A 72,089-nucleotide genomic window follows, 5' to 3' on the forward strand; every position below is an offset into this window, starting at 1 on the left:
CAATACAACTCTAATTCCACATTTATTGCACTACAGACTTTATTGTATATACTTTAATGCAGTTACTGGTATTGTTTCATGTTTTTATTACACATCAGTTGGCATTATTCATTTCTTGCAATACAGCTCTAATTCCACATTTATTGCACTACAGACTTTATTGTATATACTTTCATGCTGTTAATGCTTTACCCATTCTTGCTTATCTCACTACACTTAGCATAATGCATCCATGCTCACCAAACTCACTGTGTAAACAGGCCAGGCACCCGGCATGTAGCTTGACATTGTGAGCCATCTCATCTGCAGCTGTTGGGAAAGAGGCACACAATTATGCATACAAGTTTTGCAGACATTCAGGTTAGATACTGGTGAAACAGATGTAAAATTACTTACATACTTGTGGGGCATTCCCTGCCCAAACTTTATGGAACCACATGTCCAAATGATCCCACTTTCAACATTTCAGGTCATCATGGTGGTGACAACACTGCTGACCTGTGCATGGGATATCAGTAACACTTGTGAGTTCTCTGGTCAGCCAGTTCCAGGCATCCATCTTACACTCTGAACCCTGGAAACCCCTTTGCAGCAGCTGGTCTTCATGGTTTTTAACTAGGAGTCCAACTCTGACTCTGGACTCCTGCATGCTCCAACGCTGTGGCCAAAAGTGCAAACCTTCACCAACACCAGCCATAGCACCAGTCAGAGGAAGAACTCCAATGAATTCTGCTATATTCCCACCTGTTGGGCTTAATATAGGCTGTTTTCTCACCTTTACACATCATTGGGCAAAATTCAAAAAAGCACCATGTTGCTTAGCACTGCACAAACTAGTGCAGCTGAGATGAGAAGTGTGAAAACTTGCAGAACCATAGCCTTTGTTGAACTTAGCAGCACGCAAACCAACCAAGCAGAGCTGGGCAGCACATAAACATTGGCAGTCATTATCATGTTTATGCTGCGTTTAGCAGGTCTTAGCAGGTCTCAGCAGAGGTTAGCAGAGTGCAGTGGAGCCATATATTAAATTAGTCTGCGAAATTTGTATATTAAAATGAAACACTTATTTCCCTTCCATGTATTCAATCCCTGGACCTACTGCACATGAAGCCATCACTTTACCCCTTTAGCTACATGGATATTAAGTAATACATATACCACTGAACTACTTATAAGCAGTGCTGAGCTCCATGCCATGCTGTGCAAACATGCTTAGATACACTTAAACATCACATTTAAATAAATAATGACATCCAGTTTCTATTTTTAGATGTCTGGCAGGTGTCTACTGTCTTTCCTGTGGGCGCCTCTTAGCATTGCTGTGCTTGGCGCCACACCATGCAAACACGTTTTTTTTTTAATTAAATAATAATAAAACACTACCACAGTGCAGAGAGTCTCTTACTCCTCTGCAGACATGGTTATCACTACACCACTCGCTGCACTGATTAAATAACTGTGTTCCTCGGCTCTCCCTCTGCAACATGCCATCATTAATATGCATGGCCTATACCTGTACACAGACACAGTAACATTCTGTGCATACGCTACACTGTGCCTACACAGATTTTATTAAATCCTGGGGTTAGTTTAAACAACAAAAAAAGTCACGTGTAAGTGTTTTTTTTTCACCTGTAGGGAACTTATCTGCCCTGTAATGGAATGGCATTAGCCAAAACTCAGTCCTTGAAAGCCCACAGATGACCACTCTTCTCAGCTACAGGACCTCTCTGAAGGGGTAGTACCCAAACTAGTCATTTAGTCAGCTCATCTTGAACTAACCAGTGGTTTAGGTGTGTGGAAGGTTCCTGGAAGTTTTGGAAGCTGGCTGGCTGTTATAATCTAGATATATTTCAATTGATCGATGAATGATCTTGTCAAAACCCACATGGTTAAGACCACATGATCAACAGTGCAGTTCATCAGTCAGTGGATACAACACAAAAACAACCCCCCCCCAAAACTCCTGCTAATTATGTATACCAACTATGAGATCGCACTACAGTGGGAAAAAGGGTACATTCCCCAATCCCCACTGCACAGTGATCTAAGTCAAAAGAGTCAATGAACTATATTGTCGATCATGTGGCCTTCACCATGTGGGTTTCAACAATGTCATTCACTGACTGATTAAAGAAGACCCATTATATCCGATGTAGAGTATAACCCATATAGCTTTGGCTATGGCAGCAATAATAATGCAAAGAACATTGATCACATATGTGTGCTTGTACAGGAATAAGAAAGCAACATTAATATTTGTGTACAACACTATACACATGCTTACAAACCCCTCTCAACTGCCCCATCTCTTGGACCATAACCAGAAAGTGAATTGTTTTAAAACAACTCTAGGCTTCTGAACAGAGTGCCTAAGAGTGTTATTCCAATAGATTAACCAAATGCACTGTGCTGTTGAGGAAAGTATGGTTTTTGAATATCACTGTGAGAGATTATTTTATCAAGAGAATTTGCTAAGGATGAGGTACACTTGGTATAATGACCAAAGAGCACCATATCTAGGCAGACCTCAGGAAAACAAATTTCTAATACCTTATGCAAATTAAAAGCCATTGTTAACTCTTCTGCAGTCAAAAAAAAAAGAAAGAAAGAAAAGAAAAATATTTTCCTCCTGCCCATAATCAAGTACTGGACAAAAATGTTCCTTCATAAGCTTCTGACCCAAAAATAGTTTGAGTATGTGTGCATTTAAAGAAACATGCCAATCAAAGTCACCCATCTCTGGAATATCCTTCATTCTAGGAAATGTGTGCTGGATTCTGGGACAAACCTTTCATGAATATACTGAGTAGAGGGCTGTCATAGCAGTCCCATACCACTGTTGTCATTTCTAGGGAAGAGTATAAGGGTGGAACTTCCATAGGTTCTTAGGTTCATAGGTTGGTACTAGGCTATTGACCCTAGGGCCTATACAAGCCTAGCCATGACAATTCCCTGGCTATTTCTTCCCACAATATTTACTTCCCTGGACCCCTGTCTAGCAGGGTAACTGACGTGATCCCAGGGTAAATTTCCTATCTCCCATCCAATAGTCGAGGTTCCTTTTGAAGAGGGCCAAGGAGGCGCTCTGCTTGACATGTATGGGCAGTCTATTCCAGAGTATGGGGAGTCTCTGGGTCAGGAACCTATCCCTCCAGCATGTCTTGTTCATTGTGATGACAAGATTTAGTTCCCTGGAGTGTGTGGCTCTGATGGATTGGGATTTTTTTAAGTGTAGCATGTCCAACAGCTCTGGGTTTGACATGGCCTTGTATGTTAAGCAGAGATCGCCTCTGAGTAGATGATATGCAACAGAGTATAGCTGGAGTTTTTTTACTCGGTCAGCATAGGGCATCTGCTTTAGGCCTGTGATTCTTTTAGTGAGGTGTTTCTGCAACCTTTCCAGTTGTTGCAGATGTCTTGTGAGGTACATACCAAATGGGGCTTTGTACTCTATAATGGGTCTGATGAGGGATGAGTACAGTGGGACAATGACCTCCTTTTTTCTGGATGAAAATCCCTTAGTGATGAGGTGTGCCACATAGAAGGATTTCCTGACTGTTGTGGCGATGTGGTTATCGAAGGTGAGACCACTGTCCACCTGTGTTCCTAAGTCTCTTATCGCACTTTCGGTGTGGTAATTCATGGGGTACATGTTTTTTCCCAAAGGGGATAACTATACACTTCTTGGCATTGAGCTTGAACCCATGGCTCTGGCATCAAGCATCTGCTTCTGTAAGGCCCTTTTGTAGAATATCCACATCATTTGGGGATTCAATAATGGCTCTCAGTTTACAGTCATCTGTGAACTTTGTTAGCCAGATTCCCTCAGTGCCTGAGGTACTCCACTTGTTACTTGTCTGGAGCTGGATTTGGAGTTGGCTACTTTTACAGTGCAGGTTCTGCCAGTAAGCCAGTTGGCAACCCATTGAGTGACTTTGGGATTTATGCCCAGCTTAGTAAGTTTATCTATGATTCCAGATTGCGGGATGGTGTTGAAGGCCTTGGCGAGGTCCAGATAGGCTGTGTGAACTGCCTTACCCTCGTCCACGGCTCTGGAGACTGATTCGAAGAAGTCAATCAGGTTCAGGAGACACGATTGTCCCTTCACGAACCCAAACTGGGTGGGGTCCAGTGTTTGAAGGTTGCCAGTGTCTTTGTTTATAAGTTCCATAATACGTTCCATAGCCTTGCAGATCAGGCTCATCAGACTGATGGGACATTAGTTCCCAGGATCCAAGGTGAATTGCCCCTTGTGGAGTGGGATAACTGTAGCTGTGTGACACTCAGTGGGCATGGAGCCTGAGGTGAGGCTATGATTAAACATGACACTTAGGTGAGGTGCCAGTTAATTTTGTAGTTCATGTAGTACACAGCCCGGGATGTCATCTGGTCCCATGGATGCTGTATTCTTATCTTTGGAGAGTGTGGTTTTTACCTGTGTGGCTGTGATTACTGGAATTTGGCAATCTTTCTGTACTGAGATGGTCCCTTTAGGGGGTAAGAGGGGGTGGCGTCGGCACTGAATTGATCTGCCAGGATATTGGCAATGTCCTTGGAATCAGTATATTTAATGCCATTCTGTTGTAGCTCAGAGCAGATCTGAGCATTGCCATTTAGATTGTTGACATAGCTATAGAAGAACAAATATATTTTATAAAATAAAGTAGAGGTTCTACAAAGTTTCTTTTACCCCGCAGGAGAGCTTCACAATAGACCATGTACTTATAAAGCAAAACAAAAGTTATAGGAGAAGGAATCTCAAACAAATTTGTAAAACTAAAGTAGCCAAAAAACGGGCCAAATAAGCCTGACCGCAGCCTATGTTAAATTTGTACAAACAATGCCCCTTACCATGGGATTAAAGTGTTGCCCTCCACCCCAAAAAAACTAAACATGACATCTTAAAGTGATGACTTTAGTGACAGAGGCAAAATAAACACTCTCCCATAATAAGTTAATTTTCTGAACAAAATCCTATGTAAAAAAGACAGAAAAGGGTTTCTATACACTATCTGAGCATCATGATTCACTTTCCTGCACAGCCACAAACATATGCCTCGTCTTGAAAATGCAACTTACTGTTATGGACAACTATGGATGGCCAACTGCTCTGTTTTGAGAACATGACATAGCAAAAGGCAACAGACATATATGTAATGGTATGCATGAATGCTCATTAAATATACCAAGAACAAAAGTAACAGTGGGAACATTGCCATCTATGTTTAACAGTTTCCAAAGGACCCTCAAAGTTGTCATCAGTTTCACAATATACAGGTTGTATTTTTCATGAAAAATTGTTACCCATCAACAACACCTGACAGGACAACTATACTCATGGTCAAAGCACACTATAAAAATGATGCAGCACTATAAATTCTACATGATAGATAAACCTGGGTTCATTTATGTGGCCCGCGCACTTGTAGGAGCTAGTGGAGGAAAGGAGCAATTATGAGGCTATGCCTGTGCACCTCTCTTTGTGGAGAAGAATAGGGGCAGTGTGCTGGAGTGAGGCAGGTGTTCCTTTGGGTCTTGGTGAAGACCAAAACTATGAATGTCAGATAGGACAGGTGGACAGGAAGGCCATGAAGGGGTAATGCTACCTTAGAAGGTCAAGCAAAGACATCTAAAGAGAAGCTCAAATGTATAGCTCACAACTGCCTTCTGAATGATGTTAGCGCATTACAGGAGGGATGTCTGACATTGTTTCAAACCATCTTATGTAAGCATCAGTAATGAACCCCAGGCTCACTCCTGCACCCAACTAGTAACCCCAAAACAGAGGGGGTTTAACACCTGAGTGATGTTGAATAGCTGTGCTATCAGATAAAAGAGGGCTTAGAGAAGCAATAGTTCCACAAAAGTCAGCATAACCCATATAAGTTCCATGGATCTGCAAAAAAAGTATTGCAAAGGAACTTGCATATAATTTAGAACCCGAACAATCGGCGACTTTTTTCTTTACAACTTTACTGATAAAGACTTTAATAATTGCCATGCTGATGTGTTAGCCAAAGGACTTAACTTTACTCCAGCTAGAAGAGTGAATTTGGCTCAGATTTTGATTGATTTAAAATTTTACATTTGAAAATTACATTTAGCTATTTGGTTTAATGACGCTAATAGTGTAAACTTGGAATGTGGTAGAGTTACGGAAACCCAGCCTTTTTAACCCTCCATATAACAACATTGTGGTGATGTTTGAAAAATTATGTGTGCTTGATATTAGGAATTTTTTGGCAAGACCTAATAGGCAAATATATTTTAATTTAAACAATCTTGAAAGCAAATATCTACATGAAATAGTGGATGACTGTAACATTAAAGCAATGAAGCCTGATAAGGGGTGCAGGTTAGTGGTGATGAACAGTTGTGAATACAGCAACAAAATGAACACCTTGTTGTTAGGGGATGAATACATGGAAATTTCTCGTAGTGAGATTAACATTGCAGTAGCCAAAATTGACATGAGATTGTTTGACATGCTGATGGAGGGGCTTATCACTCAGCAAGAATACGAGTTTTTGGAAAACAATGGACCAGTTATAGCCAGGATTTTTGGTATCCCCAAAATTCACAAGTCCATACCCGACCTTCCCCTTAGGCCAATAGTGGACTCTAATAAGGCTAAAATGCACTATATAGCAAAATTTGTGGATGCAATATCAAGCGGTCAGTAGAGAAGGTTCTGCAGGTTTGTAAGGATTCTTGGCAGTTTTTTATCTAGGATAAATGAATGGGGTTTTGTTGCTGATGCTGTGATGGTTACCTTGGATGTTAACAACCTATATTCTGTCATAGCCCACACTGAGGGGTGAGACCGGTTCAAACAAATGTTGTTGAGGATTTAAGTTCGGACAGGGTAAATTTAGCTACAACTTGACTTTTGAAGGACAACTTTTTAAGCAGAGGATGGGGGTTGCTATAGGTGCAGCCTGCGCCTCTGCTTTTGCTAACCTGGTAATGGCCTGGTGGGAGTGTGAATTTGTATTCAACAGTCGATTTGGACAGTCCTGGGCATATTACACACACTTTTTGGATGGAGTATTTATTTTATGGACAAATTCTGAGGAGTGTTTAAATGAGTTTTTTTAGTTATATACAGCATACTACAGAATTTCTTAGATTTTCCTGGAAGTTTCATAGGGAAGTTATGGTATTTTTGGATGTTGAATTATGGCAGGACAGGGAACAGAGGAGATTCCTATCTAATATTCACAGGAAGCCTACCTTATCTAATACATACCTCCATTACAACAGTTGGCATTCTAATAGTCAAAAAAGAGCAGTGTGGTTAAGGGCCAACTGGTAAGATTAGCGAGAATGATTTCTTTGGATGAAGTATTTTGTATTGAATGTGATAAAGTGATTGAAATGTTCAGAAACGGTGGTTACCTATGGAATTTTTGATAGAAATAAGGGAAGAGGTTATGACAAAAAGAAGGGTAGGGGTGTTTCAGCCCCTCTTGGGTGAAAGAAATGAAGAGTGTGTTGTTGTTTTGGACCTGATTTCTTCAGGGTCCATGGCTTGTAAGAATTTAAAGGATAGTAAGTTGTTTGTGACCACCTTTTCCTTGGATAGTTATGACATCATGACTATATTAGAAAAAAACGGGTATTTTTTTCAGTCAATAAGGATGTTTTTGGAAAGGTTGAGCAGAAACTGATGGGGGTATATAGGAAGGATAAGACTGTAAAACACCTTTTTGAGAAACTCAAAACAAATAGTGTGTATTTAAACATGGTAGATGTCCACAATACCCTTATTTAATGGCTACTGAGAGTGGCATAATAACCAACAGAATGTTTAAAGTGTTAGGGCATTTTAATTGTGGATCTAAGTGGGTGGTTTATGTGGCCTGTTGCCAACGATGTTCACTATTAGGAAGCTCAAGGAAAGAATATATGAGCACATAGGAGATATCAAGAAGGCAAAGAACACTAATGCTTTGGCCAGGTACGAAGTGGCATACCCAACACACACGTTTAAATTCATTGTTATGAAGCAGATTATTAAAGATGATAGGGGATTTTTCACGGAAGAACATCTAAATAAATGTGAGTTAAAGTGGCAGCTTATTTTAAATGCTCAGGACTCACCAGGGCTCAATGACTATTGTTCTATTAGTTCTATACTAAAATTATGACATTTGGAGGTTTAAAAGCTCCCTTTCTCTGATATACATATATATATATATATATATATATATATATATATATATATATATATATATATATATATATATATATGTGTGTGTGTGTGTGTGTGTGTGTGTGTATATTATTTAGATTTATATTTTTAAGTTTATTTATTCTTACTTATCATCAATTATGTTGTCTCTGTTTTTTTCTGTTTTCTATTTTTTAAGTGTTCCATTTTTTATAATTCTTGAAACACTGTTTTTAAAAAGCGTATAAAATTTACATATAGTTGTTCACTTATTGTTTTTAAAACTGGCTTAGTAAAGACTGAGCTAGCTTTATGGGTGTGGAAACTAATTAATTTATATGTTGATAGGTTAATGAGTTTTATTATTGTATAAAAGGAAATGGAATTGTTTGCTTGTTAGTTCTGAAGAAGTCTAAATGATTTAAGCTCTTTTTTGCTTTGAATAAAGTGCAGTCGTTTATACATTTCTTGGTGGATTATTTTTGTTGCCCTACAGACTGTGTGCTTTAGTTGTTTTCTTTGTGCCTGTTACCAGTTTGTTTCTTGATTTAGAACTTGCAACCAGAGTGCAAGATCAATAAAGTTGCAGAAATGGCTCAACTTTACTGCTAGTTCTTGAATACCACAGGTAATTCAAGCACTACCTAAAATTCAGCTGATGTTCATTTTTCTCACTGCTACAGGACCCTATGGGTTGTATTCTGTCAAGGATACAGCCCCAGCCAGCTTCCCAAAGCTGTAGCCCCCTCCCACATGGTCACTCTGGTTGCCTATTAGCTAATACCTTTTGGAGGGAACTATAAAAGCAGCCAGAGTGACTACAAATCTTCAGGACTTTAAACCATCTCATCTCATTCCGATACAGCTCTGAGACTTGCCCATTACAGCAGTCAGCCAAGGCTTCCTGTCAAACAAATAAGACACATTTTGCAGACCCCTTTCACATATATAAATGATATTTTGAATACCGTTTTAGGGTTTTTACTGTTTTTCTGGTAAATAGTGATATGTCACTTTAAGAATACAGGTTTTGAAGGAATCTTACCAGGATTGCATTCTAGGATTTGGGCTGTCGTTTAGTGCCCTAGGCCAATACTAAAGTGTATTTCTATTTACTAAAGGGTTTTTGGACAGTTGGAAAGGAGTTTTCCAGGAGAATAACAGTATTATATGTGAATGCTTCTGCTTACACTTGGTTTACTTGGGTTTTATACTCTTTTATGAGAAAGCTAATTTATTTATTTATATTTATCTTTTGAAAGGGAATTCTTGTGTGCTGCTTGGGTTACTTTGTTGTGGGGGTAAATTTGATTGGACTGGAAGGGTTATATGCTGTTTTATGCTTACTAGCGAGCACTTACCTTCTGACAAATTCGTTCAGGCATACCTTACTGCAAACAGGCTTCCTTAGTAGCTACAGTAGGGATACTTACTCTAGTCCTGCTGGTACTTTTCCTAACATACCTAAAAAGAAAAAGAAAACAATTGAAAAATGAGTCTGCATCTCTCATGGGGGCTATCATTATGCTTCAGCCAATGGTGGGTGACTCTGCAGTGGTTACTACTGGTTCCTCAGACCACCTATTTCCTTGTATCCCTCTGGTGTAGTTTTGCTAGCCACTACAGATAAGGGGTGAAATATGTCCTGTGCAGCTGTTCCTGTGCTTTGTTTGAGGTTTCCAGGAAAAGAGACCTTTTGTTCAAGAGGATATGCTGTCCTCTGACCATTCTCCAATTAGGAATGGCCCTAGAAAAAAGAAACAGAAAGTAAATCATATTGAAAATAAAGAATAACCAGGAGTTTACTACAATCAGTGACCTCTGGGTGCTCTATGTCTTCTTCTAATACTGTTGTTCCCCTTTCTAAGAAGAAAGATGAACTTTCTGTTGACTCTGATGTTGACAGAGACAGGGTTTACTCATCCCAGGATTCTATTTCCCAGCACTCTGATTCTAAGGATAGTGAGCCTGATGTGTACCAGTGGAAGCTTTCTCCTTTTCTTAGACTATTTTCAGCCTGAGGGACATATTTTCTTGGCAACAATCAGCTATTCCCCTGCAGCTGGGCAGATATCATGATTTACTAGAACAAAAAAATCCCTATTTTTGCACCCATTCCTCCTATTTTCCTACTTTGAAGGATGCATTAAAAGCTGCCTGTAATGCTTCTGATTCTCTCCCATTGGTTCCTAAAAAAGAGGAAAAATTGTACAGAGTTTCATAAGCATCTCTTTTCATCTTACAACTGATCCTGCTATAAGCACCCCTATGGTTCAAGCAACAAAAAAACACATTGCCTCCTCCAACCCATTTCCTGGGGATAAGAACTGGAGGTGGTAGGACAGACAGGGTAACAGACTTATTTTGTCTGCCACATTAGCCTTCAGAATCCTAAAAGTACTAGGGCTATATGTAGACATTCATTTTGAAGCATGATAAAAGCTTGGAAGACTTTTTTTTTCACTGAGACCTAGGTCTTAGCGAATCATTTTGTGTCTAATTTGTCTCTAGTTTCTAAACATGCCTTAAAGAATGTATATGATTGTGCTGATACTGTTTCCAGGGCTTCTGCTTCACTACTGTTTTAAGGAGATTTGTTAGAGTACGTATCCAAAACTTTTGAGATGACTTAAAGTCATAAATTTGAGTTCTCATCTAGACTCCGACGTTTTGTTTAGGCTTGTTGCTGCTGCTGTAAGTAGTCAAACAATGGGACGACAGAGGTAAATTAATGCAGGGTGTGTCTAGTTTTCAAGTCCCCAAAGTCTTCCTTTTTAAAACATCTATCCCTTTCAAAAGACAGAAGAGGCAGAAAATGCAGGCTAATAACAAACAGGCCCATGAGAAAATAGCAGGAGTGTGACAACCCTAAACCCCAAAAATAAAGAAAATTCCAAAACAGGGTCAGACATCAGCTTCAGAATGACTAAGCCAGTGACCTAGTCACCTTTCCCCCTCCTCCTGTTCCCATTCCCCTTCCACTTTTAAAGTATCTGACCCTCAGTGCTCCAGCTTGGTGTCACATAATTTCAGACAGATTGGTTTTAAGGTGATTCAACCAGACTTGTTTTCTCAGGTTCTCCAACATGTTAGTAGTAGGTGTCATAGAACATGTTCATGCAAAACACTTAAAAGGTTTTTATTCCAAAATGTTTCTGGTCCCAAAAATGAAGCACTTATGGAGACCAGTTTTTGCATTTCTTCTTCCTCATTCTCCATATGAAAGTTTCACAAATTAAGATGTTGATTTTCCAGTCGGTATTAGCCCTTCTCCCAACCTTGTACCTCAGTGATGCTTACTGGTCACATTCTAATAGCATACAAATTCAGTAGGTTCCTAAGAGTTTGTGTATCTTGGTCAAATTATCTTTTCCCTGCATTACCCTTTGAGGTATCTACTGCACCAAGAAGATTTACAAAGTGCCCAGCTTCCATGGTGGCACACTGCAGGCTGCAGGATCTCTGCAATTTTCCTTATTTAAATAAATTGGTTATTTGTGCAGAAGAATCCTTGCCCAGATACTAGTAGCTCATAACAAAGGTTTCATCCTTCCTAACCCATCTGGAGTTTCAGATAAATGTAAAGAAATCCTGCCTGACTCTGTTACACATGACTGTGTTTTTGGGGTGCCTTATAGACACTCTCATGCAAAAAAGCCCTTTTACCTCAAGACAAAGTGGAAACTTTTTAGGAAATATTCCTGAACTTTTATCATCTGACTCTGGTTTCGGCCAGAGAATTCCTCGGAATTCTAGACCTTATTGTGTCTATAATTCCAATGATACCCCTTGCCAGGCTACATAAGAAAAATATTCAGTGGTTCTAAAAATATGTGGACTCAGCATCTACACCACCTAGATTTTCAAACCTCAGTACTAGGATTTGTAAAGCTAGAAATATGGTGGAGGAGGAATCAAATGGCTTTCAGTCCAGGACTCCCTTTCTCTCTTTCAACCCTAAAGCAGTCAGTCTTGACAGACTCCTCAGATTTCAATTGTGGTAGAGTTTCTATAGGACTAAAATCACAAGGTCTGTGGGGCAATTTGGACCAGCAAAAGCACATAAATGTCAATGAAATACTGATTGTGATTCAAGCTGTAAAAGGTTTACATCATCTTTGGTAACCAGGACCTCTTCAGGTTATTATAGACAACACAACAGTGATGAGGTAGTTAAATAAGCAATGGGTAAGAAGATGCACCAACTATTCCATTTGGCAATGAAGAGTTATCCCTTCAACAATCCCTAACTATTTAGGCCTCTTCCATACCATCAGATCAAAACATAATGTTTGACAAACTCATCAGATCCTGAACAGATTCTCATGAGTGGAAACTCAATACAGAGGTACTCCAGGAATTGTTCCAAATGTGGGGAACACGTCAAGTAGATCTGTTTGCATCCCTTCAAAACAGAAAATTAGAGTTCTTTTCCAGGAATCCTTGAAAACAAGCTTCTAGAACAGATGTTCTTTCATTCCCCTGGTTAGGGATGCTCCTATATGCCTTTCCACCCTTTCCATTGAGTCCCAGAGTACTTCTGAAGATTCAAAAAGATTTACCAAAAATTGTTGTGGAGATTCCCTTTGGCACAGGTAAAACTGGTTCTCCGTACTTATTGAATTGGTCAAGGCCAATTACCAGAAAATTCCTCACAGACTGGATCAACATGCAGGACAAGGGAGTTTGATAATCTTCACATCAAGAAACTGCAACTGATTGAGTGGATGATTCAATTTTAATACCTTTTAGGCACCTTTTTCACAAGGACATGCAGCAGGTGCAAAAGGAGGCAAGAACACCTGCTACTAGAAAGTTGTATGTTGGCAAATGGAAAAGATTTTCTGATTGATGCCTAGCCAATAACCAGGGTCCCATCTGGGAGTTTGCAGCCCATGTGCTTAAATATTAGCGTAAGTTACTATCATCTGGTCTTTTGTATGCTTCTGTCAAAATGCATTTAGTGGCCATTTCAACTTGTTGGCCAATCGATACCCTCTCTTTCTTCTCTGTTTTTCTTCAAGTGATTCATGAAAGGGTTGGTACGTATAAGACCATCTCACAAATGCCTCCATTCTGGGATCTCAGTTTTGTACTGGAGAAGCTGACTTTGTCACATTTTCTACCTGCATCTTTGGCTTAGTTGAGATTTATTACTTGAAAAACTATTTTATTTGTTGCTCTGAGATCTGCAAGGAATGTATCTGAGTTTCAAGCTCTCATGGTGTGTGAACTCTAACTTGCTTTCCATAGAGACAATATCATTTAACAGAGCAAACCTGCCAGTCATGCTTAAGGTTATCTCAGAATTAACTTTGAATCAAGTGATCAGTCTCCCAGTTTTCTCTCCAGATACCAGCTATTTATTTTGGGGACTAAGAGCTCATGTCTAAACAGACTATCTTGAGATGGTTGTGCTCTGCTATTGCGCTTTGTTTCCTCTACCATGGCAAAACCATTCCAAGTAGGATTAGAGCCAATTCTATCAGGGTTTTAGCTTCTTCAATGGCATGCTGGAAAGGGATAGACTCTAGAAATATTTTAAAGGTAGCTACTTGGTTGTCCATCCATATGTTTACAAAGCATTACAAAAACTGGACTCCTTATCTTGGTCCAGAGCAAGCTTTGCAAGGACCATTGTCCAGGGGCTCCTGGACCCTTAACCTGCCTCCTCCCCAGCTGTGTAAGCTCTTGTATGTACCATTTTATCTACCCATAGTCTATTTCTGTGGTAAGAATGATGAACATGGTTCAGTTGTAAAAGTTGCTTTTACCCATAACATTATATGTTTGAATTTTTCACTGATGCAGTAACCACCACCCCTTGCTGTACATAATTGCATGGGATACAGCTTTTATTCTAGAACTTATTGTTGTTGATGTTAATCTTTTGGTGGTTACAATAATTGGTGGTTGTTTCAGGATTATCTCCCTTTTTTGTCTTTTTGGCAAGAAAGTCCTGAAGATTTTTAGTAACTCTGGCTGATTTTATACCTCCCTCCATAAGGGATTAGCCTATATGCAGCCACAGTGACTGTATGGGAGGGAGTTAGTGCAGGATACAACCCATAGGCTAATGCAACAGTGAAGCATTCGAAGATTAGATGGTATGGTAAGTGCAAATTACACAACTGAACTTTATCTCTTAGTATGTTGTAGTCTGAGCACCATGTGCAGATGTGTATGTACAATATTATATAGTGTAAAACAATGTCACACCAGACTAACAGTGGTTCACACATGTTAGTAATGTGAAGTACTTTTTTACACAAGTTGACTACTCACATTCTACTCTTAACCAGTACTAGCAGCTATATTGACCTATACTAATATAATAAGCTTGGCTATACTGGCCAAATGAAGCTATATGTGCAAGGAATAGAGAAAATAGTATTTGTAGTTATAGCTAACATATTACCCAATTAGCCATGATTGCTCATTCCATACTTGTAGAAAAGTTTATATGATTTCATAACCATAGCTATACTACAATGCACCGAGAGCAATGGCATATACAAGTTATATAAAATACGTTCAACATGGAATTACTTATCAGAAAATATAGTAACCCCATGTGCAATGAAAATTATGGGATGTATAATACATTCTAGGGAAACTTCTTTTTTTTTTCAGCATTAGCTCTGACCAGATGCAGGTGCATGGCTGTGCACATTTGCGAGTTAGAAGTATACAAGGAGAATTAGGATATTCCACTGTGGTTAGGTTTAAAAGGCCCTTGCTGTTTCAGAAGATGAGCTCTGTAATGCTCCTATTCTTTGCTTTTCTTGGGCTGTTTTGTGCCTTGATAATTCAATGGGTTATAAGGCAAGCACTTCAAACTAAAAGCATTGCATTATACCTTCATGGTTCTTGTATCAGTGGTTACAGAGGTATACTAGGAAATAAGTTCAGCTATAGTTTGCATTTTATCTGTGACTCCTTGGCATATGCTTACACTATCTGTGAAGATTGGGGAAAGATGGGTGAAGGCTGCCAGCCTAGTCAAATAGAATTTGATACATAATTCTGTCATTTATTCTTACCCAGCTGGACCAACCCGGTTAACAAATGCAAATAAATAAATAAACAAAATGTAAAATACAGGCTTGTGTTTTTAAATGAAAGAAAACACTGTAAAATGTGAACTTCAAGATTGTTGCAACACCGCTGGAAGGAAAGTCAAGCCAAGCATTTCAAATGTTCTTTGAAGTTACAATTATCTAAATGGCGGTGCCGAGGTGGCTAGCTGAACGCATTCTTTCTATTGTCTTAACTTAAGAAATAATTGTTAGAGTGTACATGTGAAATGTCTTTTATTGTTGTAGTTTCCTGAGTAGGTGTTAGCTTGCTAAATAATGCAGTTTGTTGGCCTGGGAACTCCAGACTAAGTGTCAAAATGATGTAATGTGTATACTGGGAAAACCTAAGTGTCAAAATGCTGTAATTTGGGAGGGCCTTAGCAGAGCTGTTTGTTAGTGTTTTAAAAACTATTGTTCAGTGAGAGACTGGAAGCATTTTTTGTCTTGGACCATCAACCCCAGCACTGCTTATGCTCTTTATGTATGTAAGTAGGATTATAGCACTGTGTTTTCTCTTAATAATAGCTAAAGATTAGAAAGTTAGATTAAGTGTTTTTCTTTGACATCAGACCTGTCCTACTGTATTGTTTTAAGTTTCTGTGTGATCTCTGAACTCTTAGATATCTCTGTGGTGTAGTAGTATTGCCTTGTGTTTTTAATTATTTATTATTAAATATTTTAAAACCTTTACCCGTGGCTGGTTTGTGTAGAGATAGTAAACTCTAGAGTACATTGCATATTTATAGAGATTATTGTAATGCCGCGGTGGTACAGAGGTAGCTTTGTTGCCTCACAGCACGAGGTTCTCCTGTTCGATTCTTGGCTGGAGTGCCTTCTGTGTGGAGTCTGCATGTCCTCCCCGTGGTCGTGTGGCCTCCGAAAGACATGTGTGAATGGGTGTGCCTTCGCTGAAGGTTGGGCTTCAGGCTGGCAACTTGGCACCATAAAAATCTACTGCCAATCATTAGCGGACTGGAGTTCCACTGTGGTGACCCCTAACCGGGAAAAGCCAAAAAGACAAACATTAGTAATAAGCCACTTTAATAAGCCTTAGACTGAATAGTCACATTACCAATTGGATAATAATATTGCACAGTAATAATTGGACACCCTTCCAAGGGTCTTTGGATAGCTGATAATTGTTAGCTGGTGGTGGCAGAAATTACTACCATATAGTCTGGGTAAAGGGGCACAGCTACAGAATCTGTGTCAACCTTTCCCAGGAGTGTCTGTGAAGTTGTATAAATACTTATCTCAAAGTGTGGGTGTGTGTCAGCTACCTGGGCAGGGACACGAAGCACTGGTGGGACAGAGAGGGTACTGGAGGTTAGTTTGTGAGCTAGGCTGAGATCTGGACCCTATAGCTGTGCCAGTGGGGAGTCTTATTGGGGACCTGGAGAGCAAGGGAGCAACCAGCCCCAGACGGACTGTGATCTCTGTGTGCACTTAAGGGAAATTGTACTTTACCATGTGTATTTGTTATCCTTTCCTCTTCTATGAGATGACCTCCCTGGTGTTAGTGGTGAGGATTGATACTCCTTGATTGCTGGGCCAGGGCACAGTCATCACAAGTAGTGGCAGTGGTTGGGATAAGATATCCTCATAAGTGTTTGGCAGTGGTGGGATCTACTTCACATACTAATTGGCTTGTAGTGGTTTAGGTAGAGTGAATCCTGTAGCTTATGTACAGTGATCTCTGAAAGTGTTTTGTACTCTAAATCAGCCATGCAGTGTATAATCAGAGTTCAGATAACAATCATTTTATTTCTTTTGTTAGCTTAGTTAGTCAGGGTGAGCAGGCAGCATGTCAGCACAGGAGTATGGAAAGCTGACAAGGAGCCAGCTGGTGTAGATGTGCCAGGCTAGTGGACTGGTGCATGGAAATCTGACTGAGGCAGACCTGCTTGCAGCCTTGGTTACAGCTGCATCAGAAAAAAGCATCCAGGAGGACAATCAGACTGGCAGTGGAGATACAATATCCTCAGAGAATGGACAGCTCAACCTTTCTGTGAAGGACAATCAGACTGGCAGTGGAGATAAAATATCCTCGGGGAATGGACAGCTCAACCTTTCTGCAGTGGACTTAAAAATCCAACTGGAGCTAAAGAGACTTGAGTTGGAGGCCAGGCATTTGGAGATAGAAGTAGAAGAAAAGGAGTGGCAGAGGAAGCATGAGAGGGAAATGCTGACTCTTTGCCAGAGTTTGAAAGGGTATGCAAGCAGTATAGTGTTAACCAAAGGCTCTTGGTACAGTTCCTGACCCCCTTACTCCATGGGAAAGCTGTAACTTGTATATCACAAATGCCTGACTCTGTCTGTTTTGATTATACTGCTATAAAGAAATGTTTGTTACAATGTTTTAAGCTAACACCTGAAATGTATAGGAAAAAGTTTCGTAAGCATAGACGCAAGGCAGATGAAAATGTATATGAATATGTTGTTGAACTGAGCACTTATTTTCATAGCTGGGTGAGTGGATGTCAGGTCACCACTTTTGAAGGGCTGGCAGACCATTTGGTGAGGGAACAAGCCCTTAGCACTTTGCCTAAGGACATGAGGATCTGGTTAGCTGATAGACAATGTGCTACTTCAGATGAGTTGGGGAAGAAGGGAAATCTATACTTGGCCAGCAGGGTAGGCCTGCACAGGAAGGGGACCCCCAGTACTGCTCATGGGTCTAAAGGAACCCATGGTGGGCAGCACAGACTGCCCCAACATAATCTGCCAGTAGCAGGGGAAGCCACTAGTCCAGGTACACGTCCAAGAGCTAGGGTTAAATGTTTTGAATGCAACCAGTGGGGCCATGTGGCATCCAAGTGTCCATGGAGGGAAGGTGGGGAAACCAAAGGTGAGGGAGCCAGTAAGTGGGAAAGACAAAATGCTAATAGTTGGTTGTCTTGAGACAATTGGGGTATGGAACTACCATCCTGCAGATGTCCTGAGAGGGAAGGATTTGGATGAGGCAGTCCCATGTACTTATGCAGTTATACACAGTGAGGCTAGGAGACAAGCATGTGGGTCTGGTAGCCTGGGGTAGACCCAGACAGACTGCATCCTTGCAGCCAGGACTGCTGAGGTGGTTACTTCAGGGATTGAGCTATGCTGTAGCAGTGAGACTGAAGGTGAGCCACAGCTGCTTGTGGGTACTGATGTTCCCTTGGACAGGGTAACTGCAAAGGTAGAGGTGAGTAGTAGTACCCAGGCTGACAGTAAGGCACCACTGTCAGAGGATGCCAGAATTCCAGTGGAAGGGGAGCTGGGAAGGGTTACAAGGAGAGAGTTGAGAAAGGCTCAGCTCTCAGACCCTACATTGCAAAGACTGAGGCAGGTAGCTAGGGAGGCACCTGATTCTTAAGGGAAGGAGGAATCTGTATACTGGGACAAAGGGTTACTATACAGAGAGTGGACCCCTGAGGGAGGGCTAGAAGGTGAGAGAGTACAGCATTTTATAGTGCCTAGACCCTACTGTCTGGTGCTTCTAGCCATAGCTCATGCTATTCCCTTTGCAGGTCATATGGGCATAAAACGTACAAAGAGGTGCATTATGCAACACTTCTATTGGCCTGGAATTTCCAGAGATGTAACAGGGTACTGCAGGACCTGTGAGCAGTGCCAAAAGGTAGGCAAGGCAGGAGACAAGGTGAGAGCTCCTTTAATGCCTTTGCCTGTGATTGAGGAGCCATTTCAGGGTAGCTATGGATATTGTGGGTCCTCTGAGTACCCCAAGTTCCACAGGGAAAAATGATATCCTAGTGGTAGTGGATTATGCTACACGATACCCTGAGGCAGTGGCTTTGTCCTCCATTGAAGCAGAGAAGATAGCAAATGCTTTGTTAGAGATTTTCGTCAGGGTAGGTTTCCCAAAAGAAATACTGACTGACCGAGGTGCCAATTTCATGTCAGACCTGCTGGCTTGTCTGTGGAAGTCCTGTGGGGTGAAGCACATGAAGACCACCCCCTACCATCACCAGACTAATGGTCTTGTTGAGAGGTTAAACTCTACAATCAAGTCTATGCTATGGGCATTTGCAGACCAGTTTAAGAGGGAGTGGGATAAATATTTTCCCCATCTGTTGTTTGCTTACAGAGAGGTTCCCCAGGAATCCACAGGTTTTTCACCCTTTGAGTTGCTGTATGGGCATAGGGTGAGGGGACCTCTAGATTTAATTTGAGATCAGTGGGAAGGTGAATGTGAGTCTCACAAGGAGTTTGTTGTGGCATATGTCCTAAACCTGAGGACAAGGCTCAGGGAACTCATGAGCTTGGCCCAGGAGAATCTGGCAGAAGCCTAACAGCAGAAGAAGGTGTGGTATGACAGGCATGCACAAGCTAGAGAGTCCACTGTAGGGCAGCAGGTAATGGTTCTCATTCCTGTCAGACACAACAAGCTGCAAGCAGTTTGGGAGGGACCATACAAGGTGGTAAGAAAGGTAAGTGATGGAAGTGCTAGGCAGATGGCAGGGGCAAAAATTGTACCATGTTAACATGATGAAACCTTACCATGATAGGGAGGCCCTTGTGCTGAGCATTTGCAGTGGATTGCAGGAGGAGTCTGAGGGAGATCTGGGGACTGATCTCCTCAGTGAGGCTCAGGCTGACACCTCTGTGGAAGGGGTTGCAATGTCCCAGCAGCTATCTCCTACCATGGTTCGAGAAATTCGAGCAGTGTTGCAGGAATTTGGGGACATGTTCACTGGGAAACCAGGGTGCACCCGCCTGGTGCAGCACTAGGTAGATACAGGACCCCAAAGGCTTATTAGGCAGGCCCCTTATAGGGTGACTGAGAGTGTCAAACAGACTCTGAGGGAAGAAGTACAGGAGATGCTGGAAATAGGGGTGATTCAAGAGTCCAACAGTCCCTGGGCCTCACCAGTGGTGTTTGTGCCAAAGAAAGATGGAAGCACCAGGTTCTGTGTGGATTACAGGAAATTAAATAGTTACACAGAGTTGGATACTTACCCCATGCCTAGGACAGATGCGGCCCTAGAGCAGCTGGGTGGGGCTAAGTATCTTACAACCATTGATCTTACCAAGAGTTACTGGCAGGTGCCCTTGACTCCCAGTGCTAGAGTAAAGTCAGCCCTTGTGACTCCTTTTGGCTTGTATGAGTTCACAAAGATGCCCTTTGAGATGAAGAATGCCCCAGCAACTTTCCAGAGGCTGGTGGATAATATCCTAACAGGAGCAGGAAGGTTTGCCCTTGCTTACCTAGATAATATTGCCATCTATAGCCTTTCCTGGCAAGAGCACCTTCAGCATGTCAGGGAGGTGCTGGGCAGACTACAGAGAGTATGGCAGACCATTAAGCCGAGCAAATGTCAGGTGGGTATGGCAGAGGTCTCCTACTTAAGACATAGAGTGGGGAGTGGTAAGATAAGGCCACAACCTGCCAAAGTGAAGCTATTCAGGCATGGTCTGCACCTGTTACCAAAAAGCAGGTGAGGGCATTCTTAGGGACAGCAGGGTACTACAGAAAGTTTGTCCCCAGTTATAGTACCAAAGCTGCTCCCCTCACAGACCTGACAAGGAAGAACAGGCCAGATAAGGTAGTGTGGACCCCAGCATGTGAGCAGGCATTTTAGAAGCTTAAAGAAGCTTTGGGAGGACCCCCTGTGTTAGCCAGTCCAGATTACAGCAAAGAATTTGTTGTGCATGTGGATGCTTCAAACCATGGGGTGGGGGCAGGTACTTAGCCAGATTTCTTCAGAAGGGGTTTATCTCAGTCGTAGGCTCAAACCCAGGGAGGAATGCTATGCAGCTGTAGAAAAGGAATGTCTAGCTATAGTGTGGGCATTGCAGAAACTTCAACCTTATCTGTATGGGAAAAAATTCAGTGTAATGACAGATCACAACCCTCTAACATGGTTAAACAGAGCCAGTCAGCAAGTCAGCAAAATGCCAAATTGCGAAGATGGAGCCTGGAGTTGCAAGCACATGATATGTCAGTGCAGCACCCCAGTGGGATTAGCATTGCCAATGCAGATGGGCTCTCAAGACAGGGAATGGGGTGAGGTACCCTCAGATAGACATAACCATCTCAAGCAGCATTTCTCAAGGGTCACTTGAAAAACTAGCTTGAGTTCTCCAGGGGGGAAGAGATGTGAAGATTGGGGCAAGATGGGCGAAGGCTGCCAGCCTAGTCAAATAGAATTTGATACATAATTCTATCATTTGTATAAATAAATGTAAAATACAGGCTTGTGTTTTTAAATGAAAGAAAACACTGTAAAATGTGAACTTCAAGATTGTTGCAACATTGCCATTTGCTGTAAGGAAAATCAAGGCAAGCATTTCAAATGTTCTTTGAAGTTACAATTATCTAAATAGTGGTGCCAAAGTGGCTAGCTGAACACATTCTTTCTATTGTCTTAACTTAATGAATAATTGTTAGAGTATACATGTGAAATGTCTTTTATTGTTGCAGTTTCCTGAGCAGGTGTTAGCTTGCTAAATAATGCAGTTTGTTTGCCTGGGAACTCCAGACTAAGTGTCAAAATGATGTAATGTGAATACTGGGAAAACATGAGTGTCAAAGTGATGTAATTTGGGAGGGCCTTAGCAGAGCTGTTTGTTAGTGTTTTAAAAACTATTTATTGTTCAGTGAAAGACTGGATGCATTTTTTGTCTTGGACCATCAACCCCAGCACTGCTTATGCTTTCTGTATATAAGTAGGATTATAGCACTGTGTTTTCTCTTAAGAATAGCTAAAGATTAGAAAGTTAGATTAAGTGACATCAGATCTGTCCTACTGTGTTGTTTTACATTTCTGTGTGATCTCTGAACTCTTAGATATGTCTGTGGTATAGTAGTCTCGTCTTGTGTTTTTAATTATTTATTATTAAATATTTTAAAACCATTACCTGTGGCTGGTTTGTGTAGAGATAGTAAACTCTAGAGTACATTGCATATTTATAGAGGTTATTGTAATAGGCCACTCTAATAAGCCTTAGACTGAATAGTCACATTACCAATTGGATAATAATATTGCACAGTAATAATTGGACACCCTTTCAAGGGCCTTTGGTAGCTGATAATTGTTAGCTGGTGGTGGCAGAAATTACTACCGTATAGTCTGGATAAAGGGGCACAGCTAGATAATCTGTGTCTGCCTTTTCCAGGAGTGTCTATGAAGTTGTATAAATACTTATCTCAAAGTGTGGGTGTGTGTCAGCTACCTGGGCAGGGACATGAAGCACTGGTGGGACAGAAAGGGTACTGGCGGTTAGCATGCCAGCTAGGCTAAGATCTGGACCCTATAGCTGTGCCAATGGGGAGTCTTTTTGGGGACCTGGAGAGCAAGGGAGCAACCAGCCCCAGACCGACTGTGTTCTCTGTGTGCACTTAAGGGAAATTGTACTTTACTGTGTGTATTTGTTATCCTTTCCTCTTCTATGAGACAACCTCCCTGGTGTTAGTGGTGAGGATTGAGGCTCCTTGATTGCTGGGCCAGGGCACAGTCATCACACTATCTATTAACTTAACCTTATAATATTCTAATATGTATTCTGAGTGTACTGTGATACCAGTATGAAGAATAAGGTAATAGGTGCTGATTGTGGAAACAAGGGCAGAACTTGGCTAGGCTTGTAAGTAACTTCCTATGATTCTATAAAGTATGGCTATTTACTAACTTAACATTATAATATTCTAATGTGTATTCTGAGTGTGCTGTGATACCAATAGGAAGTATAAGGCAATAGGTGCTGATCGTGGAAAAAAGGGCAGAACTTGGCTAGGCTTGTAAGTAACTTCCTATGATCCTATGATCCTATAAAGTATGGCCTATTTATTAACTTAACATTACAATATTCTAATGTGCATTTTGAGTGTACTGTGATACCAGTATATTAGATATATGAAATTATGCCCTATCTATTAACTTAACATTATAATAGTCTCATGTGTATTCTGAGTGTACTGTGATACCAGTATACTAAATATATTAAATTATGCCCTATCTATTAACTTAACATTATAATATTCTAATGTGTTTTCTGAGTGTAATGTGATACCAGTATATTAAATGTATTAAAATATGGCACAGGACATTAGCCAGATCATCTAGTACCCAGTACTGGTCCCCAATGTGGCATTTCACCCCCTCAACTGTTCAAGTGACTGAAGAGTAATTAAAAAAAAACAAGCAATTAGCTTACAATAGTCAGGTCCATGACTCCCCCCCAACTCTTCCGTTGAAGAGCAAAATAAATAAATAAATAAATGAATGAATAAATAAATAAATAAATAAAAAGGACCTTAACTTTTTACTGTAGCAAGCTGATTGCTGCTTCAGTATAATAACACTGCATCATCAACACATATATACTTCACATAGAAAATACCTAAATAAGTATTGTGGAAGTTTTTTTGCATTGATGCTCTGATTTATAATGGTTTAGCTAATTTTGACATGTTGTTTAATTAATTATGTTTGTGTGCAAGTCTGCAAAGTATAATGTGTATGGAGGCAGGCACTTAGAATTCAACTTTCTCTGTAAAACTTACCTTCAGTACTTCTTGACTGTGTTGTTCTGTAATAAGCACCTAGTTTGCATGCGGAGGAGCACTGTGCTATGAGATTACATTAAGATTGTATTACTTAGCCAAAAACTAGTCAAGCAAACCTACTGTAAACCCCTTTACTATCCCATTACTGAGATTTGTGCACAGATGGGCATTGTGTCAAAGTGTTGTATTAAACATTGTAGTTTCACTTTAATAGGACCAAAGTAAGTAAACCTATTCTTGCCCCCCCCCCCCTCCTGAGTGCAACTCCCTTTATAATCCATGGAGTAAACATCTGGAACCACGGATAATCACATGTCTACTGCCTCTGTAGCCACCTTGGTGGAAATGGGCATCCTGGGAAAATGGAGCAATTGTCTCATGTTTACTTAAAGCTACCTAATTCTTAAACAATCAGTTTTAGAGATTGTGACAACTAATTAAAAATCATCACAAGAGACAACGCTCTCACATAACAGACACTACAATCACAAAAAGGGAGCCAGAATGACATGATACTGCTTTCTATCTATCTCTTACACTAAAGACCAAGCACATAGACTTATGTATACTGAAGTTCTTTAAAGCAATCTATCCAAACCTTGAAGGCCTCATTGATGAAGCTATAACAATAGGGTTCTTCAGCAACCTCACCAACACTCTACCAAAGCATCATCCACCAAGACAAATACATCTTTAACACACAATGTCTCAGCTAGTAATCCCACAGGGCAAACCTCTGCACTAACAAAGTTCTAGTAATAGGCGATTCCAGTGTGGGACACCTAGATGTTCTACTCACTGTGCTGAGATAGGAGAGGGCCTACATGTCTCACTCACTATGCTGAGCTTTGAGAGGGTCAAGTTCAGCTGCATATGAGGGGCCAGGAATCACCTAATCAGACATACACTCAGGTCACTAAACCATAAGTACTAGTACAACTCTGTCATTGTCCATGTCAGTGTAAATGACCTATGATGTATGTCTCTGGACTATATGAAGAGAAACATGATAGAGCTCTTGGACTGTGTGGACCAAGCTGGTATGAGCCTAGCTATTGAGCAGCATTCTGTCATCTCTATAGATGATACCTCATAATTGACTTTAACAAGTGGCTAAGTTTTTGGTGTCATTCAAAAGGGTACAATATTTGTCAGCTTAGCAGCATATGGGTCAGAGACCATGCTGCTTCATCAGTGATGGTCTTCAGCTGTCCCTTTTATTTATGTATTTGGCATTTCTTTACCAGGAAAGTCCAAATGGATCATGAGGTACCCATTTTCAGTGGAGAACCGGGGAGAAAAGCTTCAGATATATACGGTTAACAGAAAGAAAAAGTAGACAGACATAAAAAGTCATAATATTCAAGCACAAATATGAAAACAACACATTGGTTTATCAGAATGAGAACCTGACAGACATTCAAGCACAAAATTTGAAAATCTACACATTAGTTTGTCAGAATAAAAACTCAACAGGCATAATAAAGTCATAGTTTTCAAGCATAAATTATATGGAAAGCCTGATAATAGGATGATGCAGCATTATTTAAATAATAAATGATTATCATAACTGTGACATCCCTTTTCTGGGCCAGATCAAGGAGCTTCAATCCTCACAACTGACACCAGTGGGAGACCGTTAACTTTGAGAGAAATAGATACAAACAGTATATCATTTCTCTTAAGAGCACACAGGGAAGACAGTCAGCCCAGGGTCTGGGTTTCTTTATAGCTGTCTCCTTCCAGGGCCCCAATAAGGCTCCTCACTAGCACAGCTATAGGATTAAGTCCTCAGCTGTGTGTCCAAGCCAAGTCCTCTAGTACCCTCTCTGAAAAACCAGTACTTCGTGTCCTTTTTTCCAAGTAGCTGACACATACACACTGTGAGATTTGATTTTAACACACACACACACACACACACACACACATACACTCTCCTGGGAAAGGCTGGCACATATTTACCTGCTATGCTCCCTTCTGCCTAGACTATAAGGTAGTTATCACTGCCTCCAGACACTCTCTCAGCCAGCTACTTTAAGGCCCTTACAAAGGGCATCCAGTTATACTGTGAAATAGTAATACTAATATAAATGGTAGTAGTTGACCTCACAGCAAGACTCTCAGGAGTGGACCCACAGTGTCACCAAATAAAAACTCTCAAAGGTTAAATATTTTCTAAAAGAACCAGCCAAAAATAAAAGTTTTAAATATATTTAATAATAAATAATAAAATAACATGAAAATACTGAATATGAATTTGCAACAAACCACAAAGTTCAAATATTAAAAAATAATACTGATGGTCAGGCTCAAACAAATATAGAAAAACTGTAATAAACTAATCTTGCTACATATCCCTGACTGAGCTAAAGAAATTACTGTTCCCTAATTACTTACTTGGGCAAGGCAAGATGAAATACGTGAGCAGTCTTTCCAGTCAGGCTCCGAGATAGAATACTCAATACTCAGACATGTTTCTTTGTAATATCTAAAATATAATTTGCAAGAGGGATGGCAGAATGATCTCATCTGGTCAGGTGACTCTAAGTTCCCACATTATCCTCTTTTGAAGATGAGAGATGAATTTAGCATAGACATGCAAAAAATGCATATCTAGAGCTTTCATGTAAAAATGCATATCTAGAGCTTTTTAATGTTTATGGCAGGCCTGAGGCCAAGAAACAATCACAACACTTCCCCTCTTTTTACTGAAGCTAATAAGCAATGGCTCCTTCCAGACCTACCATCTCTGGTCCTATTCATCACTGTGGGATGCCATTTAATGATTTAACAGATCATTTATATTTCCCTTATTTTTCTTAAAGTAAGCTAACTGGTTAACCTCTACTCTTCCAGTGTTCTCAGTTATAGTATATACATTTAATCAGTTGCATATATATTTACTTTCTGTCCAGCAGGACCCACTCTTGATACATTTTTCAACACTAGCAACTTTACAAATACATTTTGATATTCAAATGGCATACAGTTCTAATACATTTGCAACATAAGCATCTGTACAAGTCAGTTTGATATTCAAATGCCATGCAGTTCTAATAGATTTGTAACATAAGCATCTGCACAAATCAGTTTCATATTCAAAGGATATCATTCTTTATGAAACTCCAGCTAGCTGTGCTGGCACTAGCCCATATCATCACAATAATGGTTATTAATATTCTACAGGTCATGAAATATGGTGACAGATTATATTGGTGAAGGTATAGGATAGTATGAGTAAAGAAGAGAGGGTGTGATAGAGAGGATAGTAGAAAGAGATGTGAAAAAGGGATGAGTGTAACCTCAGTGGAGTATGTGTAGAGGAAGGAAGAGTAGGGTAAGTTAGTAGTGGGGACAGAGAGAATAGATGTAGAAAAAGGTATAAAAGCACCTCAGCCTGGGCTCATACAGGAGCAATTCCAAGCTTTGTTGAAGTATTCTTTTATAGAGATTTTGAAGGAGTGCAGGTTAGTAGCAGTTTTGATAGTTAAAGGAAGGCAGTTCCATAGTTTTGCCACAGAGCAGGAGTATGGGCTTAGGCATGGGGATTTGTTAGATTTATAAATTGTGAGGAGATGTTTGTATTCAGATCTGAGGTGTTTATTTGGGATATAAAAGTTGATTAATGGACTAAGAGCAGGACAAGCTAGTGAGTTGTGCATGATTTTATATATAGCAGCAAGTTGTACATATTAAAGGGGGAGGGAGAGTTCAAGCCACCTTAGGGAATGTAGGGCTTTACAGTGATGAGTTAGAGATCTTGCGTTTATTGCAAATTTGGCAATTTGGTTATAGCAGCTTTCTAGCTTTTTCTCAGGGAGGTTTGTAAGTTAGTTAGAATTGGGGCCCCATATAACAGTGAGGGTAAGAGGTAGGTTTTGGTCAAGGTAATTTTGGTAGCTGCTGTGAGGATGTTTTTATTCCTATATAGCATGCCCAGTTTTTGGTGTGTTTTTAATACTGTTTTGTATGTATAGGTCAAACTTGAGATTATTGTCAGTTGTGACACCTAGTAGTTTTTTATGCTGAACCAATTTAACTTCAGTACTGTTTTCTGAAAACATTTTGAAGTTTGTTTCGGTGGTGCTATAAAATTTGAAGGTGAAGAGAAAGAGCTTTGTTTTTTAAGGGGTTCAGTAGGAGTTCAGCATTGGAGAGCCATGTTTCTATGGTAGAGAAAGATTGTTGTGTTATATGTTGTAGATGTGTTAATGTGTCTAATGATAGTGGAGTCATCTGCATATTAGATTAGAGTGCCTTCACAGGAGGATGTATGGAAGTTATTGATGAAAACATTAAACAGTAATGGACCAAGGATGGATCCTTGAGGTACATCTGTGGGGGTGATGTGATATGGGGAGATAGAGCCCTACCACTTTACTGTTTGCTGCCTGTCAGCTAGGTAGCTAGAAAGCCACTGAAGTGAGGAGGAGGATAGACCAATGCTAGAAAGTTCTTTAAGGAGTTTGGGGTGAGATACTATAGCAAATTCTTTTGACAAATCTATAAATACCTAAGATACTAGTTTGCCAGTGTCACAGGCTTTGTTGACCGAGTCCATGAAAGATAATAAGGCTGTTGAGGTAGTGTGTGCAGGTCTAAAGCCATTATGGGAGTGGAAAAGTAGGTCATTGAGTGTAAGATGGTGGAGAAGTTATAGGTGCACATATTTTTCTAGAATCTTAGAGAAGGGGGACAAAATTGCAATAGAACAAAAGCTTTTGACGCCTGTGGAGTTGCCTCCCTTATGTAAAGGGATAATGTGTGGTCTTTTCCAATAGGTTAGGGACATGTGATTCAGCTTTAGGCTTTTGATTATTGGTTAAGACATTTTCCACTCATGGGTCTATGTTGACTCAACGAAATTACATTTCTCAGAAATGTAATTTCATGAGCCCATTTTTCTGAAAGTGCATTCATCCAAAAATGCACTTTCGCAAAAAAATGATTCGACAAAATTAAAAAAAAAAACAGAACAACACTAAACATATTTATGCGGGGGGACAACCCCCCATGCACCACATACCCCCGCTACTTATATATTCTAACTCCGAGATTGCACTACAGTGGGGAAAGGGAATATTCCCTTATCCCTACCGTGCAGCAATCTACAACAGCAACCTTGTTTGTTGTTCGTTGAAACAGTTTTTCATGAAAGTGCACTTTTAGATTAATGCACTTTTGGAAAAACGGGCTTGCGAAATTACATATCAAAGAAATGTAATGTTGGTGGGTTGAGGTAGACCTCCACTCACATAGCACCTTTTTTGGCAATGCCAGTCTGATAAACCTTTCAATACAGCAAATCCAACCCAGGATAATCTATAGGTATTACTGCTCAATGCCAGGTGTCTAAAAAAAATTCCACAACCTGCAAGCTCTCCTCACTCTAGAGAACATGGGCATATGTATCTTTACAGTAATCATGGAGAACACCCTGGCAGTGCAAGGTTATAATGTTTTCTGCACATTTAGAACACCTACTACACAGGACGGGACATGAGGTAGAGATGTCTCAATATTAATTAAAAACAGTCACACATCAAGACTGGTCAAACCATATAATGTACTTCAGCTTTTCCATGTTCAACTCACCATAAGCGACATCCCATACTATATATCATTGCAAGCTATAGGTCTCCAACTATGAGTCAGGATAACCATACTACATACCTAAATGAAATGGAGTTAGTCTGCATTAAACCCAACACTAAATTGCTGGGCAACTTCAAATATCTCACTGTAAACTGGGAAACAATAACAACTTCCAAATTGCAGTCTAAGAGATTCCTAAACTTCAACACACAAATGCTCAGACCAGCATGGCTGTACATCCACTAGGGGCTCCAACATCCTTGGCATGAGTCTCACAACTATGGGAGACTGCACATACAGCCATGTATAACATCCTCACTTGTCAGGTCAGACCATAATGCTGTATCCTTTGAAATTAAATGAAAACACATAATCCCATCCGACTTTCAAACATTTAATGAACTAATCTAAACCAAACCTCGAACTACTGACTGACACCCTGGAAAAATTTCAAGCTCCCATAAATTGCATGAACTCTGCTGTCTGTTGTTCGCAGAGACCCTATAATATCATGCAAACAGCTGCATTAAGGCAACTATACCCACACCTAATAATCACAAGACTAAATTAAAGATCAAGATATTCTGGTGAAATACCAAGATCAACAATTTGTATGATGAAAGAAAATCCTGACCAAAAGTAGGAACTGCACTGCCTAGTAAGGCAAGAAACTTCTAATCAAGCTAAATAAGCAACTCAGAAGTCTTGTCAAGTTCACCAAAGTCAAATCTGAGGTAAAGACAGTCTTGCAGCACAGGATAACCACCAAGCCTTCTTCAGCTATGTCCAAAACCTCAAAGGTAATACACAATAGTGCACTAAACTAACTGTAAATGGAACCCCCTATACGTAGCTAAGGGATATAGCAACCTTACTGGCAGATAAATTTTGCTCTAATTTTACTCCTCTTTCCTGACTAACACCTCTCAAATGATAATCTTGACCATACCTCCTCTCACCCATTGCTAGTGAACAAGTCCTCAATGTGCTCCCTAAAGCAAAGAATATTGCATCAATGGGCTTAGATAATATTCTGAGATGCCTCCTAAATAGCATGAAACATGACAGATTAACCTTCAAAAACTGGCTTTATGCCTAGTGAATGGAGCACTATAACAGTTGCACCTCTGCACTAGGTTGGGACATCTACTGACCTGGGTAACTACAGAGTCATAAGTCTTACTAGTTTTGCATGTAAATCATAATTATCATGGATATTATTTATTTTATTTATTTTACATTTGTTTACCGGGAAAGCCCGTCTGGATATATGTCCATTTTCAGTGGAGGCCAAGGGAGAAAAGCTCCAGAAAGCAGAGTACAAATACATTAGGAACAACAGAAACATTTAGAGATAAGTATAATATGCAGTTTTCAGTAGAGCTACAAACTTAGATAAAAGATAGTAGACAACATTAAAATCATGCGGCTTCAGTTTCAGACAATAATACACACAGTTATGGGCTAAGTACCATCAATAATTCATATACTTATTGGAGTATATGACTGAAATGCTTAGGGAAAGTTTGCAGGAACAGCGGGTGGTGATTAGTCAGGGTTTAAGCACGGACATTGCCAATGCTGTTGGAAGTGCAGTTTGAGGCTTTTTTTGAACTGGGTTAAGGAGGATTGGTGAGTAAGTTCGGCAGGTAGCATATTCCAAGTTTTGCCTACTGAGCTGGTGAATAGAGAGTCCCCAGCCACATTTATGCTCTTAGTTGTTTGTACCAGCAGTTTGTCAGCAGAGTGTAGTGACCTCAGGTTGCTGTATGGTTTGATGATCTTATTTAGTGCTGGTGTTTTTCGGGTTGATATAGTATTTTGTGGGTTATTACAAGTTGGTTGTATCGGAGAAGACTGGGCCACTCCAGCCATCCTAGTTGAGTTAGGTTGATACAATGGTGGGTCCTAGAGGTAGCACCTGTAGCAAATCTAGCAATATGGTTGTAACAACTAGCAAGTTTGGTAAGGGTGGCTTGGTTCAGGTTAGTGAAGAGGGGCGAGGCATAGAGGAGAGTAGAAAGTAGGTGGGACCGAGCCATAATGGTTCTTGCAAAAGGAGTGAGGAAGGGTTTGATCCTGTATAGGGAGCCCAGTTTTTTTTTGATAGATTTGATGGTTTGATTGACATGGATATCATATTTTAGGGCATGATCAACTGTGACTCCCAGGAGTTCTGTGTGAGTACCTGGGGATATAGTTGTGCCATTGTTGGAACTTATAGTAAAGAATGGTGAGGAGGATTTGCAGGTGGGGGAAAAGATGAGCAGCTTAGTTTTGTTGGGGTTTAATAGAAGCTGACAGTTTGTGAACCATTTTTTTACATAAGCTCAGTTGAGGAGGAGGCGGTACATATTAAAGTAGAGTCGTCCATGTATTGGATGCAGGTGGCCTTGAGAGTTATGGTGGGTAGGTCATTGATCAAGACTGATAAGAGTAGTGGTCCTAGCATGGAGCCTTGGGGGACTCCTAGAGTAATGGGTAGATGTGTGGATAAGGTATTCTGCCATAAAACTGCTTCTTGTCTATCAGACAGGTAAGATTGGAACCATTTAATAGAGCTACTATTCAATGACAGTTCCTTCAGGGTACAGAGAAGCAGTTGGTGATTGACCATATCAAAGGCCTTAGAGAGATCTAGGAAGAGAGCAGAAGTAAGTTTGTTATTGTTTCAATTGATGTTGATAGAGTTAGAGAAGGACAGGAGGGCTGATGCGGTGCTATGGTGTGGCATAAACCATGTTCAGAGTTGGCCAGTAGTTTGTTTTGGGTGAGATAGTGCATTAATTGGTTGTGGATTCACTTTTCCATAATTTTGGCCAATGGTGCTAGTATGCCTATTGGTTGGAAGTTTGAGAGGTCTAAAGAATCCCCTCCTTTATGAAGGGGAATGACATGGGAAACCTTCCAGAGAGAGGGGATAGTGGCTTCAGTCAAGGTGCGGGTATGCAATGGCATCTGCCCCTTTTTGTAAATATTTTGGTGGGAGGAGATCAGCTGACAAGGTAGTGGGCTTTAGTTTGTTAATTAGAGATTGGATGGTGGATGTAGATACAGGTTGAAAGGTGAAAGGGAGTGGGGTAGTGGTTGTGGAGGAGTTTTGAAAGGAGCTGGCGGGGGGTAGTTGGCTAGCTAGTGATTGGATGGTTTTGGTAAAAAAATTGTTAATGATGTTAGCAGTTTCCTTTGGAGTTTTAAGGTTGCACGTTGAGGGGGTGGAGGTGGAGGTTTGGCCAGGGTGGAGCAGTTTGTTTATGCCTGCCCAAAATTTTTGAGGTTTGTTCTGGTGTTTTTGCTGAAGGTGTTGATAGAAGTTTTTTTGTCTAACAGTGTGGCTTTCTTGGTATCATTCCTTAGTTGTCGGAATTTAATATGGTCAAGTGAGTATATGGAGGTGTGCCATTTGCCCCATCCTTTATTTCTTGCTATGATTTTGGTTTTGGTTACTTTAGAGAGCCAGGGGGTGGTCTTAGTTTTGGCTCTGAGAGTGCGGATAGGAGAGTGGAAATCTAGATTGGAGAGGAATTTAGAATTAAAGTAAGCTACAGCATCATCTAGTGGAAGTTCTTAAGTATGGCCCAATTGCATGTTCTGAATTCATTCTGAAAGTCAGTGGAGTTAAAGTTCTTGTTGTTTCTGATAGATTTACATAGAACTTGGTGGTGGTTATCTACTTCATGCTTAATGATGTAAGTGAGTAGGTGGTCACTTATATCATCTGTGAGGGTACCCATGTTATACATGTCTGGGTGTTAGTTGATAAGAATCCAGTCCAGGACACTGCCTTTGTAGCTGGATTTATTTATTCTGGTGGGTGAGGATATAAGTTGGGTATATCCATGAAGCTTTATATGGGTAGTGGGATATTCAGAGGAACAATTGTTCTCATCAGTATTAATGTCTCCCAACACCATAGTTTCATGGGGTATGTGTTGGAAAGCCATTGGAGGAAGTCTTCTAGGGTACTTGAATTGTTGGGGGATATAAATGTAGGCAATGAATATAGATTTACTTTTGTTAAGCTGTAGTTTTCTAACTGGGGCTTCTGCATTATTGAACAAGGGGGGTTGTTGTGGGGCTAGTGTGACATCTATTGTGTTTTTAAACAGAACTGCTACTCCTCCACCTTTCCTGGTGCTATGGTCAAGTCTAAGTATGTTGTACCCTGGTGGGATAACCTCATCATTTTTAGTTCCTGATTTTAGCCAGGTTTCCGTAAGACATAGCACATCAGGTGAGTACGTAGCTAGAAGGGCATGAAGATTATGGACCTTGTTGGTAACACTCCTGATGTTTAGGTGACAGGACAGAAGAGAGTTAAGGGACCTTGAATTTGACCCTATGTTGAAGGTGGTAGTGGGCTGGGAGCTAGTGGGAAGGGTGGATCCAGGGTTAGGGTGGATGTCCCCAGCCCTCATCAGAGTAAATTGTGCAGTGATTATTAGTTTCAGCGCTTTACTTATTATTTTATGATAATATCTAGTTTTGGGGGAAATCGACCATGGTCTAGTTAGTTGGTTATAAATAAAGAAATAGGAAACCTGCAGACACTGGATCCAACACAGTTTAGTTTTGTCAAAGGCAGACCGTGTCTACTCAGCCTGGTGGACTTTCTCAGGAATGTTAAAGGACAACAATGGGATTCTGTTATTAAATGCTCAACATCTCTGTCCTTTTTCTCCCTATTTACTATCCCTGCTATGAATAAACAACAACACAGCATGTAAAATATTTTAGATTGACTGTTTCTCTCCACTAGAACAGTACCTTAGTGTACTGTGGTGGTTTCACTTTCAGAAAACTTTTGTCCCGCCCTGATAAAGCTTGCTGCAGTCTCCAATTTATTGATGTCATCGACACCTATGAATACAGGTAGTTTTTCTGGCCAATTCCTTCCCCAAACTGACATTTCCACAACCTTCCTAAAAGCCCACCCATGCTGTGATGTCACAGCTGCCTGGTCCTTTCCCTACCCATACAGAAAGTAAAGGCTAGAACAAGGAAACAGTACACGAGTCAAGTATCCTGCTGTGGACTGTCAATCAAATGTAGTAACAGATCAAATTACCCTTAGTACTTTGACAGCTAGGAAAGTTAGGTATGGAGGGGGATGGGAGATGAGTCAAAGTAGTTCACAAAACACTGCAGTTTGGTCATTCTAAAAAGAAGCAGCAGTAAAAAATCACTTTGAAAGTCTGTTCTGTGGCATTTGCACTGTTTGTGTTTTAAGTAGTTACTGAATGGCATGAAATGTTACTTCAAAGTAACTGATTGAAAGACGGCAGTGTATGCATGTAAAATCAATGCAGTGACAGGAGCTTCAGGAAGAAATAGGCATACATGACATAATTATTTACAGCCAAGCACTACATTATGGGACAGACTAATCAATCAGAATTATTTCAAGATGCCAGACCCCATATGGTCAGAAATAATGTATGAAAATATTTAAAAACCTGTAAATAGTCACAGAGTGGTGTTAAAATATAGGAAACACCAAACCATGATGAAATAAACATGTTTTTTGAGTCTGTGGGTGCAGATCACCTTTAACAAAGCTATGGATGAGGGAAAATGGTACAAACTGCCTATATTGACCTTGCCATTTCATGCTATTCCCCATTTGGGTACTGTAGACAAACTCTAAGAGTAAACTCCTATGTCAACCATTTGATAGCCAACTAGCTTACAGAGAGGACACAAGAAGTCAAAGTGGGGGGATTCTACCTCCACAAAAGGTCAGTCACTAGCAGAGTCCCTCATTTGCAACATAAATAGAATATGTTAGAGGGACAGATATGTGTCTCAGAGACCACCCCAGCTCTGGAACAGGTTTCCCATCCATGTGAAGCAAAGCTCATCCCTGGCCTTGATTAAATGCAACCTGGTCCAGTGGCTATAGAATCAGAACTTTACCCCTGTCTCCTATGCTCCTATTGGACAGAGGTAGCTTGTAAATGCCTGGCTACATAAACAAAAGCATATGCCCCTGGTTAATTTATCCTGTCACTTACATATTGGAAAACATGGCCAGGCTTAGAAAGGCCTCTTAGGGCTGTTAGTCTAGTAATTACTTCAATGTTTTCCTGACTGAGCCTCATTTATGCATCTGTCAAAGCTTGTGCTGTGCTATAAATAGCTGTTAGCTACTTCCAACAAAATAAAGTAGGGAAATTGCAGGCTTTTATAAAGGGATTCTTTTGTGAATATAAAGGAATTGACAGACCTTCTCCACATTCTCATGCTGAGGTGTGAAAACTCTCACTGCAGTAATTGGTCCTTGCAATATATTTACAGGTGACAAGTAGTAGGACTCTAAATGAAGTCTGTCTGCTATTTTCCGATGCCTTTAGTGGGACGTTTTTTCTCTTTCATGAAAGATGCACAATTAAATTGCGCTTTACTAGTTCTTTAATTATGTCTGTCATGTTCACCCCCCCTTTTTTTCTATTTCATATTTATTTATACTTTGGTAACCAGGAAAGTGAACTGGTCCCAGGACCCTTTTCAGCCATGACTCAGGCTACATTGGTAAAGATAATAAGTAATAAATGCACTTAGAAATACAAAGAAAAAAAAACAGCATAAAAACATTAACAAAATTTGCATGTACGGCACATAGCTTATGTGTGACAGTGAATAAGTGAAACATTAAGCAACATTTGCTAAAATGTATACATTAATAATGTTTAACTCTACTAAGTTATAAATTTATATATATATATATGTGTGTGTGTGTGTGTGTGTGTGTGTGTGTGTGTGTGTGTGTGTGTGTGTGTGTGTGTGTGTGTGTGTGTGTGTGTGTGTGTATAAAAATGTATGCAGCATGTAGAATACTATATGTGGGATGCAGTACTGTGTTTAAATGCACAAATATGGACAGACAGTCAGACATGCATTTAAACACACAAACAGAGACAGCCAGATGTGTATTTAATCACAGCTAAGTACATCTGATTTCCTTTTCTTAATGTTTTAGTGCAACACCACATAGTAAACATATGTTACAGTAAATTCAGCTGCATATTATGATTGCCATTAATGGTCACATTTCCTTTGTTGATTACAAAATGCTCACGCACTCTAACAGTGTAAGGACTGGCTCAAAGTCAGTGGGAATCTCTTACCATGGATCTGTGTGTACCAGATATGCACCCCCCTCTGGGAGTATGTCACAAAAAAGCATAAAAGACCTTTTTATGAACATTATCAGTGCACCTAGCTTGATAGGGTTGCTGCTTGTCTCTCTTTCTGCAGTTCTATCCCATGTGTGAGTGTGGGGGGCTTAAAAATAGTAAATGTGTTGATACTTTACAAGAAAAAAATCTGCCCTTTCTCTAAATGTCACAGAAAACTTAAGTGTAATATCAAAGTTATCTTAACATATAAACAATTATGCCATGGTGGTACAGTGGTAGCATTGTTACCTCACAGCAAGAGGTTCTCCCGTTTGATTCTCGGCGTGGCTTGGGAGTGCCTTCTGTGGAGTCTGCATGTCCTCCCCACAGTTGTGTAGCGTTCGAAAGACATGCGTGCATAAATGGGCGTGCTTTCATTGAAGGTTGGGCGTCGAGCTGGCACCTCGGCATTTCATAAAAATCTACTGCCAATCATTAGCGGACCAGAGTTCCGCTGCGGCGACCTCTTACCGGGAAAAAGCCGAAAGACAAACAAACATCTTAACATGTAAACCATTATAAATAACCAACATTTAAAGCTTAACACTTCAATACTGTGTTGCTGCTTATGTACATTTTTCAGAAGAGTTGACAGCTGCTCTAATTACTTTGTTTTTCTATGAAAGGGAGTGTTAAGTATTCCTACTGTTTGTAATAAAAACAGTGGAAAAAGTTCCACAGCTTTCTGCCTTTTTTATATCAGCTGCTGTGTTCCTCACTTTAGCAGGATTAATTGCCCATTTAAGATTGACAGCAGTACCTGACAGGGTAAACTACAAATTTAATTGTGTCTGTGATATGTCATGCACATGGAGACAAATTCCTCTGCAAAGTATGTGAGAAGTTAAACTTAAAAAAAGTAGACATACTTTCCCTTCTTTTGATTCCAATACAAGGAAATAAAACTTTTAAAAAGTACAGGCAGCTTTCGGGTACCTACACAATACTGGAATCATACTGTAGGGAGAAAAGAAGCCTAAGGATTGAGTTAAACTGTAGGAGAGGGCAAAGATTTCCTTTAATGAGCTATGTCAGCAAAGCAACAGCTCCACCTAAAAGTGGGACTTGGTAATCCAGGACATATCTGGTAAGAAGTCATACTGGCTTGCAGTAACTAGTTACACAAACAGGTAGAGCTGTATTGCACTGTCTTGGAGCTGTAGGAGAGGAAGCCAAGGACTGCGCTCATCAGAAACTGGATGGTAAGCAAGGTGTCCTCAAACTTGGCCTGTACAGACGTAAGTTAAGGATAGAGTTAATCCCCTGGTGAGCTAGTGGTCCTACATGCCTGTTCATTCATTGCAGAATGAAGAAAATATAGGCATAATAGCCATGCTGACTGGTATGCCTGCATTTCCTCCTGTCTGCCTTACAGGTGGGGCTCCTGTGCAGGATGGACTCATAGCCATTCAAGTCCAGCTGTATTTCAGCCCTGGTGTTGCAGGCAGACTTGCTGCCTGCAATAGTAGAGCTGCCATACAGGTGGACCTGTGGAGCCCACAATGTCATTGGGTAAGTTTGCTCTTTGCTTGGCATAAGTGATGAGATTCATTAACATAGCATGTCTTAGGATTGCATCACCTGTTCTTAGTGTAGAGGACTCATGGCTATTCGGTAGTTTGGCATTGTGTGATACTGAATTGTACATCCCCCACCCACTTCCAGGATGATGTAATTCCCAGAGGTAGGGAGGACAAGCACATTCAGAGTAGGGAGAGCAGGATAGAGGAGGCTCCATGCCCTGCTATTCCAAATGTATTTGAGTCTGGTTCTTATAAAAATAATACTATAAACCGTTGTGATATTTGATGGAATAGCTGACACAGAATAGCATGCAATGAGATACTCCAGGATAATACACTGTATGCCTGTGAGAACTCTGAAATGTAATAGATTCTTGAAAAGATTTTTTTGCAGCTTAAAGAAAGGCTACTTACATACAAACATTTTAAAACTGCACTTTTAGTAATGTGTAAAATAACAAAACAGCAAAGAAGGCAACTTCACCTGCTTTATTCATTTTATTTTAAGCTCTTGGTTCCTCAATGTTTCACCTTAAAGGGGGCATAATACTGATTAACACAATTAGTCCACTTTTAGTACTGTTAGAAGTAACACTTCCACAGTTATTGAATTACTGCATCAAGAGAATTATTCTGTATAAGACAACAACCTTAAAGTGAAACATTTTAAAATACAATCCATTCAAACATTGCATTAAAACAAACAGGTCTAGACCCTAATAAGGTACTGTTAAAAAACTGAAGAACTGATTTCTGTACAAAGTTACATAAAAATTATACATATATCTATATACATCCACACGCACACGTGTGTGTGTGTGTGTGTGTGTGTGTGTGTGTGTGTGTGTGTGTGTGTGTGTATATATATATATATATATATATATATATATATATATATATATATATATATATATGGAGAGAGAGAGACAGTTGTAAATGATAACCAGGATGTTGAAAGTTCTGATTCTGATTTTGATTTATTGCCTCAGATTGTGCATTCAGAAAATGATGCTTCAGATTATGACTTGCATGTGATGTGAGATTCCTTTTGAAAGTATGAAAACAAGGTGAGGTTTTTATCACTCATTGAAATGAAAAATAATACTAAGGGTGTGATTCCAAAATGGCTTACACTAAGCTACTCTGAAGTCTCCAGAGTAATTTAAAGGACAATGTAGCAAGCAGGAGTCATGTGTCACATGCAAAGGAGTAGTAATGTTGACAAGGCAGATTTTATCCAATGAAAAGTGCAGTATATGTTGGCCTTGCTTACAGTATGGTTAGATGTACACATACACAAGTAGAAATTCCAAAAATTCTTACAGTGTTGTATTCCAACTTTTTTAACATAATTAAGTGGGTAATGCAGCAAACAGTGCTCAGGTCTGATATGCACTTGAATTGTGCTATTGGCAAGACAGATTTTATCCATTGCACTAATTTGGTATATGTTGGTATTGCAGCCATATAGATATGCAACTACTTACATATATGGATCTGGTATGTTGCAGGCAGTCAAGGACAACCGAGGACAGCAAATAGCTTTGTGTGCTAAGAGCACATCATAGCTATGGACACCACACATGTGGAAAAATATGGATCAGCAATCATATCACATACCCACAAGCATTGCAATGGAAGTTTTGCCATCTATATTTAATAGTTTGCAGTTTCCAAAAGTAAACCTCACAGTAATTATTTTTTTTTCATAGACAGTAATTATTTTATTTGTTTTCCAGGGAAGAGTACTGATCTCCATGGTCCTTTTTCATGCTCCACCCAGGAGGCATGTCTGGTTAAGTGACTTTCAGAGTGTCACACACTTACACAATGGAGGCTGAGGGGATCAAATCTTGTATGTCTGGACCACAGGCACAGGAAACAGCTTGATAATAGCTTTGTAATATGCTAAGTCAACTTCCAGACAATCTTTATCACACTATATAGGTTGTATCTTCCACTCAAAAGTGTTCCTTAACATCAACACATGATAGGAGCACAATAGTCATGTGCATATACAACACAGACATAAACTGGGTTACAGCCCTGCAGATATGAAATAACTGATAAGTGGACATAGCTTGGAATCCCCATATACAGGTAGTAATCCCATGTATGTACACGTCTCAGCTACAAATTTGTATGACATATTGGTACCATATTTAGTTCTCAAATGCCATATATCACTAATAGGCCTCATTAGTGTGCAATGTTTCAGATCTTATCTTCTGCAAAATGTGCACCTTGCCAGGGAATGATAGCACACAGTGCCAATATTCATGAACTTTCCGGATCCACTAGTATGGGCCAAAGTCTGCAAGTCTTGCAGAGCAAGCCAATTAGACTGATGCAGAAGAATGAAGCCCTAAGAATAATCCAGACTCGAATGTATTTATGCAGCCGTATGCACCTATAGGACCTGGCAGGAGCTAGGAATTATGAGGCTATGCTCGGTCATCTATATTTAATGGGATAGATAATAACAATGTACTGGAGTGAGGCAGGTGGTCTTTGTGGTCCTGGGCCTTGGGCCAAGATGGGAAGCATGAATAGCATCTGGACCAGGTGAATGGGTAGGCCATGATGGAGTAATGTTACTTTCATGGAGGGGCGGACACACACATAAATAAAGGCCATGCCTAATAGCTCATAATCGGGGCGGCGCAGTCGTGCAGCGGTTAAAGTTGTCGCCTCACAGCAAGAAGTTCTCCGGTTCGATTCTCCACTGGGGTGCCTTCTATGTGGAGTTTGCATGTTCTCCCTGTGTTTGCTTGGGTTTCCTCTGGGTACTCAGGTTTCCTCTCACATTCCAAAGACATGCATCTGGAGCATTTCTCCCTGGGCCTCCACTGAAAACAGGCTCTGTGGAACCTAGTCAGACTTTCCTGGTCAACAAATGTTAAATAAATAAATAAAAAATAAATAATCACCTTCTGAATAATACCAGCACAAAGAGTTAGGGCCTCTTATCACTGTTCCAAGCTATCCTGTGTGAGCATCAGTGATAACTCCCAGTCTCACTGTCCTCTTTCACCCAGCTGATGACCCCAACACAGAGGAGTTAATCACCTGAGTTATACTGAATCACTGACTGTCAAGTAGGGGAGGGTTTGGAGGAGACAAACCCCCACGACAGTCAGTGCAACCTTGCATTTGAAGTCAAACCTAAGTGCTGTAGCTCTCTGTGTGTGGTCTAAACTGTAGCAAGCAGTTTGCTACAGTTTTTTTTTTTTTTTTACTAAATCATGAGAACTGTAGTTTTCATGCAGGCAAGGTATAAACTGTTGGCAACTGTTTGATATATTTGTAATAAATAGTCTGCTACAGTTTAAAATAACACTTTTTTATTTTTTTCATTTTTTATTTTTATTAAAAAAAAAAGTTGAAGGAGGGCTGGGCCAGGTCACAGAAATGGGACCTGAATGGCTGAGGTTGGGGGGAGTGTCATGCATCTGGCCACCTTGTTGGTGTGCCAATATCTTTTTTTTTTCTTTTCTTTTCGTTTTTTTTGCACTTGATGGAGGATCCAGGGGTGGGGGGGGTGTAGATCTAGCTATAATAAGCCAACTGCTGTGATCAGCTTATTACAGTGAAGTGCTTTTTTTTCACTCTGAGGAGGGGGGGGCCTGCTGGTTCATAGTATCGGCACAGAGTGATGCCTCATAGTACTGGCCCAGGGTGCTGGTTGAACCAGCTATGCTTCTGAGCATGTCTAACTGCAGAAATCTGGACATTGCAGGTATGTCTCGAACATTACAGAGTCCCATGGAGCATGGAGCATGCAGTATGGTCACATCTCGATACAAATAAAGCTGTTATCTGTTAGCATGCCATAGTGTGAGCAGTATGAGTACAAGTGTATACAGTATGGAAAAGTGTACCATGTAAAGCAAGTCAGCAGTGATTCACACATGCTGGTACTATGATAGATTAAGAAACTGTAACAATACACTCACACAACAGCACCATAAACTATACTACCCCTCTTATCACATACATTTATGGTAAACTTTATCACTCTGGTAAAATGCAGTTATATGAGTGGGAACTTATAAAATAGCATTCATGGTTGTGGTTAATGTATTAGCCAATTAACCATGAGTATGTGTTGCTTCCTTGCAGAAAATTGTATTAGATTGTACAAGAGTAAACACGTGTGCTAGATGACAGTGGTTCACAATCCTGTCATTCTATCTTAATGGCATGAGAAAACAGCACCGCTTCCTTATGTCTAGCATAACTCACATAAAGAGGACTTGAAATGTATTCTGGGAAGAAGGAATGAAAGCAAGAAAACAAGATCACATTACCAAGGCAGGCCCCATCATCCACCATTTTGAGGGAAACATATTAAAATTGTAAAAGAAGCACTTGGAGTGATTCTGAAGCACTAAAATAGCTCATATAGCAAAGATACAATGAAAAAAAACATGTTTTTTGAGTTCTAAGGTGGAGTTTTCCTTTAAAGTTAAATGTTATTGCACTGCTTCAGTATTGTACATTGGCAGCTTTCTATAATGTACAATACTAAAGATGTTCTGAGAAACAATAAGGCATAGGGTTATGGCAGTTACCAATAGCATACACTGACTGATGAGTGGTAGAAACCTAGGTTTTCGACTTAGATAGGGAGGAACTGCTCATTGTGGCATGTTACTGCATGACAAAGTTTTTCCAGAATCTGACCTTAGCACTACAAATCCATATACTCCAAGGATGCTTGGCTCCAATAGAGAAAAAAGATGACGGGGATAGAAATACCTTGCTTTGTAGGCTTTTTCTCAATGAGAAATTTTAAATGTGGTTGTTGATGAAGAAACAAGGAGACAAACTACTACAAAAAGTACTTAATGATGTCATGTAAACCCGACATCCTGTATAATGAGTAAGATTAAGGGCATCAAAATGCCATCTTGGCTAAAGAATGTCTATATCATACTTTGTGTGTGGCGGTGCAGGAATTATTCTCTGGGGTAGAATATATAATTTCTAAAACAAAGAAAAGGTATGTTTATGCTAATGTTGACCTTTAGAGATATAAGATTAAGGCCTGAATGAACAGTAAAATACCTGTCTCTTTGGCATGCAGAAATGAAGCACTGACTATGATCCAGATGACCTGAGATAAATTAATGGCCTGTGTGCTGGATGAGCCTGGTGGCTAAAGACAGGGGTGAGTAAGTGCATGTCCATCCTGGGGAAGGGATGTGGTCCAAATTGAAGCAAAACTGGCATCTACTGGACACAAAAAGTGCATGATATTCTAATAGATGAGTCAGAGAATGCACTTGGTTCTGCAAAGCCATGTTTTCATGGTAATCTTCATGAAGCATGTGTAAACATATTATAAAAGGCATTGCAGTGTCCTCAAGTCCCTAATGTTTGTATGCCACCAATCAAAGCATGGTCTTAACCTTAAAATTAGAAATTACCTGATGCCTCCTAATGTACAACTGTTAGCTGGCAAGTAGTGTTGAGGGATAGTTTAAATATAGATAGATATAGTGAGATGTGACTACAAGAATACATTACATACGTGTATATATGGATTTAATTACCTTTATAGAACAGCACTAATATCAGTGTGAACAATGTCAACACCCCCCACCCCCTGCTAATTTTATATTTTTTCACTCTGAGATCACATAATTCCTAGAAAAAGAGCAAATTCCCCAACCCTGAGAATCGTCCAATCTGCTACTTTTGTCGATAGGTGTTGATCATCCTTTTAGTGAACCAAATTATGTCGACTAAACAGATGTCAACAAAAGTGCTCTTTGACAAAAGTAACACCTTCAGTCTATATATCTATATATACATATATAATGATCAGGGTTACATAGCAAGCACAGATAAAAATATAGGATGTGTACCCTAAAAAATGTTTATACTCTTGAATTTTACAATTTTTTACTATATATGTTAAAGTGTTACAATGCAAAGGCTCATTTATATTAAAAATTATCCACATTTCAAACAAAGCTGATTCGTAAAAAGGATCTTCAGCTCCTCATTTTTGTAGAAAAATTTGCAATCAGGGAAGACTAAGCAATAAACTCCTTCAAAATTGGCGAGCCTAGATTTCTTAGTTTGAGTGCAACAAATTCACACACATACCCGAGAACATTTTTTTCTGTTTACCTAGATGCAGAAAACTGCTGCAATCCGTCTGTAGATTACCTTTCTCTTCTGTTACTTTTCTAAAAATTACTAGTCTGCATGCAGGTTATTTACTTATTTCTCTAAAACAATGCTTGCCATCTGTACCAGCAATACTTTCCCAGCAATTCATGGGGCTGATTGGTCTGAGATTACCATAACTAAAAGCTATAATAGTTAGCTGTTACTCATTTATAAGCAATAGACTAAAATACTCATTTTACAATCCTCTGAGCACCCCTTGTCTGACTTGATGTTTATATGACAATGTCTGCTTGATACATGTGTAAATAATAACCCTGACGTGCATTTGTACAGATCATTATGTACCATTTCAAACTCAGTTTTTACATATGTATGAGGCTGTGCTCATGCCCTGCTGTCAAGATACATTGTAATTATTTCAGGAACTCCTCTGAAAATAGAGTAACTCACCAAGCCATATCTGCTTCCTGAAAATCAGTCAATCTGTGGCTTAAACAGCAAACGGTGAAAAAATAGCTTATGATGAACCTGCTGAATTTCTAATGACATAAGAATGTACTGTGTTATGCATTATCAGTTTAGAGTTACAAGAGGTTTTGCTTTCATAACCAGGGCCTTGTTCACTTGGCTTTTGTTAGTAATTAAATATGAGAACATCTAAGTAATTTGTACACTTGTCTAATATGAATGAACAGTTTATTTCACTAATAGAAGGATTATATCTGCTACAACACATTCAAATTATGTTTTACAATTCATGACAAAAGAGCTGCATTGGATCCCAGAATGAAGCAAATATAAATGTCAGACACAGCAACGGTAAATGTGACCTAAACTAAATGCATCTCTTCGGGCAACAATGCAGAGTATCACAAACAACGATTAGGAATAGGTAAACTGTCACTAAGTGAAAAAAATTATATGTGTACTGAACTGTCTTCTAGAAACTGAAGCATTTAAGGTGAATAAGGTGAATTAAACTTTTTTTTTTTTGCAAAACTGGTAAAATACTATGCTTTGTGACTGTGATTCACCGTTATTTCCAGCAAATGCAGTTTGTTGAAGTTTTAAATTATTTAGCCCTTTGGCTTCTTTAAACATGATAAAGCACATTGTCATCCATTATAATAGAATGCTGTCAAATTATCTTTGATAGTTAATCTGTAATTACTTATGTCAGTGTGACCTAAGATCTGGCTGAAAAATAGATATTGCTCATGCAATAAATAAGGTTGTCCAGAGAAGTGAAAATTCCAATAAATAAATAAGCATGTCAATAAATAAGTAATTAACAATATAAATAAGTTATGAGCTCTGTATCTAGGATTCTGAAACAGAGCCGAATAAAAACATTTTTCAGTTCCCTTCTAACAAGTTTATCCTGAAGGACCAGACAGCAGAGATTTCTGTACAGTAAAACCTTTTATGAAATGCTGGAAGGGAATGGTGTTGTTAAATATCACACATTTGCCACATGTAAACTAAATCAGGTTACATCATATGTGTGAGATAAACAACCAAATACTGAAAGTTTAATTCTGTGGTTCGGCTAGCTCACTTGTCGATTGTGTCAAAATGAACATGATCTTCAATGACACAAACTAAGGGAAAAATCATTAAATGATTTAACTATATGATTGAAAATTATCACTTTGCTTTGAAAACAGCTAAAATTCCTTATAAAGTTATTAAATGTTTCTCATGTAAAAGTCTGATAATGCTGTTCATTTCAATCTTGCAAAAAAAATTATAAAATGTTATTTGACAAAATGCTGAGATTAATATGCAACTTCATCATATTTCACTGATGACTAACCACTTCACAATATAAATTATAATAAAGCAAAGTCAATAAACTTTTGCAATTTCTTTCTTGAACAGTTGTAAAAAATCCTTGATTTCCTGTATGCAGTATGACCATCCAATATTTGCAGCTACTAGTGGCATGGTTCTACAAATGGAAATGCCCACAACCGCTCATTGTATGTATTAAATATTTTCCTCACTGAGTGTTGTAGTGCTGTAATGTTAAGACATGATGATTCTATTTTTTTTTTTTTTTTTTATCAAAGTCTAGGAGATCTAAAATATCATGTCTGCCATGTTGTATACTTGTCCCCTGTGAGTACATACTTTTAAACCAGGAACAGTAATTATGTAGTACATTGCAGAGGATGGGTTTCCATGTTTGAAGCATCCATTATGTGTGAAATTGACAGTCATCATTACACTGATATATGACAAGTAACTAATTAAAATTAAGCGACAGATTTTGAAAAACTTGTTCTTGATGTATAAGTGACTAACTTTAGGCTAAGGTCTGTCTATAAGCAGGCTTACACCAGGGACCAGATTCCAAAAGACTTGTTCTCAGTGTAAGTGGCTTACTCAGCTGCAAGGCCTATCTATAAATAGGCTTCCACCAAGGCTAGATTCTAAAAGAGGTGCTAATGGCGTATATGGTCACTTACACACTGAGCAAGTGTTTTGGAATCAGGCCCTCGATGTTTGTACCCATGGTACCTGTGGACCCAAAACACAGCAGACATGATGCATAAATGTTCACATCAAGAAGACTGAGTTGTTTAAAGCTATGAAGAAATCTTTAAATACCTGGCTAAGAATCACACTTCTAATTTTGATTAGATCTTGTAGCAAAAAGTAAAAGAAAATCACATCAGTGGAAGGAAAATGTCTGGAATTAAAAATGCAGAGTGGCTTTTAGTACAGTTTTAGATACCGTTATGGAAGTAAGCCATGACTGAGCCTGAAAGGCCACACACACGCGCGCACACACACACACACACACACACACACACACACACACACACACACACACACACACACACACACACACATTGTGCTTTATGCAAATATTGCAATTACAATAATACATGGGAAGAGACACAGACAGTACTTTCAAAATTGTACAACTTCCAGAATGATGTAGCAGCCTTCGACAAGTGTAGCCTTTATCCCTCAAAAACAATTGCTGAAATGGCAAGTGCAAAGAAAAAAAAAACAATAGCCAATCGGACATTCTTTAAATTTCAACACATATCTTTGACAAAATTAATGATTTTAAGAGGTGCATTCCATGCTATACATAATATATTCCTGGCTACATCAATATACAAGACATACACTTCACCAAGTTGTTTTGTTGGTTAATAACTTTTTTTTACAGCCTTCTACAGTGAACGTATTCCTGTATAGAGCTGAAAAGGAAATTGCTAGTTAGCATATTTGAATCTTTACTGAAAGCTGGGCAGCAAGGAATTTGTATGACAGAGAAATGCAGCATAGCTGAAGACTGCCGTTTTGAAGTAACTAGTCACAGATATGTGCTTAATTACACATTCAGTGCTATAGATATTGTTTACCTATACCATAATGTTTTAATTTTATTTTCATTTATTTGTTAATTGGGTAAATTAACTAATCATCATGGACCCCCTTTAGACATGACCCAGGCCATAAGGGCAAGGGTAAATGCAACACACACACACACACACACACACACACACACACACACACACACACACACACACACACACACACACACACATATACTACTTTTTTTTTGTGGGAAATTTTACTGCTGCTGTGTTCTACTTTGCAATTGTTTGCCTTAGTTCCTGCCTTTTTTAATCAAGGTGATGTGGCATCCATTGGCACATTGCCAATATTAACAATAGCAAACAGTGGATGCAGGACATGTCTGGGGGGCACAGATAATGCACACACCAAAGGAAATAGGGTGAACACAATGCAGGTGTGGATTGAGGGTGATGAAGAGGGGCACACAGGACAGATGATGGGGTAGGAATGTCAAAGGCAGAGGCAGAAGGGCATGGGTATTTTTTGTCAGTCCCTTTTTTTCAGAGAACAGAAGGCATAGAATAGACATGAAGAGAGGAGGTGGGGAAAAGTTTGGGTAGAAACATATAACAAGTACAATACATGACAGACAAAGGTCAGTAAACAACATAAAGGATAGGTGAAGTACACAGACAACACATATATGGACTGTACTGCAAGGACTAAGGAAAGATGACAAACAGGGTAGGGATGCATACCAGCCATGATGCACCTCAATAATACATTAAGTACTAATGCACAAAGCAGTGCTGAGATGTAAACTGTGACAGTCCTACCAAAAAGAGTATGACTGACAGTAGGTGTGCAAGAGAGAAAGCAAAATGGAGATTGCTGGCATTGCAGTACACAACGGACGTCAAACAGCATCAACCACTATGCTCTTGGCGGTGCAACTGTAGCTCATGCAACAGTAATGGTGATCAAATACAGCCAAGGAAATGTAGGAGTAAAAAAAGTGGAGGGCAGATTCAAACCTTCAGCTCTGCATGAAATAGGCAAGCAAAAAAACACAGTGCCTAGCAGCAGTATTGCTACAAAAGAGTATTGTGTCTGTGTAAGGAGCCAATATGTATACACACTACTAAGACAGAAGAAATGGGATCCTGATGTCAAGAAAGACATTCCAGGCCAAAAGCAACACAGATGGTGCTGAAGTATGCAGTGTAGACATGTGGCATGCAATGACATCACACAAGCCAAACATAAAGAAGGCTCATCACACATACCCATGCCAATGACATGAAATGTGAAATTCACCTGTAGAAAGTACATGGTGATACTTATACAGTACAAAACTGCACATGTACATTAAAAAGTAAAAAAATGTAATCCTGTGCATACATAGCTATGTAAGAAGCATACAAATGTCTAGGGAATGCACCGCACTTTATTTATTTATTTATTTGAAATTTGTTTACTGGGAAAGTCTGTCTCGGCCAGAAATTGCCCATTTTCAGCAGATGCCCAGGGAGAAAAGCTCCATAATCACAATATTTCAAAAATCACGTACAAATGGGGGTGCATAGCCAAGATGCAGACAGGTTGACAGCAGCTTTTCTTAGTTCTGCTATCAAACATATTTCTGACAGAAAATTTAAAAAATGGACTTTGTAGACTTTTATTTGCTGAGTTACTTCTACTAATATCATTGGAAGTCTACATAGAAATATTTTAATTTAAATAATAGTTTTTTTCTGTCAAAAAATAAGCAGAAAGAGCACTAACTTCTAGTCAAAATGACTTTCTCAAACAATAACTCACACAACCAGACAATGAAAAAGGAACTGCAATCTTTATTAACTACTAGGCAGGCCTTATCTTTAAAATTTGACAAGATGGATAACATGTTAGACTCTTTTAAAGAGATATTCACAAATCAGATAAACAATTACAAGAACTAATGGTACAACAAAGTCTCTAATTGCTGATATGGAAGAAACACTGAATGATGTGGGGGTAGACTTACAGGCGAGAACTTTAGCCTGATTTTCTTCTAAACAAAATATTTCATTACTAAACAAAATGGGTGACCTAGGGAACAGGTCCAGAAGAAATAACCTACGCATATATGGACTACCAGAAAGGACAAAAGGAGATAACCTGTGAGTACATACTTTTAAACCAGGAACAGTAATTATGTAGTACATTGCAGAGGATGGGTTTCCATGTTTGAAGCATCCATTATGTGTGAAATTGACAGTCATCATTACACTGATATATGACAAGTAACTAATTAAAATTAAGCGACAGATTTTGAAAAACTTGTTCTTGATGTATAAGTGACTAACTTTAGGCTAAGGTCTGTCTATAAGCAGGCTTACACCAGGGACCAGATTCCAAAAGACTTGTTCTCAGTGTAAGTGGCTTACTCAGCTGCAAGGCCTATCTATAAATAGGCTTCCACCAAGGCTAGATTCTAAAAGAGGTGCTAATGGCGTATATGGTCACTTACACACTGAGCAAGTGTTTTGGAATCAGGCCCTCGATGTTTGTACCCATGGTACCTGTGGACCCAAAACACAGCAGACATGATGCATAAATGTTCACATCAAGAAGACTGAGTTGTTTAAAGCTATGAAGAAATCTTTAAATACCTGGCTAAGAATCACACTTCTAATTTTGATTAGATCTTGTAGCAAAAGTAAAAAGAAAATCACATCAGTGGAAGGAAAATGTCTGGAATTAAAATGCAGAGTGGCTTTTAGTACAGTTTTAGATACCGTTATGGAAGTAAGCCATGACTGAGCCTGAAAGGCCACACACACGCGCGCACACACACACACACACACACACACACACACACACACACACACACACACACACACACACATTGTGCTTTATGCAAATATTGCAATTACAATAATACATGGGAAGAGACACAGACAGTACTTTCAAAATTGTACAACTTCCAGAATGATGTAGCAGCCTTCGACAAGTGTAGCCTTTATCCCTCAAAAACAATTGCTGAAATGGCAAGTGCAAAGAAAAAAACAATAGCCAATCGGACATTCTTTAAATTTCAACACATATCTTTGACAAAATTAATGATTTTAAGAGGTGCATTCCATGCTATACATAATATATTCCTGGCTACATCAATATACAAGACATACACTTCACCAAGTTGTTTTGTTGGTTAATAACTTTTTACAGCCTTCTACAGTGAACGTATTCCTGTATAGAGCTGAAAAGGAAATTGCTAGTTAGCATATTTGAATCTTTACTGAAAGCTGGGCAGCAAGGAATTTGTATGACAGAGAAATGCAGCATAGCTGAAGACTGCCGTTTTGAAGTAACTAGTCACAGATATGTGCTTAATTACACATTCAGTGCTATAGATATTGTTTACCTATACCATAATGTTTTAATTTTATTTTCATTTATTTGTTAATTGGGTAAATTAACTAATCATCATGGACCCCCTTTAGACATGACCCAGGCCATAAGGGCAAGGGTAAATGCAACACACACACACACACACACACACACACACACACACACACACACACACACACACACACACACACACACACACATATACTACTTTTTTTTTGTGGGAAATTTTACTGCTGCTGTGTTCTACTTTGCAATTGTTTGCCTTAGTTCCTGCCTTTTTTAATCAAGGTGATGTGGCATCCATTGGCACATTGCCAATATTAACAATAGCAAACAGTGGATGCAGGACATGTCTGGGGGACACAGATAATGCACACACCAAAGGAAATAGGGTGAACACAATGCAGGTGTGGATTGAGGGTGATGAAGAGGGGCACACAGGACAGATGATGGGGTAGGAATGTCAAAGGCAGAGGCAGAAGGGCATGGGTATTTTTGTCAGTCCCTTTTTCAGAGAACAGAAGGCATAGAATAGACATGAAGAGAGGAGGTGGGGAAAAGTTTGGGTAGAAACATATAACAAGTACAATACATGACAGACAAAGGTCAGTAAACAACATAAAGGATAGGTGAAGTACACAGACAACACATATATGGACTGTACTGCAAGGACTAAGGAAAGATGACAAACAGGGTAGGGATGCATACCAGCCATGATGCACCTCAATAATACATTAAGTACTAATGCACAAAGCAGTGCTGAGATGTAAACTGTGACAGTCCTACCAAAAAGAGTATGACTGACAGTAGGTGTGCAAGAGAGAAAGCAAAATGGAGATTGCTGGCATTGCAGTACACAACGGACGTCAAACAGCATCAACCACTATGCTCTTGGCGGTGCAACTGTAGCTCATGCAACAGTAATGGTGATCAAATACAGCCAAGGAAATGTAGGAGTAAAAAAAGTGGAGGGCAGATTCAAACCTTCAGCTCTGCATGAAATAGGCAAGCAAAAAAACACAGTGCCTAGCAGCAGTATTGCTACAAAAGAGTATTGTGTCTGTGTAAGGAGCCAATATGTATACACACTACTAAGACAGAAGAAATGGGATCCTGATGTCAAGAAAGACATTCCAGGCCAAAAGCAACACAGATGGTGCTGAAGTATGCAGTGTAGACATGTGGCATGCAATGACATCACACAAGCCAAACATAAAGAAGGCTCATCACACATACCCATGCCAATGACATGAAATGTGAAATTCACCTGTAGAAAGTACATGGTGATACTTATACAGTACAAAACTGCACATGTACATTAAAAGTAAAAATGTAATCCTGTGCATACATAGCTATGTAAGAAGCATACAAATGTCTAGGGAATGCACCGCACTTTATTTATTTAATTATTTGAAATTTGTTTACTGGGAAAGTCTGTCTCGCCAGAAATTGCCCATTTTCAGCAGATGCCCAGGGAGAAAAGCTCCATAATCACAATATTTCAAAAATCACGCATAAATGGGGTGCATAGCCAAGATGCAGACAGGTTGACAGCAGCTTTTCTTAGTTCTGCTATCAAACATATTTCTGACAGAAAATTTAAAAAATGGACTTTGTAGACTTTTATTTGCTGAGTTACTTCTACTAATATCATTGGAAGTCTACATAGAAATATTTTAATTTAAATAATAGTTTTTTTCTGTCAAAAAATAAGCAGAAAGAGCACTAACTTCTAGTCAAAATGACTTTCTCAAACAATAACTCACACAACCAGACAATGAAAAAGGAACTGCAATCTTTATTAACTACTAGGCAGGCCTTATCTTTAAAATTTGACAAGATGGATAACATGTTAGACTCTTTTAAAGAGATATTCACAAATCAGATAAACAATTACAAGAACTAATGGTACAACAAAAGTCTCTAATTGCTGATATGGAAGAAACACTGAATGATGTGGGGGGTAGACTTACAGAGCGAGAACTTTAGCCTGATTTTCTTCTAAACAAAATATTTCATTACTAAACAAAATGGGTGACCTAGGGAACAGGTCCAGAAGAAATAACCTACGCATATATGGACTACCAGAAAGGACAAAAGGAGATAACACGGTGAATGTCCTTACTACTTGGCTACCAAGTGTTATAAATCTGCCAGAATCTCCTTCATACGGAAAAGAAAGACCCCATAGATCTATAAAACTTCCTTCACCATCTAATAAACTAAAGAAGAATCAGAGATGAATAATAGTCAGATTCTTTTCATCACAGGATAAAGAACTAATTCCGAAAACAGCATGGTCAAACTCACCAGTTAAGTTCAAAGACAATATAATAAGATTTGACAACGATTATTCAGTAGAAGTAATAAGTACGAGAAAAGAATGCTTGCCTTTGATAAAGGGACTGAAAAAAAGACAGCTTAAAGTTCACTTACTGTTTCCTGTAAGACTAAAAATTTTCTTTACTGAAAGTCTCAAAACTTTTGACACATTGGAAGCAGCTATGTCTTTTTTTTATCAACCAACAAAACTTTAGATAAAATAGAAGAAATGGACTGGATTAGTTTTTCATTAAAGCGTCAAGCAGAAAGAAGTGAATGGAGTACAACAGATAATAATAAGAAAAAACTAAGGGACAAATAAAAGTCAAATCTTGTAGTTTGTATCTCTGCTGTTAGGTTAAGCAAATCTTAATCAAATGGAATTATTTCTTAGTAGAATGTCAGATCTGCAAAGCAACCTTGCATATAATGCAAGCATGATCCCTTCTAATGAAGGAAATCATCCTCAAAGGAAACAAGATAAAACATTTTATTCTTGTACAGTTATTTAAATTTCTAATGTCATGACTTTAAATAATACATAAACAAATATAATACATTGAATTTATATTTTACTAATACTGCTGAGTAATAGGCAGTCCCAATACTAAAGTCTCAACCTGTTTTGCAATAAGAACAGGGGAAATAAACTTTGCTGAATACATTATATGCTGTTGCATGTGCTTTGACATGATGCAGTTGTAAAAAAATATAATTAGCATAGTAAAAAGAAAGCAGTATTACTCAAACTTTTATCACTGCTTTACTAGGTGGTGATAAACAGAATAATAACTGTCTAGTTTGAATGATTTGTTACTAGTGAAAGTTTAAATGATGTTTTGCTGCCTTTTATATTTAAAAATACATTTATTTAATTTATGTCAATATTATCAAACATTGATAATGAAAGGAAAATGAAAAGATGGCATTGGAAGCCATTTCACACTGATAAATGATATATTTAGTTTAAAAAAGGGATTGCAAACTAAAGGGCTTGTTTCTTGATTCTCTGAATGAAATACATTAAGTTAAATAAGCTGGGAAGCCTTTAACTTATTTTCTAGTGTGCAAACGGCTCAAAAAAAAAAAAAAAAAAAAAAACCTGCCATGATGTGATGTAAGCACTTGGGTCAAAGGTAGAAATGAGTCGTTTAAGCTTTCCAGGTTTTTAAAGTGATAGGTACCCTATTATAACAAAAATAAGTAGTACTGGGACAAGATTAAATAATAATGAAGAATTTAGAAAAACATGGACGGAAAACAAAATAAAAAAAAATCTTTACTATGAATTCAGAAGCATCATAAGTATTTAATACAAAAACATAAATTAAAAATATAGGCAGCATATAAGTTTGTAGTTTAGTTTATGTATTAACAAGTTGAATACTGTTTTCACTATATTCTATTTATTCATGCCTGAATATTCTTATTTATAAAGTTGATTACAAGTCTGTTGTCCAGTTTGAACAAATATGCTATCAAGCATATTTCAGCATCACAGAGAAAAGTTGTTTTGTATCATCACCTACTATAGTTTTATTTAAATTACTTAATCTATATCTTGCTTCTGAAATGAATTGTCTATCACATTTGTAGGCTCATATAAACCCACTAGGAGCTCAATGGCCAAGTAAATTATTATATATGTCAAGTTCAATATAGCATATTGCAAATAAATCTTTAGTAAGTCCTATTAGACATGTGCTTTACATGTTATTTTTTATGATATCATAATGCCAGTTGTAATATGACATATAGTTCATAATGGGGAGCACGGTTTCAAAGCATAAGAGACCAGAAGCTAAGAAAGAGGCCAGCAGCATGTATTACATCATCTAATGCTTTATCAAAATAACAAATCTATAATGTATATAACTTTTAGGAGTGGACTCATAATGCTGCCAAATGAAAGTGTAGATATCTCACAACCTGAGCAAAGAAAGTATAGCATAGATGAATGCTGACTTTCATTCTAGTCTACAATGGCTGTGCACTCTGGCAAAAGGTACTAAAGCATTTACCTGATATAAAAATCAAGAAAGGGATGTGAAACAAGCATAATCACTTCTCAGTATAACACTACTGTTATAACTTCCATGATCTTACATTAGAAATGATGAACTTTTTATTATAATGAGAAAGTTTTATATGTATGCTGTAAATAGTCTACATAGGAGAATAGATATTAAGTCATTTGTATTTGAATATTCTTCATATGATCTTGTTCTTATAACAAAGTAGTTAAAAGTTAAGTCTCAGTATAAACTGTGCTGTTATAATATCAAACAATATAGTATAATAACTGACTGTGCATAAAATGTCATTTAAATGCAAATGTATGCATATTTAAAGAAAATGTATGATATTAACTGGGTATAAAGCATAGTAGGCTGCTTTCTGTTAAAAAATGTGTTTAGATAGAATGACTTATAAATAATTTTGGGAAAGGATTTTAGTGGGTTCACTTGAATGGCTAGGGTATTCAAGGATGGGATGTTTTTTTCCCAGAGGAGGGCTTGATTTTTTTTTTTTTTACTTTTTAATACTTTAAGGTTTTACTTTTTAAATTTTTTTTATCGGATATCTATAAAATATATTCACCTTACTGCAATAGAAAAAAACAAGCCGTTCTCTCTGTTTAAACACATTTGCCTATTACTATGAATATACGAATGTGGCTAAAAATTTGGGAGGTATTAATCCATCTATCAAACGTATTTCCATTAATGTAAATGGCTTGAATAATAACTGTAAAAGGGGGAGTTTTCTAAAATATTTGAAAATATGCAATTCCCAAATAGTTTTTTTTATAGAAGATACACTTCATGCAAGAAGATATAAATAAAATTAACACAAAGAAGAGAAGAGGAGCAGCAATATTATGAAAGAACTCAATTGTAATACCTAATATTATAAATACATATCATGACAACTCAGGAATGTTTTGCTTAGTAACACTGTCCATTAATGAAAAAATATATACACTAGTAAATATCTATTCGTCTAGGAGTTAAAGTAGCTAAACAATATTTAAAAGATGTTGTACAATGCACAAAGGAAAATATAATCATAGCAGGGGGCTTCATTTAAATTACAAAGTAAACTGACACAAATACAAAACCACATGTAAGAAATCAACATTATCAAAAGTGCTTTCTGACTTTATTGATTCTTTTAACATTGTAGATATTAATGAATATGCTGAACCAAATACACTATTTTTCACACAGTATTCTTATAGGCATGGTACACAATCAAGAATAGACAGAGTGTACATATCAAGAGATCTAACTGCAAACTTAAATAAAGTTAGACAAGGTCAAGACAAATGCATGTCCATTAGCAGACCACAATGCAATTACTTTTGAACTAGTCTTGAACATTAATCAAAGAATAACAGTAACAAAGAGACCATCATACATAACAAACTTTAAGGATTTCAAGGAATTTTATATTAAAGAGATACTACATTCTTAGATATAAATCTCATGAAAGATGTATCTGAAGTATACATATGGGATGCACTGAAGGCATATTTATATGGGAATGTAGTAGTATGGCATAAAAATAAACAAAAACAATGGAACAAAGACCTACTGGACTTACATATAAAAATTGATAAGTTAAAACTTGATATTCAGAAAGGAAATACTAACTTAACAAGTGAATCAGATGACATGAATAACAATATATGAAGATGTTACATCATAAGACAATGATCAATTTAAATAAGATTAAGTTATGTACCTTTTCACTGAATCCAATCAAACAAGAACAGCTAATAGAACTAAAAAAATTATAAAAACGAATCAAATAAAGGAAACATATAATTCAGAGACTAAGAAGAATGTATCAGATTTAGAAAGAATACTAGAAGCATTTAAAATATATTTTCACAAAATGAAAAACCAAAACAAACAAAAAAAAAATAGAATTGCAAGCCAAGCTAAAAACATTCCTTGAAAACATGTCAGTATTAAATTATTTAAAGAACATATACAACTAATAGATAAACAAATAACAATGACAGAACTCAAATCTCAAATTAAAACCTAAAGTTAAATAAAGCCCCAGGTATAGACAATATTAGCTCATAAATACTTAAATTATTAACCAATGAAGCTCTAGTGTTATCACTGAAAGTGTTTACATTAGTAAAACATGGTAAAGAAATCCCTTCCTCTTGGAAATGCACAATAATCTCACCAACTTTGAAGCCAGACAAAAGTCCTAGTGAATGTTCATACTATAGGCTGATTTTGTTACTCGATATAGACTATAAGATATTCATGGCAATTCATGCAACTAGGATTAAGGAATTATTTCTATTATTAATGGACAAAGATCAAACTGGATTCATAAAGGATAGAAACACATAATGTAACATAGAAAAGAATTCTCTCCTTTATTGATTATGTTAACATCACAAAAAATAAAATGACTGTGATTAGTTTAGATATAAATAGTTCCATTGACTCTGTACACTGGAATTATTAATGGCTAGTTTGGTTTCTCAAAAAAACAGTCTATTAATAAAGATTCTATATTACCATATCAAATGGTAATAATGCCAAATGCTCATATGAGCAAAAACGCATAATAATGAACTTGCTATTGTCGGGGGCTGCACCCCCCACAATGCCCGGTAAATATATATTCCAACTCCGAGATCACACTACAGTGAGGAAAGGGCAAATATTCCAATCCTCACTGTACTGCTACCCCAAAAATACAAGTTCGTTCTTGTGCGTTTTCACTCATATGAGTGTTCAACATTATTACCATTCGATATGGCATTATAGACCCATTAATCAAATGTCTATATGAAAAAATCTTTGGCATGTATGAAAATAGGATCCTGCTTCTCTAAATCTATTGAAATTACCAAGGGCACAAAACAAGGATGTCCTCTGTCTCCATTACTGTTTGCCTTGGTCATTGAACCAGTTGTGAACAGCATATAAATGAATGAAAACATTAAAGAAATACAACTAGATAACAGTTTTGAAATGAAGATCCAATTATTTCCACTTGATATTCTGCTAACTTTAAAAGATAATGGCAACACATTATAAATCCTATTAAATCTACTTCAATATTTTCAGAGGATTTCAACTCTCAAATTCAATGAAGGCAAGACAAAGATATTATTTATAAATACTAGTAAGAAAGATTTAGGTAAAAAACACCATAAATATATACCTATTGATAAAATAAAATACCTAGGCATTATAATAACAAATGAACTGGATACAACAATTGAAATAAATTACAAGGAAATTTTAAATAATATTAAAAGTCTTATACAAAAATGGAATACATTCTTTTTTTCAGAGGAAGATAGGCTTTATATAATTAAAATGATCATTTTTCCAAAGATATTATATTTTATACAAGCATATTCTCTTCCTCCCCTAAAACATATATAACACAATTTAATAGACTAATCATAAACTTTCTATGGTATCCCAACAAATCTAGGATAGCTATGAATTATCACTTGAATGAATGGGAAATGGCTGGAATTGTTTTTTCTGCTATAGAGACATACACACTGCCAGCTATCATAAAAACAATATCATTATGGATAAATACAGTTTATGCATCCAAATGGAAACAAGTACATGAAAAAATATGGTTGAAATCGAGCTTTGCATCATGAAATCAATACACTGAAATTGTATCTAATAATTTTCTTTTGTTGTTGTGAGAATAGCTAACAGAGAATAAACTAAACATATAAGTTCTAAACTCATCACATGTACACTAAAAGCTTATAAAAACTTTATAAATAACAATCCTGACATAAAAGCATGGTCATTTTTATTATATCCAATTGCATATATGCAAAGTAATATTAAAACCTTTGACACAGAAACAGTTAAGATCCTTAAGAAGAAAGAATTGATTTATTGGCATCAATTGTTAGAATATGGAAAAGCTCTAACAATGGAACAAGTTAAAAGGAAATTTAATTTGGAGAATAACTTGTGGCTACTTATATAGGAAATAAGACAATAAATCTTAAAAAGATGAAAGACAATGCAGTTAACAATTACACAAGATGTTCCTAAATTTATAGAACATATGATATTAATAATAAAACACCCTATTACTGGAAAAGGACATGTATCATGTATTTATAAAATAAACAAAAAAATTATTATAAAGAAAATTTATGGTATTACTATAGAACAATTAATAATTAATTACTGAATGACACAGATAAAAAATGAATTCTTCTCTACTCAAAACAAACATCTCTTTCACTACAGTGGAAACTTTTTACATGGAAATTCATACACAGATCTCAATGTTTAAAAGGATATTGGTTGTAGGAGATACAAATTAAAACTAAAAGCAGACTGGCAGCATATGTTCTATGAATGTCAATTGCTCAGATTATATTGGGGTAAAATCAATTATTTTTACAAGGAGTTTTTAATGATAAATTCCAGCAGTCCAAATATTTGATCCTGTTTAATGCACCTATACCTAATTGTGTCCCAGAATCAAAGTATACAATTCTAGGGCTCTTTTAAAGAAGAACTGCAAGAAAGAACATAATAAATTGGAAATGCAAGTCTTCTCCACCATTCAGAGAACACAGGAACATTGTTTTAAATGTATCACAGTTGGAAATGAGCACTATTAGAAGAAGAACTGAAAGAACCACATCATTATACAGTGCATGGAAAAAAAGTAGTTGAAATACTGAAGATTTATAACTGTAACAAATTAGGAAGTTAATTACTAATATACAAATGATGATCATATGTTTATTCTAGACATCCTTGTAAGTAGTTTGACTTGTGTTAGATATTTTTGTTGTTAACCCATATATATTGTATATATACATTTCAATGTTACAGAAATGTATTTATACAAATTTTTTTTTCACTTAGAAAAATTTTTAAATATTTTGGAAAAAAATCGAGTACAGATATTTTCAATCTAAAGTATCGTGCTGCATTTCAAAACATCAAGTACAAGTATTTTAAATCACAAAACATGTTACACTAAAAAACATAAGTGAAAAAATGTAATGAGAAAAACATATAACATATTTTATAGTAGAGTGCAATAAAATAATAATATGAGTTGAAGAGAATCTGTGAGGAAAAATTCAATAGTCATATTATTTGTTACATAGATTATGTGAAAAATGAGATGTGAGACAATTCTAGTAAGATATCTAAAGCTATATAAGAAATTACATGATTAGAGATAGTGAGTTGAAATTAAGTCATGTTTTAGTATGAGAGAGGTGTTCATATTATGGTTATAGGAAGAGGAAGGATGAAGAGAAGGAGGTTATAAGAAGAGTGCAGGGTAGGGTGTCTTCAGGTAGCTTAGGTGAGTAGGGATGAAAGAGGTAGAAGAAAGGTCTGCAGTTGTTGTTGTATCTTTCGGCTTTTCCCAGTTAGGGATCACCACAGCAGAACTCCAGTCCGCTAATGATTGGCAGTAGATTTTTATGTACCGAGTTGCCAGCCCTGACGCACAACCTTCAACGAAGGTACGCCCATTCACGCATGTCTCCACACAGAAGACGCTGTAGCCGAGAATCGAACAGGACAATGTCTTATTGTGAGGCGACAACGCTACTGCAGCACCACCACTGCAGTGAATTAAATAAGGTAAGGTAGTGGGGGGGGGGAAACAAAAAGGTGTGGAGTAGGAGGCTGGAGAGGATCGTGAGTGTGATTTAGGTTGAAGGGGGTGAGTAAAGTGTAGTGAGTAAGTTCAGCCAGTAGGATCACAGGAGCAGGTCCAAGATTTTGTAAGATATTCTTTTAGGGAGCATTTAAAGGTGGGCAGGTTAGAAATAGTTCTGGTGGTCAGAGGTAAGGAGTTCCATTTTTTTGCTACTGAGTACAAGTATAGGCTTTGTCCAGTGGATTTATTCAGTTTATTTATGTTGAGAAGTTGTCTTCTGATCTAAGACTTCTTTTTGGAAAATATATGTTGATTAAGGGGGGTAAGAGCTGGGTAGGCTAATGGTTTCTCTATGATTTTATGTAATGTTATAAGGTGAATGTAGGAGAGGGGGAGGGGAAGTTCCAGCCAGCTAAGGATAAGTAGAAATTTGCTGTTGTTGGTAAAGGAGGGTGAATTAGTAGCAAACTTGGCAATTTTGTTGCAGCAGCTTTCAAGTCTGTTTTTATGGAGCATTGTAAATTAGTTATAATTGGTGCTCCACAGAGTAGGGAGGGCATAAACTAGGTTTTGGCTAGAGTAATTTTTAAGGGTGTACTCAGAAAATGTTTGTTTCTGTAAAGAATGAAAGTTTTTGATGGATTTTCTTGATATTGCTTTGGATGTGGAGGTCAAATATAGGATTATCATCTATTATGACTCCTAATAGTTTGGTATGGTGGACTAATGCAATTTAAGTGCCATTTGCCAAAAATATTTTGAAGGATGCTTTGTTAGGGGGTATGAGATTTTTGGTGTAAATAGAAGGAGGGGTTTTTTTTGTGTGGGTTGAGCAGGAGTTGTGCCATTGTAAACCAGGTTTCAATGGAGATGACAGCTTGTTGAGTGATTTCTCAGAGGTGAGTTAAGGTATTTGAAGAGCAGATGATGGTAGAGTTATCTGCATATTAAATCAAGGTGCCTTTACAAAAAGATGAATGTAGCTTAGTGATAAAAAAATTGAACAGTAGAGGGCCAAGAATGGATCCTTGTGGGACTTCTGTGAAAGTGGGAAGGTATAAAAAGATGGATCAGTGTCATTTTACAGCTTGTTACTTGTAGGCAAGGTAGCTAGAGAACAAATGAATAAATGGAGAAGCTAGACCCAGGGTGGACATTTAATTGAGAAATTTATTGAGAGACACCCTGTCAAAGGCTTTTGATAGATCTATAAATACTGCAGATTCAAGTTTATTAGAGTTGCAAGCTTTATTGACCGTGTTATAGAAACTGGTTGAAAGGTAAAGTGGGCAGAGTTGTCAACATGTGTAATGGAGAGAGTGCAGATAGGGGAGTTTTGTGAAAGAAATATGCTTGGGTCTAAGAAAGGGGAAGTTGGCTGTGTGGAAGGTGTGTGTTAGGTGAGCTTGAGGTTAAGCTGGCTATGCATTCTATAGAGTATAGATTGAAACAGGTAGTCATTTGAAGAGGGGGAATGTCTGGGTATGGGCTGAGATTCTTTTTTGTACCTGGGTTAATGACAGGATATGGAGCACCAGAATTTTGTAGGGTTGTTTTTATGGCTATCTTGTAGCTGAATATATTAAAACTTTTTCTTTCTATTAACTTGTTTCTTGATTTGGTTTCACAGCTGTCCAAATAGTTGCCAATTTTGCCATTTTTATTATTTTGCCAATTAATCCATGCGTTATCTTTGTCCTGCATAAGGAGTTTGCATTTTTTGGTGAGCCATGGGGTATGGCTGTTTTTAATTCTTTTTGTATGCTGTGTGGCTAAGGTGTTAAGAATATTTAGAAATGTTGCATTGAAGTATTCAACTGCATCATTTAATGGGAGTCATTTTAGGATGGACCAGCTAACTGCCTTTAGAGATTCAATGAAAGACTCCTTGGAGAATTTGGAGAGATTACAGGTAGTTTTAAGCTTATGTTCCTTTGTTAGCTGTGTAATACTGCTGTGGGTATGAGCTGGCAGGTGGTCACTTAGTGTATCAGGGAGGTTACCTGAGGAGGTAAAACTAGATCGGTTGGTAAAAAGAATCTAATCCAGGATAGATTGTTGGGAGTTGTTTTTGCATATCTTGGTGTATTAATAAGTTGAGTGAATCCAAAGAGGTTCATCCTGCTGATTGCTGAATTTGTGGATAAAGGCTGGCAGTTGATGTTTACATAACCCAGGAGGATAATTTAATTTGCAATTGCATCTGCTACCAAGGATAGTATGTTTTCAAGGACTGGAATGTTCTGTCCTGGGGGTATATATAGTAGAACAATGCATATGCTCTTGGCTGTATTAAGTTTTAGGAATGAAATTAGAATTTCTGATTTTCCTAAAGTTGGGATTGTGCCTGTATAGGGAGTTACTGTGATGAGCATATTTGGAAAGATTATAGCTATTCCACTTGCTTATTTATGTTTTCTATCTAGCCTAATAATATTATAACCAGGGGGTAATATTTCAGCATATTTTATTTTCAGGCTGTAGCTATGTCTTGGTTGTGACTAGGATGTGTGGGTTGTGTGGGGTCATCCAGGCATGAAAATCTGTGATTTTGTTGCATATGCTTCTAATGTTTAGAGTGATTATTTTCAAATGTTTAGGGTGTATGTTATGGTTTGTGGTTTGACTGGGACCTGGGTTGGTGTCATACCTCTCAACTGTAAAGATTTTCGCAGAATGTCCAGATTTTTGACTCATATTTTTGGTCTGTTCCTCATAGAATTTGTTGTTTTCTGGCAAATAGCTGGGATGATCTGAGGACTGAGGTCACCAAATAATGACATAGATTTGAGTTTCAGACTTCATATCCTTCAGAAAATGTATGTTAAAACAAACACTGTTACTCTAACAACTTTCTAAGTTTATGAGAGCAATATTTAAAATATGTCCCTATTTTTGGGCCTTTGTCCCCCCATTTTGTTGAGCTTTGTCCAGATTTCCTGCACTAACAGGTTGAAAGGTATGGTAGTGTGGATGTCACCACACTGATGTATGGTAGAGAAAGAAGGTTTGTTTATAATGGCATTTTTAGCAGAGATGGTTACAAGCATTGCCTTAACATTGAGACTGACATTTTTTTTGTATTTTTGGGTTATAACAGTAGAATGGAGATATGAGCTTGAAGAGTTTTTTGAGTAGCACTAGTGGGAAGATGGTTGATGGGTGAGGATGAAGTAATGGTTAAGGTGTGCTTATTTACTACTGCAACAGGTGTTGATGTTAGGAAGGACAGAAGGAGGATGAATAATGTGATACAGGAAGGAAATAGCATGGTTAGTGCTGTAAAAATCTTGCAGTATGGTTAGGTGAGGTAATGTGCAGTGATAATATTGCGGAGAATAGGTAGGTTTGATGGGGAGGGAGCAGAGTGAGATTTGTGAAGGGATTTAGAACAGAAGTGGGTGGAGATGATATAAAGAGAACAGCTTATGATTGGATAGAAAGTAATGTACAGGATAGGAGGGTTAGTAGAGGAGGTGGAATAAGTGAGGTATAAGTGCAGATGTAGTGGGAATGGGTGGGAATAGGGGGTTGGGCAGGGGATCAGAGAGAAGCCAGAATATAGTGAGTAAAATATACAAGTAAAACATGAAAACAGATAGACTCTACTCAAGCAGAATCGCCTTGTATGTAAATGTCTTACATATGTATGGTACTCTATCATGGCGGCAGAATGTCATCTAAGGCAGTACACCTACATTCCAAAGATGATACGTTACATACAGGTGCAAGCCGAAGCTGTAAAAGGAAGGGAAATGGACAGCATGTGTCCACCGTAATAATGAAATGAATGCTTGAAAAAGCTGGCACTGCAAAAAAAAATGAATAAACATATCAAGTAAATAAATTGCACACATACATGTCCCTATCACAAGATGGACTGGGCGTACCCTGGAAGATGCAGGCATCAAGTGGCCAAAGTCTGACACTTGTGCAGTATACATTGTGTACAAATGACACAAATAGCACAGTAATGTGAAACAGTTAAACAGCAATTAGCCTAGGTACATAACGAAAGTAGGGTTGAATATCACATACCCATATATACCGCCATGCTAACATAAGACAACGGGTAGCACACTCACTGAAAGTTATCACAATAGAAGATATAAATGTGTATGAGTGTTCATAAGACTGTCAAGTATATGCAATTGGGTCACACCCTCAATAAATAGTATTAAAATGGGCAAATTTTGTGTTTGTGATGTTAGGGGCATAAAAATGTACAGCCATACAAAACAATGCAGCCGTATTGTACATAGCGAAAATCAAACATGTATGTCAACATGTGTAATTAACAACCAAGGTATACACATGCCAAAATATAAGCTGTAGGCACACTACCGTGTGGTCTGCCACAATAAGTAAGCCACAGCGTGTACAGTTACTCACTACATGTGCTATTTATATGATAAAATGGAATTCCCAGAGACACCGGGGAATGTCTCTCCATGATGGTAACACCATCTGGCAATGTGACAGCCTATGGAAATGTTACAGCTACTGGCATACATTATGACAGTAGAATAAAAGTACATACTACATGGCACACAAGTTAGCACTACATAACACAAACAAGGCCATGGTGCTAGTGGGACCACCTGACACACCAAGGTCACTATCACAGCAATTACAGTGATATATCATGTATGTAAACAGACATATCAAAAACAAAAATGTGACACACTAATGTGTGCAAAATATTCACATATATCATCCATGTGGATGAAGTCTCAGGAGAATGGCACTACAGTGGTATGTGTGTGTAGAATGTTATTCAATTTAGTATGTGTAATGTAGCACATTTACTAATGTCAGCAACTGTCCATGTATTCAAGTGAACACTGCCAGAAAGACAAGTGAGTCACAGTGGCAGAATGTGATATGTGTCAGACGTGTCTGTCACACACAATGGCAGACTGGATCTGAAGTCACATTGTCATCGTCCACTGCATGCAGATGAGGTAAGCCAGATGCAGAATGCAGGAATACCTGTCCTGCTTATCTGAAACACTGTTTGCAGGTATGTCAGCATCTGATGAGCATGTGACACCATGGTGATAATTGCTGTGGTATATTTTAACAAGTGTCAATTCTGCGATGATATATAGGCCCATACAAACTGAATTGTGAAGTGTGAATCATGAGGTACATCCTACAAGCATGATCATGGTATGGAGTGTATGCACAAATGTGTGCTTTATAGTGACAAATAGTCAAACAGAAGCACAACATGGTGACAGCCTTTCATGATTAGATGACATGGACAATACTTACAGTCCAGAGGGCCCTCCATGATGGGGCACACATCCCAAATGACCTCTCAAATGTTTTCCCACAAGGAGTCACATATACTATGTCTTGAAAGAATGCGCCCATCATGCCTCTTATCTGAGTCTGTAAGTCATCGGTGATGACATCATGAATCCAGTTCCTCAGGTCTTCCGGCTGGTGTGGTAGAGGACATTGTCACAGTCGGTCTACTGGAATGATGGCTTGTGCTGGTCCTGGTTCCTTGTTCTCATCATCCTGGTTTATGCACTGGTCCTCAGACACAGCCTCTGGCAGACATGGCGAAGTGCATCTTTGTCATAATCGATGGATGGGTGGATTGTCATGGGTCCCACACTCTGTGTAATATGACAATGACCGCATATCCTTACATATTCTTAAAAGAGCCTTAACAGTAAATGAAAACAGCAACATATACAATACGTATAAGTCATATAGCCTGTACAGTATCCAGTTCTTATGTATGTGATGTATTATTAACATGAACATTAAGCCATCATTTATGTTTCTGTGAAACTGTACAGTAGATCAAACCATAACATATTACAAAATTAAACGTTATGTAAGTCAGATTGTTGTGGGCAACAGATTTGTAATACATCCATGTAATACATAATGCATTCACATAATATAATCAATATGTCAAACAATATACCCACAGCCTTATGTACAAACACACACATCTTTTAAGTCACGTGATAGTATGCTTGTGTCTGTCCTTGGTATCCCACACACCGTGCACTTTTTGTCCCTCCTGAAACTGCTCCCCAAGCAAAGTCCAAGGTGTCTGTGGTAAGTGACTTCTTTGGAACAGAGAGGGAGAAAGGGAGACCTAGATTTCAGGATATATGTTGCCTCCACCAAATGATTTCTCTTCTGACAAACCCCAGTACTGAGAATTGAAAACACAAAGGGTGTTGGCTCTGGGACCAAAGAGATTTCAAACACCACTATATCTTTCTCATGTGGAGTCTTGCCAGGAGTATCGTGAGGATCATAGATGCTATGAGATCCAAAAGCCTGAGGTATTCCTTTGCAGTGACTGAAGTCTGAATAGAAAACCTTATAAATAGATCTAGATAAAGATTTATTTTTTTCCTGTGGAAGAAAAGCTCTTTGAACTGAAGTGTCTGGTTGACATCCCTGAAGCACAATCCTCTGTGAAGAAGTCAAGAAAGACTTTTGAATGTTCTCTTAGAATTCCAGCTTGTGTAAGAGATCTCCCACCCAAGACAGACATTCCCGATACTTTAAAAAAGATTTTGAAAAGATAAGCAAGTTATCTAAATATGGAAAAAATGAGGATACCCTGTAGCCTGCGATGCACAATAACTGGAGCTAGATACTTTGTGAACACTCTTGGTGCAGTGGATAGTCAAAGGGTAAGAAACCCTTAAGAAATATCTGAAGTCTGGATGAATAGGAATGTGATGATAAGCATATTTCATGTAACTTCTGTTACCAGAAAACTTGAAAGAGAAAAAAGAGATAACAGATTGTGAAGTGACATAATTTTGAATGTGGTCAATATCACAACAGGTTTAGGAAAGAAAGATTTAGAACTGGTCTCTAAGCATTTTTTTTCTTTGGCACAAAGAATATCTTTGAATTAAAAAAAACTGCCTCACCTTGGAAGGAGAAAAAGGTTCTATTACTCCTTGGGACAATATATAATGACGAACTGGTGGAAACAATGGGGTCTGATCTGGAGGATGAGGAATGGCCCCATGGAAAGGAGGAAGTTTCTCCCACTGCCATTTATAATCTTGATGAATGATCTTCAGAACCCATTTATCTGAAACTGTCTGTTGCTAAAGAGAAAACTGGAGATTCAGACTTTCTGGAAGAAAAAAGGGACAGGTATGGAAGGGGGTCACAAGTTCTCTTGAACAGACATTCAGCTTGTCAGGCTGTCCTTGGTTTTGGGAGGTTTGATGCTTCTTTTTGGAACCCTCTTGTCATTTCTTCATAAATGTCTGTTCACCTGTTTTTGTTGAGACTGTTTGTTCTGCCTTTTACCAAAACTGCATGGGGGGGTTAGAGAATCCCTTAGAAAAATTGGAAAAGGAGGGTGTGATGATGTGAGGCATTGCCAGCTATGCCAACAGAAGCATAGCAGTGGATGTGTAACATATGCCAGCATAGCTAGCTGGAGTTTTGTAAAGAATTACATGTCATTTGTATATCAAACTGACTTGTACAGGTGCTTGTGTTGAAAATGTATTTGTAAAGCTGCTTGTGTTAAAAATGTGCTAACAGTGGTCCTGCTGGACAGAAAATAAATATATCTGTATGTTAGACTGTATTGTAACTGTTGAAATGAATGTATTGCAACAGAGGATACTGGAAGAGAAGAGGTTAATCTCAGTCTAGCTAACTTTGAAAAACAGCCTGAGATTAAATTACCTGGTTTAGGCCATAAAGATTGCACCATACAGTTCTGATTGCAGCCAGAGACAAAATGTCTGTGAAAACCAGGACTGGAAATCCTACTGTATTGTCCTTAGGGATGAACTAATTGCTACACTGGAAAGGTGGATGATATTGAAATGGTTTTATAGCTTCCACATGCTGTAACACATCTTAGCAAAGCTCTGTGTGTGTGTGTATTATGACACATTGACACATATGTGCTAGATTCTGGTTCAGTTTCTAGTAAAGGGAGTAGTGTGGGAACCAGAGGTCAGATGACCAGATGTGTGTGATATCAAAGGAAGTCATTGTTCCACTGTATTCAGCATTAATCAGACCTATCATTGAGTACAGTGCCCCCTTTGGTATGTTCTTAACCAGGCTTATCCAACAATTGGAATGTCCAAAGAGGTTCCTCACTGAAGGAATACAGGGAGTAAGTAAAATGTCCTATGCAGACCACTTCAAAGCCTTAGCTCTCTAATCTGTCTCCTAAAAGCTTTTTAGGAGAGATATATGCCTTGCATACAGAGTATTTTTAGACCCCACTCTAATGGGACCTCCTGCATATCCACAAAAAAACAGCACCAGAATTACCCATTCTAAAGACTTAAATCTTGCCTGTGATATAACTAGGACCTGCTGAAGAGATAGGTAGGTATTCCAGAGACTACTGTGTCTATAGAACTGGGTCATCATCCACGTGAAGCAGAGTTCCTCTCTAATTCAATTCAAGTGCAACTTGGACAACTGGCTGGGAAACAAAAAAATCATGCCTGGTTTGGCACCTATGTCTCTAATGGTTCATCTCCCAGGCCCATGCTTAAACTTATCAAGAGTATCAGAACTTGTCAGAGATTTGGGATTAATGGCTAGGCTTTAAAAAGCCCCTGTGGTCGTTAGCCTAGTAAACAGCTATAAACCTGTGTCATTCTGTAGGCCAGCACTGAAATGATGCTTTAATACTAGATGAGACAGAAGTCTGAGGACAGTCTATTTTTGAAACCTGACAAAGAAGGAGCACTCACTTACAACATCTTGCCTTCCTCTAGTAAGTGAAATATGAGATAGAAATTTTTAGATCAGTCAGGAAAATATAGTAAGATTAGTTAAGCACTGTGTTTCTGTATTTGTGTGAATCTATACATCTGTGTTATTTTTAATATTTCCTGTGATTGAAACTCTGGAATTTATTGTAAATAGATATTTAGTATTTTCATGTTCTTTTATTATTTATTATTAGATATACTTAAACCTTTCATCATGACTGGTCTTTTAGAGAATATTTTAACCTTTGAGAGTACTTATGTTTATTGGTGATGCTGTGTCCTCTTCTGAAAGCCTTCTTCCATTGGCCAAACACTACCATTTGTATTAGTACTAATTTTTCTCAGTATAATTAGGTACCCTAGTAAGAGCCTTAGAGTAGCTGGCTTTGGAGTGTTTTGGTGGCAGTATCTACCTTATAATCTGGGCAGAGGGTGCATAGCTCATAAATCTGTGCCAGCCTTTCCAAGGTGTGTGTGTGTGTGTGTGTGTGTGTGTGTGTGTGTGTGTGTGTGTGTGTGTGTGTGTGTGTGTGTGCGAAAATCAAATCTCAAAAAGTGTGTGTGTCAGGTACTTGGAGCTGGGACACAGAGCGCTGGTTTCACAGAGAGGGTGGTGGAGGACTTGACTTGGAACACTTGGATGAGGACTCAACTCTACCAGCTCTGTTAGTGGAGACTCTTATTTGGGGCCTGAAGAGAGAGAGGGGGAAACCCAGCCCCAGGATTGAGTATTTTCTCTGTGTGCTCCTAAGGGAAACTGTGCATGGTGCAGAGAGCTACAGCTGAAAATACTGTGTGTATCTATTTTTGCTCCACGTAAACATCCCTCACCATGTCAGTGGTGATGATTGAGGCTCCTTAATTACTGGCACACAGGGGGTCGTTACAGAGGGTTGAAAATTTTAGAGATTACCTGGATCAGTTTGCCCTTTTTAACACATTTTTTATCAATTCTGCAGCAGAGGAGCAAAAACTAGATCCCTATACAAAGGGGAATTTAAAATCACATTTTAAAATCATCTTGGAAGTTGTGAGAATGCAGCCATGCAAACCTCCTAAAAGAGTACCTGTGGCCATAGCCTGGATGAAATATCAACAGAGTAACACACACACTACAAACAATGCGTAGTGATCTGTGCAATAGAAGAAACTAAATTATTTAAAGCAGTTTTTCCTCACAAAAAGAAACAGCAGGTAAAACATTCCTCATACTTTCACAATTAGTCAGAACAAACTTTTACATATCAGCTTAACAGTTCAGCATTCTGAAAAGCAACATTGCAAAATTATACAATTTTTCCCATCCTTATCAGAAAGAGAAGGATTGGGATTAAGTGTTTAGCAGCAGTTAGGTCAACTAAAGCTATAGCTGCTGAGTCAGGTTTGGGATAGTGTACAAAAGTTTAAAAGACTGAGGAACAGCCTTTCAGCCTTTTTAGGGACAGTTGGCTGTCTGCTAGGAAAATTGCAGGCTAACACACACATCCTCTAAAGAAGATAAAACAGAAGAAGTGGACGTAGGTTCTGGAAATTCTTTCCATAAGAACCCATAATGTTTCAGAGAGACTGAGAAACCTCAGTGTTCTCCCACTAAAAACAATGGTACATTCTAGCAACAGTTTCTGATATAGAGACCCCCCCCCACCAGAAAATCAGAAACTGCACTCTCCTCTGAGTCTGAATCAGAAATCTGAGAAGAAAACCCTGTATCTGTCCCTTCATCTTCCTGTTCAGATTCAGAATCCTGACTCTCATCAAGAAAAGAGGTATCCCTATTTCTTTTACCAGAAACTATTTTACAAGTATATGCTGAATCAAACCCAATGCCAGACCCAGTAAACTACTCCTGTTTAAGGAAATTTGGCAGGAGGAATAGATACATGCTTAGTTTTCTGTTTATTTTTGACAGGAAAAATGGGGCCAACTAATATTAGCAGCAGGTTCCCCGGGCATGGGCACAGCATTCTGACACAACAGGAAAGCAGTCTGCACTCTCTGTCTTTGGACCAACAAGAGTAGTTCTCCCTTGCTCACTGAGGGGATATCAACAAATGGAGATGATATCACTAATCACTGGTCCAGAGTGGCTGTAGGCTGTAGACGCTACACCAGAGCGTGCAGGGGTAAAACATGAGTGGTCTAAGCTTCAACAAGTGGCCACAGCAGAGTCCCCCACCTGTGGCTGAGACAAATTGCTAGCCTGCTGTAGTGGCAAAGGGTGTTTGCTTAACTTTTTATTTTTTTGCCCGGAAGAAGAACTGACAGTGAGACCGGTAATTTGTTAAGTGGTGAAGCCAAAAATGGTGCCTCTTTCCCTAAGAAGACAAGCAGCAAGTGCTGGTAAAAACTGAGACTTTAAAAGTCATTTTGTCACAGAAAAACACAGTAAAAGTACTTTAAAATATTTTACCAGCCCAAAATAAAACAAAATAAA

Source organism: Protopterus annectens, chromosome 12.part0, assembly GCF_019279795.1.
Source record: "Protopterus annectens isolate FY-2018-M chromosome 12.part0, PAN1.0, whole genome shotgun sequence".
In the NCBI taxonomy this organism is placed as follows: domain Eukaryota; kingdom Metazoa; phylum Chordata; order Ceratodontiformes; family Protopteridae; genus Protopterus; species Protopterus annectens.